The 72,089-nt window shown below is 33.5% G+C and overlaps 1 protein-coding gene across 1 annotated transcript; it reads left to right on the top strand.

Moving 5' to 3' along the window:
* The first annotated feature begins 16,263 nt into the window (after positions 1–16,263).
* LOC110097986 (transcriptional corepressor SEUSS) lies at positions 16,264–58,311 on the top strand. Its single transcript, XM_020824674.2, has 9 exons — positions 16,264–18,154; positions 18,352–18,471; positions 18,858–18,906; positions 19,025–19,239; positions 19,328–19,396; positions 19,536–19,633; positions 22,179–22,272; positions 44,559–44,628; positions 56,832–58,311. The coding sequence occupies exons 1-9, from the start codon at positions 17,138–17,140 to the stop codon at positions 57,740–57,742; spliced, it is 2,643 nt and encodes an 880-aa protein (XP_020680333.1). The 5' UTR covers positions 16,264–17,137; the 3' UTR covers positions 57,743–58,311.
* The last annotated feature ends 13,778 nt before the right edge of the window (positions 58,312–72,089 follow it).

The raw sequence follows: 72,089 nt of genomic DNA, 5'->3' as shown, positions 1-72,089 counted from the left end.
AGCTTGAGGGGAGCTTTTGGAACTGAGCCTGAGTGTTAGAATGGGCTGGATCAGGCTGAGTTCTTTGAATGGGTCGGTTTTATCATGTTTGGCTCATTCCAACCCTTGATTTGACTGGTTTGACCAGTCAACCTGGGATGTTGACTGATGAGGTGGCATGCAAGGATCTCTTGATTGCTAGGATGCTGAGTTTGGAGCTAATGAATGGAGTTTGAATGCTATGTAGTTAATTCTTAAAATGTTTAATGGTCTCTTGACCATTTGTTGACTAGTTTGATTAGTCAATAGGTCAAGCCTTGCTGAGGTGGCAAGGAAAAAGGTATTGAGCTGGTTGAATGAGCTGGGTTCAAAAGGATTGAGAGGATTTGAATTTGCTTAAGTATTTAAGTCTTCCTAAAGCCCTTAGGAGACTGTGTTGACTATGTTGACCAGTCAACCAGTCAATGAGGTGAATGATGTGGACTAGGAGAATGTCATGGGTGCTGATGAGGGTTATTCCAAAGTTTATGTAGGTCATTTGGGTCAAGAGGGCTTAATGGGCCCTTAAAGGGCCATTAAGCTAAAACTGGTTGATTTTGCCAACCAAGTGGGTCCAGGGTCTGGAAATAGGTTCAAAAGATTTAAAATGTAATTTTGAGTCTATTGGATGTGGTCCTAGAGTCTGGGGAGATCAATTCAGTCAAATCACCTGTTTGGACCCTAAAGGGCCTCTTAGGTCAACCTTGTTGACTTGGTCAACCAGGTTGACCCAGAGTGTGGGAATAGGTCTAACAGGTTTGGTTTGGCATTTGAAATCTACTGGAGGTGGTTGCATTCAGTTTGGAGCTCATTTGGTTTGAAATTACTGTTTGAGCCCCCTAGGGGTATTTTGGTCATTTTGGCCTCATGACCACTGGGGGCTGAAATGAGTCTAGAAAAATACAGTTAATTGATCAACATATCAGGATTGATGGTCTGGAAGTGATTGCAGGCTTTGATGACGGCTCCAGGGTGAAATGAGTCTTGATAGGGGATCCACTGGATGATAGGTCCAGTGGCATAGGCTGTAAATATTTGAAGGTTTTACAGCCTTTGGATTTCAATTGGGTTTCTAGGGTTAGGGACCTTAGAATTGGCTCGAATTTGGAGGGTTGACTCTAGAGACATGTCCCATCAGTATGAAACTCATAGAGCTTGAATCAGAGTCCATTTGAATGGGTTTTAAAGTTCTAAAAAATTCACTGGAAAAGGTCATTAGGACTAAGCCTTAGGACCGTAGATCTGAGTCTGTATTTGACTAGGGTTTGTATTGATTTGAGTTTGGGTTTTGGTTTAGGATCTCATTAGATACTTCATAGAGAAATGAGGTCAACAATCAGTAGGCAGCACAGGAGAAGCATTAGAAGGATCCAACTCAGTAGAATCATTATCCCCCCCCCCCAAAATTAACATCACGAAGTAAATTATCACCCACACCTATCAACTTATAACCAAAAACACCTTGAGCCACATTAAAGTCATTTGAAAAAGGGTTAACAGCCATAGCACCATGAGACCCAATACATTTATGCGAAGAAGACTCAACAGCCACTGCCCCGATAAAGATGGGGACAAACTAATCCTTACTAGCAAAATGGGATTCACTGCCAATATTAACCTGAGCTATATAAGGAGAAAACTCTCATGTCTGCTAGGGTGACACACCCAAACCACCATCCGACGGATCATTCCCCACTGCTGGCATAGAACTAGAAGCCACAAGATCCAAGGAAACCAAAACGACATCCTCAGACAAATGACTGGCCTCAACATCAACCAAAGGATTAAGTATTATTTCTTTACCACACCGACCCATCACACCAACATCCACATTATCCCTCAAGGATAAGGCAACAAAACTACTATCTCAGACAAAATCAGGCTCATCATAGGAAGGAAAAACATTTAAATTAGCAACCAACCCCTACCAATAATGTTAATAATTTCCCTAGATAAAGCATGGTCCTTAACAACAGGTGGATGCAAACGAGCACATTCTTTTTTGGAATGAACAAGATATTTACAATGATAGCAAAATGGTGGAAACTCATCCATCACAATACGTTGAATATAGCCTAATTTTTTTTAGGCCTATCCAAACCTTACCAGGATAACTTTTTTTATATCTAGCTCTGCCATCACACTAGTAACCGATGGACAAGAGGCAGCTGCGGTGGAAGCATCAACATGTAGGGGACGGCCAAAAATAGTACTCAAACCATGAAGAATATGGGGTTACAAGTGAGGACAGAGATTTGGGAATGAAATCTAGACCGGCACAATTGGGGACTCTTTCGCAATGTCCACAAAAGGAGACCACTTAATTAACTTCATGAAATAATTACTCACAAAATAAGAATGATGAGCAAACACACGAAAATAATCCAAATCACATTTCAATTTGATCAACACATGATGAGAATCCAACAAGGTGATGGAGAACTCACCAACCAACTTCAAGTTAAAAAAAATTTCTCAATCACATCCAAAGAGGGCCTACGAATGTGGAAATAACCAACAAGCTAGAAAGAAAAAGGAGCGGCTAGAGCATGGACTTGATCCTCTGAGATGCACACATTAGGAAGCCCTTCGAAGGATGAGGTTTTGATTTTTGAAAAAGAGACCAAAGGGGAAGCGCCCGAAAGGGCATCAACAAAAGACTGAGAGGTTGTTTTCCCGTTCAAGAAGTCTGTGTCCGCCAATCGGGCTTGATAGATCGCATTGCCAAAGCAAGGAGGGATAATCAAGACAATATAAGAACAAGGAATAAGAAACAGGAAAATAGGATAATAAAAGTAAGAAAGAAGGGATACATTCCTGAGTGGAGGAAGTCACTCCCCTCTGCGGAGGAAAACATAGGAGTGAAACCCTAGGGTTAGGGCTGCGCTGGGCAATTGAAAGAGTACTGTCGGAGTCGGTGTAGATAAAGGGGCCGATGGTCCTATCTAGGGCATGCTAAATGTATTGGGTGAGATAAATAACTTGTTTCAATTGAGGTTCATTGGCCTAAGCAATGAGTAATTTAGGTTAAATTATTTATCGGAAATTCAATCAAACCATTTTGTAATATTAATCTTAATTAGTTTAATTAAATTGGCCAAGTTAGTTCATATAACTTATTTGGTTAATTTTGATGAATATGATATTTAGCCTTGGTCAAAAGTTAATTGAACTCAATTCAAAGGTCAAATTATTCAAATTAGCTTTAAAGTGTTAATATAGTCAAAATGGTTAAGTGAACAAATTTGTATATCCAAGAACTAGTTAGAGCTAATTCATTTGTGATACTACATTGAATTTTGTTTGAAGTGATTGGACTAATATATGTGAAATTCCATTGACATAGATTGGATTGGTGTCGAATTACTAAATAGATTAAATTGGGTTTTGTTGGGTAAAATAGTCCAATTAGATTTCTCTTGTCATAACCCAACTCAACATGACATGTCCTATCGTGTTATGCTGTGATAGACAAATCCAATATCTAGTTTTGAAAATATTATAGATTCTCTTCTAATACATATTTTGAATGAACAATAGATTACAGAGATATTAAATATCTAGAGTATTGAAATAAACTCATTCGTAAAATTTCTTTTATTTCATAAAAAATATATACAACATCTATAGTACAATAATGATTATAGAATAGAAAGTAGACCAAAATATAACCAAAGCTAACCACGACTGTATAAAAATCAAAATAGAGAAATACCTATATTGGCCCAAATTAGATATTGAACTGCTAATCAACAAGCTCTTCTATTTTCAAGATTCTAAAAACATAATGAAAACCCACAGTGAACTACAATAGTTCAGGTTGCCATAAGTTTTAATCTAAAATTTTAAATTATTCATATCATTAAATATTTTAAAAAATGTTAAATGCAATTAAATGTAGTACAATAACAAACTGTGTTGAGCAATGTAATAAGAGTATTAAAATTAACCAAAAATACAAATAATAATACTGACCTGTTAATTAAAATAAAATTCCTATTTCAAAATAATTTATATCACTTATTTCTCTGGTCCTAGATAAAACCTCACAGGATTCTGACCCCTTCTAATGCTAAACATAAATTTATCTCTTTCATATAGAATCTCAAAGAATTTGGACCCTTTATGACTCCCAAAAGACAAATATTTTTATTTAGACTCCTAGTCACAAACATAATCTCAAGGAATTCTAGCCCCTTATATCTCACAAAAAATATTTTTTTTTTCATATCAAAACTATTCAATATCACATAGTTCAATCACATAAATATATATATTTCATCACATTACAATAATTTAAGTATAATTAGGTATATTTTATAATTACTTGATTTCCTATAACGGTAGGCAATAAGAAAACTTAATGAGTAAAAATACATAGTTTCAAAACAAAACAAAATTACTAAAAATTATGTAAAATATCATTTTAAGACTTTAATCATACTACATCATAATTTTTAGAGTTAGCTTTATTTTTTATATAATAAACACTATCTAATTTTCAAAACCCTTAGTGTAAAATTTCAAAAAATTATTTAAAATATTTTGAATCTCAATTTCTATAACATATAAAAAGTAACATGGTGAAAGTTCTTCTAGTTTGAACTTATCCTTATTTTTTGTAACAAAAATTTAAATTCAATAAGAAAATTCAGAAAAAGTTTGTATTTTTGAAATTTGAGACATGCATAATGTGACATATCTCGATCCAGACAGCTTTGAAGATTTGAATGACGATTAAAAATGACTCGAATGTTGTTACTATACGATCTAACTATATTGTATGATTTTTTTTATCATTATATGAATTTACTATTATTGTACTATATTGCTCTTCTATTACTGACATTGATGATACTTCTATTGATTTATTCACTCATACTAATATTGATTCATTAATTATGTTATTGGTTATTGATTTACTGTTATCAATACTGAACATGTGTTTATGATACTAAATTAATATTGATATAGAAAGTTTGATAGCATGTACATACTATTATATAATTTTACTTTATTGATATAATTTCAATGATCCTCATTGAGGCTTTGGTTTTTCTGATTTATATGATTTTCTTACTGATTAAACAATATTGTTATGATAACTACTTTATTGATTTGACACCTATACTTATTTATTGGTTTCTGCACTATACCATTAGCTTTTGTACCATACTATTTTCCTGTTTCATAGATCTTACTACTAGTGCATGTGCGTTTTGTTATTTATGTATAAATTTATGATCATATGACTATTGCTGCTATGAATTGACTAATGTCATACATATTGCTTCTTTATCATGCTATGAATTATTTATATGATTTAGTGGTCTACTGGGCTTTCTAACTCATTTTATATGGTTTAAATGATTTTAGGTCAGGGCAGAGGATCGACAATGTGAGACTGACCATAATTCTCTAGGTTATTTTATTATTTTGTTTAGTTATTCTTTTACGCTAAGGGATAAATGATATGTTGTATTTATATGATTCATGGTATTGTACATAATTTTTGGAGTAATAAATACATATGCATATTGAGTTTTGATTATTATATTTATTTCCGCTTATATTATTATAGATAAAAATAGATAAATATGGTGTTGTTATATTTAAATATTAAAGAAAGAATTCTTTTTTTTTTAGAATATAGGGCATGACACTATATTCCTATCTCGACGTAAGAAAATTCATAACAAAACATATGATCACATCTTTCCATTTCTACTATGGAATGGGTAATAGATGTAAAAAACCTTTTGGTCGTTGATGCTTTGCCTTCACTATATAACACACTTCACATTGTGAAATAAAAGTTGCAACATCTTTTTTTTAATCTATGCCATCAAAACTTATCAATTAAATTAGAATACATTTTACTGCTTCATGGGTAAATAGTGTAGCCTTAATTGTAAGCCTCTTGTAGAATCTCCCATATCTGATCTTCAAAAATAAGGACTCACAATCTATTCTTATAAAAAATAGTACAAGAATCAGACACTCATAATTCAAGTTTCTTACCATATTTGATATGATCAATCAACTTTAAATATTTTATATTTGGTTTTTGAGATTCCTGAATTCTTTTTTGTAAAGATGGTTGAATAATCATTTGAGCCAATATACTAGAATTCTGTTCAATAGAAGAAAAACACCTCCAACCATAATATCTATACATTTCATATCAAACACCCATTAGAAGTAAGTTAAATACATGATAATCCAAAAGATTTCCTTTATAGAGAATATGTTACTGCATTAGCCTTAATACTGAATAAGAGAATCATAGTTTATAATCAATTCAAAACATCTCTTTTGCCTCAGATTCAAATCCTTATGAGTAAATATATACTTTAGACTCTGATGACCAGTAAAAATCTCACACCTGACACCATATAGATAATATCTCCAAAATTTTAGAGCAAAAGTAACAACATTAAGTTTTAGATCAAGCATCATTGAATACTTAAAATCCTTTTATACCAGATGGAAGAGCCAAATTAAAGTAGAAGTCAAATGATTTTTTAATCTCTAAAAAAAGGCCTCAAACTCACACATCTAGACAAAAGTTATTAACTTTTGATTCAATTTTATGAGAGGTGAAAAGTCTGAAAAAATTCCTTTATAAACTACCTGTATCCATCCATACCCAAGAAACTACATATCTCAAATACAATAGAAAGACTCGACCAATCAGTAACTACCTAAACTTTTTAGGGATCTATAGAAATACTTGCACTGCTCACCACGTGCCCTAAAAAATAATACTCCTCAACCAAAATTCATATTTGGAGAATTTTGTTTATAGCTGATTCTACCTCAATATCTCTAACACAATCCTCAAATGTATTGCATAATCTTCCTCAAAAGTAGAATAAATTAAAATATTATCTATGAACTCTATTGCAAATTGATCCTGATAATCTCTTAGCACTCTGTTCATCAAATCCTTAAAGATGGCTGACATATTAATCACCCTAAAAGGCACGACTAAAAACTCCTAGTGTCCATATCGAGTACTGAAAGTAGTCTTTATCATATAAGCCTCTCTCACTTTCACATAATACTATCTGAATTGTAGATAAATCTTGAAAAATATAGAAGATCCAACTAGCTGATTAAATAGATCATCAATCTATAACAAAGAATACTTGTTCTTAATAGTGACTTTATTTAACCCCCTGATATATGCACATCATACCATCCTTTTTTTCACAAATAGTATATGTGTTCCCTATAGAGACACACTAGGAAGGATGAATCCCCTATTAACCAACTCCTAAAACTGAACCTTTAATTCCTAAAGCTCCTTTAGTGCTATCCTATACGAAGCTTTGAAAATCAGGGCAACACCCAAAAATACATCAATACATAACTCCATGTCTCTATCTAGAGGCAAATTAATAAACTCATTGAGAAATACATCTGAGAATTCGTAAACTACTTGAACATCATAAATATAATTAGAATCCAGCCTGCTATCTTTGGTTAATGCCAAAACGATCATGCAACCCTTCTCCCATAACTTATATACTTACATGGTATAATTTAGATAAGACAAAATACCTCTAACTCCCTAAAATACATAATTATCACTACCCAAAATAAAGTAAGTCACTTATTTAAGCAATCAATACAAGCCTCATACCGACTCAACCAGTCCATATCCAAAATAACATCAAATACAAAAAAATAAGTAATGAAATCAAACTGGGCCTCCACTTCCTATAAAAAATCTCAATATCACAAAAATAGAATATACTAGTTATCATACCATCTCTAATCGGTAAGGCAACATGTAAAAAGGTACTAAATTTAAAGGCAAGTGTAGTAAATCAAATAAATAAAAGACAAGCTCTAGAATCAAATAAAATATGATATGTCTAACCAGAGATATAAGTTATATATATATATATATATATATATCTGGAGTATCTCAAACCTCATATTAGGCCAAACTATACATACATGCCTGAACTAAAGTTAGTGTAATAGAACTACCAAACTCTCTTTGACCACTACCAGATAGCCTCCCTACCATATAATCATATCCACTTCCTCTACCAGATGGTCCCGCAGGAAATGTATAGATTAGAACTACCCTTGGCCTCCCTATCGATCTAACACGAGTCTTAGATCTGAACTCATATCATTTATCTAATCCTGGTTGTGAATACTTGGTTGCCCGGTGCCCTTACTGTTCGTACTTGAAGCATTGTCTAGTCATCCTTTAACTCTAACCATAATGTCTTCTTCCATAACTCTGGTACATAGGTACCCCACTAACAAAACTTTCAAAACTATTAATATTACCCCTACTCAGAGTTTTCATTGACATAAACTGTCCATATTTTTTGCTCTCTTTAGTTACAAATCCGCTCTTCTCATTAGAAAATCTATTGCCAAATATCTTGCCACTGAACCTCAAGTCCTCTTGAAATCCACCGCTACTTGAGTATCTTCAAGATCATTTTTCAATCATTTAGCTCTCTTCACAAGTTAAAAAAAATTAGAAATGTGAAATGGTAGCCATGACCAAACTATCTCAAAGTCCTCTTTGAAATCTATAACTTTTCTGCTGGAATGCTAACTAGCTACGGAGCATATCTATCCAAGGTAATAAGCTCTATTTCATATTGCATCACAATCTTACTCCTTGAAATAATCTCAAGAAGTCTCCTATATCTGTTGAATTGTAGAAGGTTTGAACAAGGCTCAAAACACATTAGAGAGCTCCTCCAACTAATTAGAGATTAATTTTTCTTCAAAATCTCCTCCATTGGCCTATCCACTAGTGCTCTATCTCATCATCTAACAAAAAGATAGCTAAGGGTAATTTCTTTTCAAAGAGACACTACATATCATAAAATGTCTTCTCTAGTATCCTTAATTATCCTCTACTGTCTAGGCTCAATAACGCCCTTAAACTTAGAGGCTTTAATCTCAAATACATATGTAAATGTTTCACTACAGGAAATTCGGCCATTACCTTGTGATTTTTTTCGGTGAAACTTGGAGAATTTTTGTGTAATGAAAATTTTTGTAGTTTTTTATTTTTTTGTTAGTTTTATGGTGAATTTTAGGCTTTTGTATGAGCATAGTATTGCGATTTTCAGAATCGTAGAACGAAAACTGGCAGTTTATTTTTGGCAGTATTTATTTCTAATAATTTTTTGGTTGTCATAGCCACCAGAAATTAAAAAAAATTATTAAAATATTTCCTCCTACACGACTGCCCAACCACGCAACCCGCCTGCCCGTGATTTGCTTGCCATGGGATTCGAACAACAATAAAAAAAAAAAACTTCAAACACCCAGTCATTTTGATGGGAAGGAAAATATGTAAAAAATTTACTCTTTATATTTAAACTATAATTAAAAAAAATTAAATTTAAAGCTTAATTAATTAAAAAATTAAAATATTAATTAATTAAATTAAGTTAGTTAATTCAATAATTAATTAAAATAGTTATTAAATTTTAGTTAATTAGAATAAATTATTAAATTTATACTTAATTCAAATAAAATTTTAAACTATAAAAAAATAAGAAAATTATTAATCATGTTAAAATAAAAATTTAAATATAAAATTAGTTAAAGTGAAATAAAAAATTAATAGTTAATTAAATTGAAAAATTAATTAAATAAATATTAGTTTATTAATTTAAAAATAACTATAAAATTATTTTTTTAAATATTTAAGTAGTTAAAATTTTATCAATTTGGATCATTCTGGGTAGGTCTACTATGGAAGACATACATTTATTGAGAGGTTTGATGGAGAAATATGATATTTATTGATTTAGAGAAAGCATATGATAAAGTTCCAAGACTGCTATGGAAGCGTTCATAAAATGAAAGGAGTTAATAATGGCTTATATTCAAATCATTAAAGATATATATGCATGAGCTAGTACTTGTGTTAAAAAATAAGTGGTTTGACCAAGTATTTCCTATTCGATTGGATTACAACAAGTATCACCTTACGTCCATCTCTTATTTTCTTTAGTCATGGATGTTCTCACTATACATTTACAAGAGGATGTCCTTGGTGTATGCTTTTTGCTAATGATATTCTTCTGTTGATAAGACTAGAGAAGAAAGTTGAAGGTAAACTTGAATTATGGGAGGTCAACCTTAGAGTCTAAAGGTTTTTGCTTGAGTAGATCTAAAACTGAATATATGGAGTGTAATTTTAGTAGCAATACACCTAGTGAGGGGATTGGTGACTTTGGGCAATCAATCATTAATAGAGTACATGTTTTTATATATCTTGGATTTTATTGTTCAAGATGATGGTGAAATAAATGGGGATATTATCAATAGAATTCAAGTTGGATGGTTGAATGGAGGAATGCATCGAGCTTGTTGTGCGATAGAAAAGTCCCCTCAAACTTAAGGGAAAATTCATAAGATGGTGTGAGACTACAGTGCTTATGGTGCGAATGTTGGCCTTTTAAAAAGAAGCATAATACTAAATTAAGTGTTGCAGAGATGAGGATGCTTAGGTGAATGAGTGGCTTTACCCTTAGAGATAGGATACAAAATGAGCATATACAAGATAAGGTTGGAAGCTCCAGTGGAAGATAAGATTAGAGAGAGTCACCTTAGATGGTTTGGTCACATTAAACGGAGGCCTTCTGATGACCCAATTAAGAAAGTTGAGGTATTAAATTTGACTTATATTAAAAAGGTAGAGTAGAACTAAAAAGACTTGTTTAGAAAATATTAGAAATGATCTTCTTTATTAGATTTTAAATGAGAATTTGACTTTTAAAGGGCACAACGGTGAAAAAGGATCATGTAGCCGACCTCACGTAGTGGGACAAAGGCTTGATGATGTTGTTATTATTATATTTAAATAGTTAAATTTTAAATCCGACAGAAAAGCCGACTGAAAGAAATTCACCAAAATTGTTGCAGATTAAGTTATCTGTATTCCATGAAAAAATTATCGTAAAATTGATTGTTGGAAAACCACAAGAAATTTTACTAGTATGAGTGATTTTCATATATATTTATATGTTAATCATATCAAATTGTAGGAACTGTACTTTGTACTATGCCCATCATTAGAGCTATCATACTAGTAAATTAAGAAACTATATAAAAAATCACAATCCGAGTTTTTATATGTATTGGAGCTGTCTGGCTGGCACTCTTCCCATCTATCATATCAGAGTCTAACAAAACTATAATCACAAAGAATATGCAATTGAACATACAATGCACATAAAAAGAACCAAAATGAATAGCTAGATAAACCAAAACAACCCCACTTGACTTGCAAATCAATTCTTATAGTTTTATTTTTACGATATATTTCTAAAACTATTACTTTGTACAACAAAAAACTTATCACAATCCAACCCTATAGGAGAGATCATATCGTGTTGAGTTATGATAAGAAAATCTTAAGATCTAGTTTTTAATATTTTAGATTTCTTCCAATATGTATTTAAATAATATAGACTACATAGCTACTAAAACATCCAAAGCACTACAAATAAATTCATCCATAAAATCCTCTTAATTTTTCAATATATATTATATAATATATATAGCTATAGAACAAAAGCAGAGTAATAATAAGAGCATAATAATTATCGAAATATTCAAAGAATAATACTAACTAGTTAATTAAACTGATTCATATCACATATTTATCTGGTCCCATGCAAAATTTCACAGGATTTTGGCCCATTATGACTCCCAATAGACTATTCCCTCTTTTAAATAGAATCTCAAACGATTTTAGCCCATTATGACTCACAACTGACATATTTTCATATTAAGATTCCCAATCACATATATAATCTAAAAAGGATTCTGGCCCCTACTATCTTCTAATTGACATATTTTCATATCAAAACCATTTAATATCATATAATTCATTAGAATAAATACATATTTAATCACATTATAGTAGCTTAAGCATAATTAGATGCATTTCATAATTATAGTTTTTTTTATACGGTAGACAACAGATCGAAAATCCTATTGACTAAAAATGCATAGTTTCAAAACCTAACTAAATAACTAGAGATTGTGTAAAATAAAATTTTAAGATTATAATAGCACTACATTTTTTTTAATTCAAGATTATTTCCTATTTAATAAGAATAAACTAATTTTTAAAAGCCTATAGTAAGATTTTTCAAAAAATATTAAAAATGCTCAAAATCTCAATCTATATAATATATAAAAAGTTACAACGTGAAGGTTTTTCTAGTGTAAAATTATCCTTATTTTTTTGGAAACGGAAATATAAATTTAATCAGAAAATTTACAAAAAATTTATATTTTAAATAACTGACATATGTATAATGTTACCTAACTCGTTATGGATAACTTTTCCAACTGGGTTGATGGTTAAAAATAACCCGAGTGACTTAAAAATTATTCTTTCCTCTCAAAACCCCTCTTATTCTTTCCCTTCTTCAGATTTTTCTATTCTGTTAAAAAATGTAGAATTGAATACTGAATTTAGAGGTGTCACACCTCCAAAGGTCAAATTTCCTTTATGAGTTCATTGTATGCCTATTGGGACCTATCCAAATGGTTGACCATTAGCAACTATTCCAATTCTAAGGTTTAATTCAATAGTGACCTAACAAGATCCTACTGGATCAAGCCAGGACTCAAAGCATTTGACCTATTTCAATGGTCAACCATGATTAAGACATCTATGATTTGATGTTGTAATGTTATAGAGGAGAGTTTGCTAGGTGATAGAGTTATTTGGTTAATATCACAAAATAGCCCTAAGGTTTATTAGGAATTTTATGTTGGTTTGGCAAAACTGCACAAATTAAATTCATGAATCTCACTATCAATTATTATTATTTAATGAATCTCAATATCACTTATATTACGCCAATAAGTAACTAATCATATTATAATATATTTAAATGTTCATAACATTGATTTTTTCCGTTGAGACTAACTAATGTTAAGTGTGAAAAAGGTCTACATTAGGGTTAGCTAAGGGAAAATCTACTGAAAGGATGATGAATTGAATTATGAAGTCTTTAAATTGATTAAGAGGTTTCCTTTTTTATTTTGCCAAATGAAATCCTATTATCATTCTATAAGTTTATTTTCTATCAACATGTCCAAAGGTTGAGATGGTGTTCTCCAGATATGTTTGAGAAATCTCCAAGGGCTATTTAGAGGTTCAAGAAAATGAAGAGAATTGTTGGAGTCTTATGAAGTTAGCATGATTATTTCAAAGTCATCTTGCTATGTAACATCAACTAGTATTATTTTGTTGACTTTTTTATGCAAATAAAAGTCATTCATTAGATACAATTGTGGATGAACAAATTTTTTCTGATTATAGACCTTGACGCTTTTAATTAATATCCCTTTTGAGAGAGATTTAAGAGACTCGCTCCATTATCCCTTAAGAGATTGTTTCTTTCTGAAGTGACCATGGATAAATTTGGGTTGTTCAACCCTGATTTTGAAGCAATTTAACATGATTTTTTTCAAGAGATCTTCAAGAAGATAATTCTATTTATACTTTTAACAAATGGTTCACCTTGACAATTTGGCTTACTTGATCATAAATCTTATAGGTTCTTCAATTTATTTCCCTTATAGAGTATCTTTGAGAATTTAAATTTTTATACTCTCTCAATGGGTTCCTTTATTGATATATACTTCCTTTCTAGGATATCTCCAATGAAATAAGTCATCATATTGATAGTCAATATCCCCAGCATGTATAATACTTATATTGATATCAAATTTTCTGCCACCATTAACAATAAAGATAGAATCAAATTTCAAATTTATATTTAATATTTTGTCTCAAGTCTTGACCCATATTATTAAAACTCAATAGTTTTAATCTATTTTAAATGTGCTTATGTGTTTTACCATATCATTATTATTATGAAACAAATGCTTGGTAACAATGAGAATCAATGTGGTTTGTTTGATGGAGTGTTTCATATTTTTGCCATATTTATGGGTATGAAACTATCAAAATTCTATAAATAGGCCCCTCACTCTCTCTATATGGGGAGAGGATCTTGGAGTTGGAGCGTGAACTCTCTCTTGAGATTCAATAGAGCTTTGAGGCTCTAAGGATTAAAGAACACCACTGCCTGCCCATCATTTGACCACAATCCTTCGACCTCCATCACTCCCTTCTACAATCCTTAGATCACCGTCACCTAACCACAATCCCAGGATCTCTATCGACCAACCATGATCCATGAACCATTGTCACCCGACCCTAGTCTCTGAACACCATCACTCAACTACAATCCTTCTAACCTTCTTCACTCGTCGATTATGGATCTTCAGCCTCTATTGCTCGTTGATTATGGTCCTTCCATCCTCTATTGCTCGTCACCCGATTATGACCCTTCGACCATCTTCACCTAACTATAGTCCTTTCACCATCGTTGCTCGACAATGGCCAATGACTTACAATACTATGATCATCATCGCATGGATACTCCAATGTCTATCAACTCATCATCTACCATCGCTAAGAAAACCAACACACGCCATCACTTATATAATTGATACTTGTTATCGATGCGAACTTTGACTCTTAACTTCAACACTTGAATTTATGTCAGATTCCTATTAAAGGTCCATTCCAACTTCAACCAACAAATACATTCTTTACAGTATATCAATGCCTTCCCTCAAGTAAGGGCTTCATTTGCAAACAAATACAAATAGTAGTGGATTCATTCTATCTAGGTTAGACCCTATGATTTTTCCCTTTCCCAAGCTCTATACATAAAAACTCTGGTGTCTCTTGCAATTTTTGCTCTCTTTTCTTATTTGTGTGTGATGTGTCTTCATGCAAAGCTAGAATGTTAATCTCTTAGCTAGTCTTTCTATACTGCCACGGTTATTCTAGTAAACAATAAATTGATATTAGAAGTCATTTAAATAAAAATTTGGAGTATCTTATAATTTTAAAAAATATAAAAAATGGATAAATAATTAAAATTTTGTTTATTTTTTAAATAAAAATATGATAAATTATTTTATTTGTTAATAAATCATCTTGATGCATTACTTATGCTTATTATAATTCAAAATAATCAAACTATAATGCCAATGTGCCATACATAGCATATAATTTTATGGAATACTACATATCTAAGCAACCCCCCTATAGCCCTTGATGATGGCAACGATGCTATCTTCATCTAATCAACATAAACCTTCTTTCTAAAATTTTAATACTGCTTGTAGTAAGGATATCATCTTAACACGATATAATAGATGAGACTATTTTAGACGAGACTATTTGGCTGTTTTCATTGTGAATCTGTCATATTGCCGGTTCAGTCCTCATAAAAAATTGATCTAGCATCAAACCGATGAGAAACGGTTTGAACTGTCGGTTCAACTGGCAAACCATTGAACCGGTCCCGATTTTGAAAATTCGATTGGTTCAATTCATAATATATTTAAATAATTTAATTTAACATAGAATATTTTATTAAATATAACATATTTTATTTAATAATATAAAAAAACTTTATATTATTATGTATTAAGCACTAACAAATCATGCTCACATGGTTGCACCACCACATATGAGCTCTTAACCTATGAGTACAAGCAAGCTATATAAACAACACAATACAAACATTTTAAATGTGTAGGATTAAACAACTAGTAGAAATTTTTATAATATGTGTATGGTGGATTGCTTCTATGGGGGTTTTTAATTTTTTTTGAACATAATATTCAAATAATAAAACAATTATAATAATTTTTTAAGTTCTTAAATTTATAATTATTTATGTATTATAATTACCTTAAAATAAATTGAAAAATTTTAAGATCTATTATTACAAATTTATCTTATTATTTAAATATTTTTAATAGTTATTACATTATCTAATTCGACTCCAATCAAATCATTGAATCTTAAATCTCTTTTTTTTCTCGCTCGATCTCCAATATAATTTTTAAAGCTTTGATTTTAGTTTTTTTATGTATTTATATAAAAAATTTTATATAATTATTTAAGATTATTTTAGGACCACAAAATACAACTTCCAATCATATAACCACTTGTTGGTGATCACAAATGGTATTGTTAGGGAAGCCGGCATCCGAATGCAAGCATAGAGTCAACCTGTACGGACAGCAATTCTGACCTGTGGCAGCGGCCTATTACCGGGAGAAACAGAGGACCAAAGAACAACCGGTATGAATATCCAATTGGCATAGATTTAATCGTATTTCATTAGAGTTTGAAGTCCGCAAGGAGTCCAAGCATTCTCACCCCTGTATTCTCTGTTACCCTTTACCCTCGCGAGAGAGAGAGAGAGTTGAAGGACGCGAAGAGGGAGAAAGAAGGCGTCCGGGGTGCGAAGGAATCATCTACTTATCGTCTTAATCTGGAGCAGCGGAGGGCATGGAGGACGAGGTACTATTGCTGAATGAATAGTTGTTTTTTTTTTTTTGTTCTGCTTGGGCTGAGAAGAGGCGCTTGTGAATCATTCTGGGATGTTTTGGTTATGCTCTTCGTGCCGAGCATCTTCATTTCGCAGTAAGATGTTTCAGAGGAACTGAGTTTATTGGAACTTTGGATTGCCATTTCGGGCTTGAATTTGCTCGGGTAGATCGGTTTGGTTGCTGGAGGCGGTTTTGGGGCGGAGCTTTTAGTTTTGGGGGTTTTCGAGATTTTATAGGATTTGTGAACAGTTGGCGAAGTGGCAGAATGCAAAGATTGATCTGGAGGAACTAGGAAAGGGGATAATTTTTTCTTCTGGTTGCTCCGACTGCTGCGTATCGACTTGTGGCAGGAAGATCTAATTTTTAACCATTTTGATTCTCGCACTTTTCGTGCCTAATTCTTATTGTATTCATTTTGGCGCTGGATATACGATTCGTTCTGCTGTTAAGCGGCTGGACAAGGTTGAAGGGAAGAAGGGCTTTGAGAGGCGAGGCTGCAGGCTCATTGATAGGAGTTGGAAAAGGGAAACGTTGGTCTTTTTTCTTCTCCCCAGTTATGCCCAATGGATTCTTTAAGGGAAAGTTAGTCCTTGGCACGAACAGAAGTTGGCATTTCTTTTCAGTGCTTTGGTAGCTCAAGTTAGCTCTACTGCTTTTTTTGTCTCACTGGAGAATGGTGCCGTCAGGACCACCAACTGGAGTTGGCAGTGCCCAGTCCATGCCTTCTTCTCTTCTGCGGACAAACTCTGGCTTACTAGGAGCGCAGCCGGGCTCCATCCCTTCTCAGCAGCCTTTCTCTTCTTTGGTTTCCCCTCGGGCACAGTTTAATGGTGTTGCTAATGGTAACACTATGGCATTGCTTGGTGGCATCTCGAATGTATCGTCTCTCCTCAACCACTCGTTTGGAAATGGAGTGCCTAATTCTGGTGCTGGGATTTCTGCCCAGCAAATGAATTCTCAGCAGCGAGGGGGTATGGGAAACAGCTCTGTAGATATACTCGGTTCTGCAGAGCCTGATCAACTATCCTTTCCTTCACCAACTGGTCCATTGCAGGGACAGCATTTGCAAAACCCTTCAGTGACCCAGATGGGTGATCATTCTCATTCTCAGTCTCAACAACTGGATATGGTGCAGAACTTCCCTCAGCAGCTCACGGTTCCTCACAGCCAGCACCAGCAGCAGAGAGGAGGGCTTGGAAATGTTGGTAGTATGGCTCAGGTTAAGTTGGAGACGCAAATTGGCTCTAACGATCAGAGTTTCTCTGGACAGCAATTGCAAACCATGCGAAGTATTGGTCCTGTTAAAATGGAACCTCAACAGCTACAGTCTGTGCGAAGTTTAGTTCCAGTGAAGTTGGAGCATCAGCATACAGATTCTTCATTGTACTTGCAGCAACATCAACAACAACATCAACAACAACATTCACAACAGCAATTGTTGCAAATGTCAAGATCGACACCCCATGCTGCTAATGCTGCTGCACAAATGAACCTATTGCAACAACAAAGGTTATTACAACTCCAACAACAACAACAACTTTTTAAGGCCCTTCCGCAACGGGCACAATTGCAACAACAGCTGCAGCATGGTCTTCCAATCAGACCTCAAATGAAAACCACAACGTATGAGCCTGGAATGTGTGCAAGGCGTTTGACCCAGTACATGTATAACCAGCAACGCAGACCGGAAGTAGGTTAACTTTATCATTTATAAATTCTATTTTCCAGTTTATACTTTAGGAGTAATGTTTAGTATGCTGATTATATTTTTTTTGAGTGGATGTTTGTGCTGAATAGCCTTTTCTGGGGTGAATTATTATTCATTTACTCTATCACATCCATATATATTGCCAAGAATTTAATCAATATCTCTGCTGTTATATCCAGGATAACAATATTGAATTTTGGAGGAATTTTGTGAAAGAATTCTTTGCTCCAAATGCAAAGAAGAGATGGTGTGTTTCTCTTTATGGAAGTGGTCGTCAAACTATCGGTGTTTTTCCACAGGTATGCTTTTTTTTTTTATAAATAACACGCTTGATGAAGGCGATTGATACTCTTTATTAAAAAGATATTCGGTGGCATTCTATGTATTGAAAGTTTGAATAGACTTTTAGGTTTTGTTTGGGATAACTTTTTTACTGCTTCTTAAAACAGCTTTCTAGTACAAAATTTTTAATCTTTGTACTAAAAAGCTGCTTTAAGAAGCAGTATGAAAGCCGTCCCAAATAAAGCCTTAGTTTGGGGATAGGTTTACTGGACTTGAAATTCGGCGTTGCTGTTGTTGCATCCATGCCATTTATTCTGCACATCCTGTTGTCATCTCATTTCTTGCAAACTAAAACTTTTTTTTTTTGCATTTTTGTAATTAAATGCATGCTTTGAATTTTCAGGATGTGTGGCATTGTGAATTATGCAACCGTAAGCCCGGCCGTGGTTTTGGTATGTATTTTTCGAATATTCTTGCTTAGATGTAGGAACTTAATAATGATTAATTCAACTGCTTATGTCCGCATAATTTATTGGTATAATTAACCTTATTGTCTTTATTTATTTGCAGAGGCAACTGTCGAGGTTTTACCTAGGCTATTGCAAATTAAATATGCCAGTGGCACTTTAGAGGAACTTCTTTATGTGGACATGCCTCATGAGTCTCAAAATACATCGGGTCAGATTGTCCTAGATTATGCCAAAGCTGTCCAGGAGAGTGTATTTGAACAATTACGTGTTGTGCGTGATGGTCAATTGCGAATAATTTTCAATTCAGATCTAAAGGTACACAACATATTTTAAACACACTTCTTGCAGCACTTCATACTGAATCGGGAATCCTTAGAACTAATTTGTATTTTTGAAAGTCTAGATAGCTTCATGGGAGTTTTGTGCTAGAAGGCATGAGGAACTTATACCCAGAAGATTGATAATACCCCAGGTATGATATTACTGGTTGATTGTGTCAGACTCATGCTACTGAATTCTTATGTTTTCTGGTATGGTTGCAAAAACATGCCGCCACATTTGTTTTGATGATCTAGAAGTAAATGAATTTTTCTTTTTATCTATTTGTATAGGTTAGTCAGCTTGGCACTGTTGTTCAGAAATACCAAACTGCTTCTCAAAATTCATCATCTGGCCTCTCTTTGCAAGATCTCCAAAATACTTGTAATTCGTAAGTTATCCTCTTCTTTTTCATGACATGCATGTTTCTTAGGCCAAGTGTAGAAGCTATTTTATATTTTCCTTTTTTCTGATGATATTCTTCTTGTTGATAAGACTAAAGAGGTAGTTGAAGGTAAAATTGAATTATGGTGGTCAACCTTAGAGCCTAAAGGTTTTCGTTTGAGTAGATCTAAAACTGAATACATGGAGTATAATTTTAGTAGTATTAGATCTAGTGGGGGGTTTGTGACTTTGAGCGATCAAGTCATTAATAAGAGTACCTATTTTAGATATCTTGGGTCTATTGTTCAGAGTGATGGTGATATTATTAGTATAATTCAGTTGGATGGTTGAAGTGGAGGAATACATTGGGCTTGTTGTGTGATAGAAAAGTACCACTCAAACTTAGGGGGAAATTCTATAAGATGGTGGTTAGACCTACAATGCTTTATGGCGCAAAATGTTGGCCATTAAAAGAGAAGCATAATATTAAGTTAAGTGTTGCAGAGATGAGGATGCTCAGGTGGATGAATGGCTTTACTCTTTAGGGACAGGATACAAAATGAGCATATACGTGAAAAGGTTGGAGGAGCTCCAATGACAGATAAAATTAGAGAGAGTCACCTTAGATGGTTTGGTCACATAAAACGGCGGCCTTCCGATGACCCGGTTAGGAGTGTAGATGTATTAGATTTGACCTATGTTAAGAAAGGTAGAGGTAGTCCTAAAAAGACTTGGTTAAAAAGTATTAGAAATGACTTTTCTTTATTAGATCTAAATGACAATTTGACTCTTAACAGGACACAATGGAGAAAAAAGCTCATTTAGCCGACCCCACATAGTGGGATAAAGGCTTGATGTTGTTGTTATATGTATTCAAGAAAATAGAAAGCCGGTAAAAATGTGTTTGAATGGTCTGAAATATTTTTTTTTTGTTTCATTAGCAAGTCGTTTGGTTTCCAGAATCGAGGCAAGCTGATTGTAGGCCTTATTACACAATTTCTATGCATAATTATAGAGAACATGTCATAATGATTGTTTGTGCTATAACATTGTTGCTATTATTATGAGTGATAATATACTGATCATATATTGTAATAGCATTTTTTATTCAACTCTCATATCAACTCCCAATAAAAAAATTAATATTTAAATATTATAAATAGTTATTAGTAGTCTTTATAATAATTATAATGATAATATGAAAATAATAAAATTCTTTCATTTGTGTTGGATATGATGTTCATTGGACATAAATTACCTTAATCTGTGTTGCTGGCCCTTAATGTTATCCTTCTTTTTTTTCATGAGTTGATGTGGATTTGATTTGGTTTGGAAATGAATATTTCAGATAAAGTAATACATAGTTTCTGTACAAAGATACATAAAAATGGAGAAGATCTGTGTGAATGGAAAGGAAAAAGAGCACCCTTTTAAGAAGATTTGGTATGCACTACATTAATTGTTTCTTTCTGAACTGAAGGAGTTCTTTTGCACATTATCTGACAGGGTGATACTTCAAGAATAGAGGTTAAACCTGATAAATTTTTATCATACAATTACTTGATAATTTTTTATCATACAATTATTAGTGGAGCACGATCCACATCTCATTCTTGATCATGAATTTATATGACTTCTTTCTTGAGACATGCCATCCATAATGGTCAGCATAGATTAGGTATGATAATCACACTTTTTATGTTGCTCCATAGAATAGTATAAATGATGATAAAATGATGGGTGTCCATGATCATGATGTGAGTTTGTCATGAAATGCAACTGAAATTTTCTTTGAAGAGATTAATAGAAGTTTTATATTTTTGTATTCTCTTAATGTCATACAGGGTGGTTAGTGACTTGGTAAGGAGGAGATATAATATGACCTGATTGCTTGACAAAAAATTGATTCTTCTTCAATTTTAATTCTGCAGCTTAGTGCTTGCAAGCATTTGTAATATTGTCAAGTTGTTCATTTTGATCTTATTTGTTCAAATATCATCTGCATGCAATTTTAATGGTAATTTATGGATATATACCAAGAACAAATAGGGCATATTAGTTGTATATCAGTCATTTCTTGGTTACCCAAATGGTAGGGGCCTCACAACCAACTGGATTCTTGTTTGAATCACCACTCAGATTTTATCTTATAGCTTTTGATGGTGTTTGGAAAAATTACAAAGATTTTTATGCTAAAATTTTCATGCAAGTTGTTCCATTATATCTGAACTTAATATTTGCATTAAATTATATATATATTTTTTATATTGGTTTGGGTGCACCTTTTTGAGTTTTTTTGTATATTTAATTTATGTTTACATTAGAATAAGGTGTATTCATATGTAACTATATCAAAATCTATTGAATGCTTCAGAGTCCTATATAGTTGTTCTTAACATTAAGCTGTTCATTAAAAGAAAACAGTAAGTTTGTTATGCATCTTTAATTGTGTTTTTTTTTGTTTCAACTATATGACCTTTTTTTGGTCTATGATGTGCTCTTTTAGTGTGGAATATTATATATATTAAAAGTTTTCCTGGATCTCCCTGCAGCTTTGTTGCTTCTGCTCGCCAGTTAGCTAAAGCATTGGAGGTTCCATTAGTTAATGACTTGGGTTATACAAAAAGATATGTGCGCTTCCTTCAGGTATGATGCTTATTACCTTCACTGCAGTTGCCCTGGGTAACTGCGATCTTGTTTAAGCTTTAGTCATGCGTTGATGTACATGTTTCAGTACTCATTTAGTTGTGTTTTTTGCAACTGTACAACTATGTTTTCGTCCCTCTTTAAAAGAGTTCCTTTGTTTCTTGAAGAGTGTCGGGATTTGCTTGGAAAAACTTTGCATTTCCTTCAAATGGATTACCAGACTTATGCTAACAACTTAGAGTTCTATTGAAGATATATTTAAATAAGTAGACGCTAACAAATAAACAAGAAGAAGCTAAGAACAACTTAAAAGAAAACATTGTTTTTTCATCCTTTTTTAATTAAAATTTAAGAGTTCATACCACCATCATGCCTATGTTGGAGTATCAGTTTTGATAAATGTAAGCCTAGATCAGAGGTGCTTGAAATTTTAGCTTTTAAGTAGATTCTTCAGAATGATGTGTAGAATCAGTGGGTTTTATAGGTTGTGGACTTGGGTTATATGGCACTTCAAAATATTCTACCAAGGTTGGTATGATCTTGTAGGGCTTAACCAATTCAGTATTTGGGATATTTTGAGAGGTTTAGATGAAAAATAGAATTAAAATTAAGAGAGAATGAAATTAAATTGGGCATGGCTTTTATTGCTCCTTCCTCTTCTAGATTGTTTCCAATCAAGTATTGGAAAGAGAGAACATATGGATGAGTTATTTGATTTCCTTCAAAATTTTTACTTAATTTTCCACAAAAAGATGGAAAAATAAGTTGTTTGTTTACAGATTATATGAATTAACAAGATTATCCAGTCTTAAATTAATTACATGCTTAAAAAGTTTTTTTTAGGGGGAACCCACAAAGGGGCCTACGCGTTGATATAATTGTAAAAAATTAAAAGGTCCTTAAAGGGACCTTGAGCTCTACTACTGCTCAGGCGAGCTACAAGCCAAAAAACCAAAAACCCTAAGAGCTCAAGGTCCCTGCTAAGCTAAAATACAAAACTTCCTAGATACATTCTACGGTGTTCAAGGATGAACACCCAAAAAATGGGATATAGCTCACAAAAACTCTCAGCACTTGCTCGCTGATCCAAAACTGATACGAGCAATAATCTGCACAAAATGGGTCCAATGACTCAAATATAAGTTCTTCCTGCAAAATGACAAATAACTCTTAGTATACCAAGTCACAGCCCATAGAAAAACAACAAAACCAGCCAAAATATAACTTCCCAACATAGCAGACTGAACCAAGATCCACCTGCTAAAAAAAGAGTCACCCCCACATGCCAGTGGAAATAAGAATCACCCCCATACACAGCCAAGAACCACAGTAAATAGGATCCAAAACATAGATGAGATGCCAACTAATAACATAAAGGAGCAACCAATTATCCATCTTATACCAACAAGGACGACTGCAGAACCCCAAAATAGTCCCAAAAATCCAAATTAAACAATTAATACCAGCATTGATCGAGCCCAGTAAAAGATCCTCCAGTGAAAAAAATCAAATCCAATCCAACAGCACCAACCCAACAAAGCAGGAAAACCCAGATACCAACACCCAGCCGAGAATCCAAAACCACCAGATAACACAAACCCATACGCACCAGCATAACAAAAACACCGAAGAACCCAAAACAAAGAAACCCGAGCAGCCCAACACCACCAGCAGACCAACGAAACACCAGACCAAAAAGGGAGACACACGCAGAAGAAAATTAAATTCTAACATAAGGGAAAGAGCTTTTATCCAAATTAATAAGACCTTTAAGAGCAGCAGGAGCATTGCTTTCAACAATATCAATAAAATTCGACTTCCCAGCTCCAGAACAAGCTTACCAGCTAGCACAAGCATTATCCTCCTTATGGATAAAGGAATTCTGAACATTGATAGAGTTCATCAAGTTTTTGATGTCTCTAATGGTATAAAAGGCCTCCGGGTGACAAATTAAGTCCAACTCATTAAATAAACATTGAATATGAAAATTAAGCTCAGTCTCAATAGTGATATTGACAATACCAAGGGTCAAACACCATCTTAAATCATAAAGAATAGAAGCAAAGATAGCCAGAGAATAGTTCCCATTAAAAGGCCCGCAAAGCCAATTAAAACCTTACCAAAGCCATCTCTGATGATGCCACCACACCCAAAATTATTAAGCTCAAGTTTGGCACTCACATTCATCTTGAAACCACCCAACATAGGTCGAACCCAGTGAACCAGACAAGAGGTAGTAGGAGGCAGAGGGAAGTTCAAAGAGATCCCTAAATCCAGAGCCACATTAAAACAATTCTTGAAACTTTTCATAGAAATTAAATTAACAGAAAACAGTTTGAGCAGTTTATCCTTGACATTTTTAATAACCCTTAAAGAGTTCATTTTAACACTATTGAACAAAGAGTTGTTCCTTTCCAACCACAAGAACCATAAAATAAGGGAAGAGGTAACATTTCTAATATGCCCAATAGGATTCACAAACCAAGCATTAAAAAGGCCATAAATGGACATATTAACCTTAAAAATGTTTAAGCCAAAATACAAAACTTCCTAGATACATTCTACGATTCATCTATCATTATAACAATCTAATCTCCTATTACACATCATTATCCTTGTTTAATACTCAACCTAAATTTTTTAATAAAGATATTAATTTGAATGGGCTGATTGGATATATTCTCTTGTGAAACTAGTTGTGCTCCAATCCCATTTCATGGAATTTGCTTACAACTTAGTATTGGAATCCATTATATAGGCTTGGTCTAGTTTTAGCTTTGTACGTCCATGCTGATCTTCACCTGGCATCATGTGGTTTAACCTAATCTAAGCTAGGCTGCCTTATTATACTACACCATCTTAGCCCACCCATGTTGCTTGTTTTCTTGGTCGGCCAAGCCCAATGTTGGGAGAGCCTCCTTGATCATAAAGTTGATTAGTATATGTAGTCATTGGGCTATTAGCTAAATAGATTTGATCTTTTTATTGATGGATATTTTATAAAGAGTTGTACCCATTTCTTGATTTCTATATGTAAGTTATTCAAGTTTAATGAGATTTCTTTGCATGATTAATTTTACTTTTAACATATGTCAATTGGCTCTAATTGTTCAATAAGCACTCCAACAATAATTGTCTTTTAGATTTAACTATTAGTGTTATCATGAATTGTAAGGAAGTTTTAAAAAAAAGTATTGTAAGGAAGTGATTTTATCATGGTTAGTGGTCCATGTTTATTTGGCGGTCCTTTGTGATATTATATTCTTTCTTCTATCATACATGTTTACTTCTATTGAATAAAGATAATTTTTTCCATCAACATGTTTTCAAACTAGGAAAATTTTAACCACCAACCCTCTTAATATCACCTGGATCTACTTATTCATTACCCACATTACAAGAACCTAAAGTGCTCACTCGCAGCGCTTGATCGCTTGACTACTTGTGCAATGCTTGCTTGACCACTCACCGTTGACTTGATAATGCTGCCTGCACCACTCACACTGTTTGCTCTCATTTCTTCCTGGCCCCTTCATGTTTGCTCACACTGTGTGCACTGGCCTTGCGCTCACTAGCTACAATGTGTTTACTCATCTATGCTATTGTGAGCTACTTTGCTATCTCGATTAGCCTTGGTATATCCCCATTGACAATCCCATCCACTCTTGCATGGGTTATCATTAGTTAATCTGTGTTATCCATCTTGTCACCCACATATGCTATTATAAATGAATGTTATTCTTGATCTCCCTTGCACGCTACTTAAGGCAGCAATTTTCCTCCATCTTCATGATTTGAGTCCATTCTAATTTTCGTCAATTTTATCTCATATGGTGGAAGAGCTTCTTAATATCCGCTCAATAATTTAAAACACTCCATTATAAATGTATGCTATTCTTGCTCTCCCTCGCAAGCTACTTAAGGCAGCAATTGTTATCCATCTTCATAATTTGAGTCCATTCTAATTTTCTTCAATTCTCACTCACATGATGACAAAGCTGCTTAATCTCTGCTCAATAATTCAAAGCACTCCATTATCGGTATCACAATTAATTTTAATGATACCAACTATTTATTATGGTTGTGGGCTATTTACTTTTTTATTGGTTCATCGGACAAACTCTCTCATATTGATGTGTCTCCTCTTACTAATTGTGGGCTCCGAAAATTCGGCCCCGGCCTCCCCGCCGTGCGTTTCTTTTATTCCAGCGAGGGAGTTTTAACGGATATGTTCCGAGGTAAATTTTGGAAGGCAGATGGGTTCGTAGATAAGACACTACTCAGAGATTTCGCCCTCATTTTGTGAGGACTTTATGATCTGAGTTCTGGTTTCCCATAGGCGCAAGCCCCTATAGTTAATTACCCCTCCCGATAACGAGAGAGAACTCTCGATTAAGGCTAGTCGTCAATCAGATACGTATAGAATACATGTTATCTGGCATATAGCAGCAGCATAGGTTTGGGTATTGAAAATTGGATTTTTGGATTTGGAATTTGATTCAGAAGATTTGATTTTATTTTATTTGATTTTGACCTTTAGAAATCATTTAAATTTTGTTCAGGTTTAGGTCCACAAGTCCACTGTTCATCGTACAGGTCATCTGCTCATTTAGTTCAAATTTTGTGCACTTCTGTTCAAGTACAAGTTTTCTATATTGTTGCCCACGAAGGTCTTCAAATTGTTCAAGTCTTTGTACATTTCAGTGAAAATTTCGGCAGCACCCCGGCATATCCCCTGTTTGGGGGAAAATAGGGGAGCTGGGCCTTCCCACCACGCTACTCGAGCATGTATGATAGGTGTCCTTAGACACCGCGTCCGTACAAATTTCATCCCACCACGCTACAAGAGCGTGTATGGGGCCTTCAGCAGTAAGTGATCTCCCTCCCCTTCGACTGCTCCCTATGCTCTCTCGTAGCCGGTCGACATCGCACCTTCGACGGCTTGCCCTGCCTGTCGGATCGGAAGTTACTACATTTTAATTGGAAGCAACAACGGGTACTCACTGGCTGTGAAAGAACTTTCTCCCCTTCAATAGCTTCTTCGACTCCCCGTGGCTGTGCGACTTTGCTCTTTCGACCAACACTCCCTACCTGTTGGATCGGAAACGACGACAAGAGCTCGTTAGCTGTGAGGGTAACTTTCTTCCTCTCACGCTCTTCTCAGCCAAATCCCGTAAATGCATTAATATATATATATATATATATATATATATATATTTTTTAATGCATTTACGGGATTTGGCTGAGAAGAGCGTGAGAGGAAGAAAGTTACCCTCACAGCTAACGAGCTCTTGTCGTCGTTTCCGATCCAACAGGTAGGGAGTGTCGGTCGAAAGAGCAAAGTCGCGTAGCCACGGGGAGTCGAAGAAGATATTGAAGGGGAGAAAGTTCTTTCACAGCTAGTGAGTACCCGTTGTTGCTTCCAATTAAAATGTAGTAACTTCCGATCCGACAGGCAGGGCAAGCCGTCGAAGGTGTGAAGTCAACCGGCTACGAGAGAGCAGAGGGAACAGTCGAAGGGGAGGGAGATCACTTCACAGCCGACGAGTACCCGCTGTTGCTTCCGATCAAAATGCCGAACTTTCGCTCCAACTGGAAGGGAAAGTCGTAGAAGGAGCGGCGTCGAACAGCCACGTAAGGACCAGAGAAGCCGCGTGGAAGGGAGGAGATTGTCTTCACGGTCGGCGGGCTTCTTGGCTTCCGATCGGATGTCGTAACTTCCGGTCGTGATAGGGAGAGAGAGTCGGGGAGAGAGCCAGAGAGCGACCGAGAGAGTAAGAGTGCGAGGGAGAGGCCGAAGGCCTCATCCCTTTGGCCATTTAACGACGCGAGACCGTCGTGCGTTGAAGCGACGTGAGGTCGTGCGAGACACGATATTGGTCGTGCGAGCGACGTGCGACGGCGTGGGAGAGGCAGAGCAGGTGAGGATTTGATCTCTTTTTTTTGTTTTCTTTGCACAGGTCAACACTAATGATAACACCATTAACGTCTCCAAATAACAACCTTGTGATAATGCCCTTCTCGCCTGGATACTCAATTGTCTCGAAACTACTATGGCCTCTAAATCATCAAAGTTAGATTTTCATTGCTTTCTTTATTTTCAAAAAAGTAACATCTCTAGGGTGTATACTTTTATTTTCTCTATAACATAATGATTTTTTTTCATTCAGGACTACTATAGTACCTTGCTGGATAAGTAGGATTAGCTACTTTAGTATAGACCTTTTACTTTTGATTCACAATTCTAATAACAATAAAATGAGGAATTTTGAGTTGCTAAATTTCTTTTATGTTATCGTCAATCTCATCAACATGTGCAAGCTCAGAGTATGATGAATTCTATGATTTTGTAGTTTGTTAATGATTATATTTTCTCTTGTCACCAAACTATTATCTCCCAACTTTATAGTTTTTTGATTAGATTGTCGTTGTTGTGGGGCATCATGGAGATTATTTATGTCTTGTTCATAGAGGCTAGACTAAGAGTGTTTGTGGAGTGGGGAATGCCCTTTGCTCTCTAATCCATTATGGATATACTCATATACTAATCATTCTTCATAGCAATGTTGGGCCAAATTCAAGCATCCTTTCATTGATTAACATGCCTTTGAATCTTCAATGCTTGCTACCTATTTTCCCACTACCATCATCCTTTCAAAAACTATCACGCTTTTAGCAATCTTAGATGCTTATGTCTACTTGTATTGTTTCCTCCTTTGGATCTGTTGCAATTGCTTCATTTGATAGGCCCTTCTTGTTGGATCCTGATTTTTTTTTTATAACATGGAAGGTAATCAACATCGGTTATCCTATGTTGACCTTTCATATCTACATTTCTCCTTAGATTGTCTTTGACAAAGAAGATATCTCTTTCTTGAAGTCTCTTTCAATGTGTTATGTATACTTATGTTTCCTGTCAACTAACATGCTAAGGATTGCTTCTCTTTCGTAAGTCATATCTCGATGTGTTATATGTACTCAAGTTTCTCATCAATTTATCATTTATTCATTGTTTAATTGAATCTCATAACTGCTCTATTACTTTTTATCCTTATCATTGAATTTTTTGGGATCTTAATATAAGAAAGGTGATTGGAGGAGATGTTGAAATTGGATGAATTTATTATTTGATCACGTGATCCCTTGTTCTTTCTCATCTATCATTAGTTCATATTAGTGGTGTTATTGTTTAGGCTATTTTTGGCACCATGAATTTAAGATTTTGCTATTATTTTATCCTCCATGCTTAAATTTGAAAGTAATGCTTATGAACATGGTAAGATTATCTTGTCTTTTCCTTTATGCGTCCATTTCAAATAATATTCATTTGAGTTGGTCCATTATATTATTGAGAGTCTTAGTAAAAGCCTTACCTATTTAAGTTTTAGGTATTTTGTTAGCTTCATTGATTATTCTCTTGCTATTTGGGTTTTACTTGCTGAAATGCAAGTCTGAATCCTTGTTTGTCTCTCACAATTTTTATTAAGAAATAAAAGTTTAATTTTATACTATGAATAAAGTTTATTGCACTGATAATTCCCTCGAGAAAGTAGTCTCAATGTCACTCTTGTGTTGGCATTGTCATCATTCTTATTCTCATAGGTGTTAGCAGATTAGGTCTATTGAATGCGAAGATCCCCATCTATTTGATGTTGGGGTGATACTATTTTAATTACATGATATCTTTTAATATGGCCCTATTATATATTATTATTCTTAAGGAAGTTTTTCACTTTTCTAATTTTTGGCATTGAGAATCTCCTTTTTATTTCTATCCACATGTTTGCAATTGCGTCTATATTGTGCATTCTTTTCATACATGCTACTTGCTTTTTTCTTGGCCATATAGTATATTCTTCTAGGTTACTTCCATTCTCGAAAAGGTTATTGCTCTTATTAAACTCACTCACATTGCACATCGATGCTTCTGTAGACGCGATCATCAATTCTCACCCTATTTTTTTTCCCCTTAAAAAAATCTTCCTCAATTGTTCCTCTTCCTTCGCCACCCTTCTACTCTCATGTTGTCGTGAGGTTTACACTCGATGCCTTTTTTCTTCTCTTGAAGTACCTAACACTTACACCATGCTGACTCAACTAGTTGAGCATACGAGCTATCTAATATGTGCTTTCCAAGTGGCATTTGGACAGATAAATGTTTATGTATGTGTGTGTCTATATATATATATCTCGTTGATCAACTTTCATCTTTTTTTTTTTTAATCGTTTTGTTATATTTTGGTCTGCAATTTTTATTTTTAGACTATACGAGAAGGCACTTCAAAATTTCCTTTGAAATTAGGCAATCTATATTGAAATGGTTACATCACTCAATTAAGTTGCAAACCTGCAGACACTCTTATTGTCGCTCAAAATATGGCAAATTAGGAAAGTATTATTTGAGGATGTTTCTCGTATCATAAGTTGGTTTGGTAAATTGGTCTTCTTTATTGCCACAAACAAATATTTCTTGAGTTGTGTGAGTTATTAGTCAGCACATGTAAGCTTCCAAACAAAAATATTGGGAAGCTGTTATTTATATACTCAGGTACATATCGAGAAGGCCTTAAGAAAAGGATTTCTTTACCCCATGAATGGGCACCTTCATGTGGAAGCTACTTTTTGATCTTGATTGTTGGATCAATTGATGACAAAAAAAAAAAAAAAAAAAAAAAAAAAAAAAAAAAAAAAAAAAAAAAAAAAATCAACATCTTGGTAATATCTATTTGTTGGAGATTTGGTTACTTAGAAAAAGTAAGAAACAAATTGTGGTGATTAGGTATAGACGTATAGTACAAAGGCAAAATGTAGGGTTATGGCACACTCCACATGTTAGATGATGTGGGGCAAAATACTTATAGTGGAATTTGAATTTTTGCTATGCAACCTATGGTTTTATAATGTTTCAAATCATACAACTATCTACATTCCCAATATTCAATGAAAGAATAAAATATATTGAGTTTGATTGTTACTTTATTCATGATGCTTCATTGTTGAAAATTGATGCTTGTAATTGCAGCTTTGAGTAGCTTGTAAATATTTTCACAATAGCATTGCAACTAATCTTAGTATTAATAACTGTGTAACAAATTTGAGTTTATTAATACATATATGCTTCAATATGTGGGTGAGTGTAGCGTTGTCATGTATCTTAGGAAAGTGGTTATATCATGGGTAGTTGTGCATGTTTATTTGATGATCCTCCATGACATTGTATTTTTTTCCTATAATGTACCATTTATTAGATGATCATATATGATAAAAATCTTTTTCATCCATAATAGTATAGGTATTCAAAATTTCTATGCTTTGGATGTTCAAAGTCTTGTTTAATTATGCTTTGCTACTTTTTTGTTAAAAGTTTTGTTAGAACTGTTTCATGGCCCACAACCTTTATCCTAGGTGTGTCAGAATGAGTTTTCGGGTCGGGTTCGGGTCCAACCCAAAATTGACCCACCCTCGAATGATCCAACCCGAACCCGACCTAATTACACAAACGGATCATAAATCTGAACCCATACCTGACTCGTCTCAAATCTTTATGTTATATCTTGAGGATTTATTCTATTGGTATTCGGTATTAATCACAGAGTGCATCAAGCATGCAAACATTGAGTTAGTAGTTGTTTTTAAAAGATTCTATTTAGTTTTATAATATATTAAACAATTTTATTGACTGCTTAATTAGAACTTGGGTTTACATGAAAGCTAGATTGCATTACCCTAGACTAGTTTAGTGCCTAATAAATCTCGGACAAGATAACCAAATTATTAGTCAATACATAGATGGGTTTAAAGAATAAAATATGGGTGATTACATTTATGCTTTGTGAATAGTCTTTCTCCTAAAATTTTGACCTATGTACAACATTTTGGATTTACAAATATAGTTGAAACTCATCATAGAGTATTATAGGTGAAATGTTATCAGTGTCCTTCCAATAGAAATATTATAAATAAATCTGTCATCACTAGCATAAACATATACGGAAAGTTTACGTCAACTTTTATAGCCTCCTAATTCAATTTTCACTTATACCCACTATAATTCTTAGCACTAAAAATGATCAATTAATTTGTTCACTAACTATTGAGGCTATCCATTATAATTGTATAGAGAAAAGTCATACAGTTGACCTTTCTCATGTGAAAGAAATTCCTATAGGATAAGTCTAGATGACTATCATCCCTGACCTTATTAGGCTAGGAACAATAGAGGTCATATAAATTTTAAAGATCAATGGGATCCCAAAAACCATTGAGACCTAGAGACAGATCATAAAGATCCTAGATACCATTTAGATATTCCAAAAGTTATTACTCTTTTAGTGATGCACATGATGATTGACATATATAAAAATAATAATAAAAAGTCAATTTGATGCCTGCATCTTTGAATGAAAATATGATCTTAATGTTTTTTTCCATAAGTTAGCCTTTTTTCATCTCCTTCTTCACTTTGCACATACTCCCACTATTAGTCCTAGCACCTAATTTGATCTATTCATTGGTACACTCTTTATTGAGGCAATTTGTTATAAGTGTCAAGAGAAAGGTCATATAACCTCTTTATGTCCTCAAGACTTATGTCATTTTAGCAATAATTTAATGTCCTTTCAAATCTTGTGGGTGAACATGTTGATTGAAGATGATGACCTATTTTGATGACAATTTGAACTTATATATAGAACAACATTTTAATATCTTGAACAATCTATTATATAATCCTATTTATGAATCTAAATCTAATATTTAATTCGAATTTGAATTAATATTTAATCTAACAATTTCAAGCTACTCTTAGTGTTTGATTCTAATTTTTTTTATTGATTGAACTTCTCTTCATGGATTAACAATTATACATCTTATAGTTGTTACATTACCCCAAACATGGCTTGTGAGTAGTGTGATGATGCCTAAATATAGAGATGGTTTTGAGCCTTAGGTTCAGGATATTTTTTTTTTTGGCTTGGGGAAAGAAGATTAAGCTAATTTTTTATTTTGGAGAGTGGAATTGAATGACCTTAGGAGTGGTGTCACCCTTGTATAAGAGAGAGGAAAGGCAGAGGAAGGCATATAAAGATGGTGGATTTGGGATTATTGCCCTTTAGCCTATGTTCATAGTGCAGTGAGCTGGAGGTTAGAGAAAATATACATTATGTAAGAAAAATCCATCTCGCTTCATTTGGTAAATCCGACTGAGTGAGGGACAAAGGAGAAGAAGAGAGGGAAGAAGCCCTACTTTCACTATTACATGGATTCAATCTCAACACTTGTGGATCCCTCACATCATCATGGATGAGGTGCTTTTTAATTTGGAGAAGTTAGTTCTTTGATTGGTTATCCCAAAGTGCTATTCTAGCCCTTGATAACGACATGCAATCTGATGTGATGCAAACTTGGAGTTACACAAGATTATAAAAAGAGAATTTACTAATAATTTAATCGTTATAAAATCATGCATCCATTCAAAGTTGGTTAGAAGAGTTCTCCGTATTCCACTTGCTTAGGCAAAGAATTGCATTGAAATTAACCAAGACAATTTAATCAAATACAAAGGGGGAAGTAATGTTAAAAGCTTATAACATGAATCCAAAGATTAATAACGAGTTGTTCACCTTGAAGACCTACTCTCTTTCCTACGAATTTAGGTTGAGCGGAGGAAGATCATCCACGCTAGAAATGAAGTCGCCAAGAGGAGGGAGGAGCCGAGGAACATCGTTGTTGGTAAGGTACTCGGAGGTGGAGGGGGCACGGGAGGATGACCGTTGATGATCCACTCGTAGTCTGAAAATTGATCGTCGACGACGTCCACAAGGGTTGGAAGGATTCGATTCAAGTACTCCTCGATGGTGTCGTCAAAGCCAAACCCAACATCGAAGAAGGGAGATCGGAGAATGTGGATATCTCCGTAGACATCGAATATGAGCCCGTGATCAACTTCGGGATCCGCCATTCATGATGATGAATAATCTTGTGGGTGAGTTTGGTGGTAGACTAGCTTCTCTTGGTAGAAATAGACAAGACAATGAGGAAGTAGTGGGCTCGGGTAGGGAGAGAGAGAGAGAGGGGCGGATCAACTAGGGGTTAGAGGAGTTTTGTTAGAAAACTGAAGTTAATTTCAGTTTTAAGAAAATTTGGAGGGAGATTAAATGAAGGGGAAATTTGAATGTCTAGTGGGGGTGGGCAATTAAGGGGGCAATCAAATTTGAATCCCCTAGGGGGGCCGGCGGCTTAATGAGAGGGAGGAGATTAGGGAAAATGGTTAAGTGCTGAAATTAATTTCAGCTCAAAGGAAGTGGGGGGAAAAAGTGAAAATATTTGAAATTATATTTGAATTTCAAAATAGGGGTGGAGTTAATTGGGCATTCAATGGGAAGCCCAATGAGGGGGGGCCGGTGGCATCAAAGGAGGTGGGAGAAGATTTGGGAGAGGAGAGGGGGGTTTCCAAATTGTGATGATGACTAGGAAAGAAATTTTAGTGAATCCAATTTAATTTGATTTAAAATTGAATTAAAAAAAAATTAAAACTTTCCTAAATTGGAATTTCAAATTTGGAAAGAATTTGTAATTTGAAAATCAAATTTCAGAAATTGAAGACTATGGGAGAGAGGGGTGGTGGGCGGATGGGGGACGATCGGTGGCTAGGTGGTCGGCCGGCGGTGAGAAGGCGGGCGGCGGATGGAGCTCTAAGGGCGGCGGCAACAGTGGAGGGCTCGGTTTCTTCCAGCTCTTGAGCTTTGCTTGTGGTCTCTTATGGTGGAGGGGCAAGAAACTAAGGCTTTGTTTGTTTGGGCGTTTTTTTTTTTTTTTTTGCCTTTTTCATTTGGAAATAGAGGAATTTTTTGTTAGTGTTGTTTGGTCCGTCAAATCACGTTCCCAATAACTCCATTTTTTTCATTTTTCTGCAGTTTTGAGAAAGCTTTTTATATATGCTTCTCTGTTAGAAAATTCCATTTTCTGAACTAATATTTTTTAAAACAACCTTTTACAAAATTACAAAAAAAAAATAAACGAAGCCTAAGTATTGCAAATCTCAATGATTCACCCAAAAAAACTCACAAAGAGATCACCAAAAAAACTCACCAAGAGATCTAAAATTGAACTCACAAAGAGAACAAAGAGCAAGAAATTTCATTCAACAATAATCAATCCTCATACAAGATACAAGAGCCATATATATTGGCCTCTCCATGACAATTAATACAAAAGACTAACATGCCCCTTGGGCTACAAAAGTAATCAACTACCCATAAGGGCAAAAATGGAAAAACTGAAATAGAAATGCGTAATACATAAAATGCTAATGCAAATAAGCATCAATAATAAAGGCTCTCCATCATGTCCATCGATCTCTTGTGTCGTCTCTGATAAACGCGTCGAAATCTCCTATCGATGTCCCCATCACAATCCCTTTCAGCCTTTTCATAATTACTGGTTTTGTATTGAGTACATGTGGAGATTCAACAGTAGAGTCTGGGTAGAATGTTCTTTGATAGGATTGTTAATGAGGAGCTTGGTTTTGGAGCCTTTATGGAGGCATCAATACTGACCAGTAGGTGCATATCAGTAAGGCCTATTGGTTGGCAAGCCAATGTTTAGATGAGTATCTATCATAGCCAGCTTAATGCTAATTGATAGGGAGCTGCAGGAGTGTGCCTTAAGGCGATAGTCAATTGATGAGGCACTTGAGGTGTTGATGAGTTTTGTTAGAAGGTCGATCGTGAGAGGTTTTGGATGGAGTGCTTGGACCCTAACAAAGAACCATAGATGCTGGTTGGTTAGACCGGCAGAGTGCTAGAGAAGTCTTTTCCTAAAATCCAAACAGGTACTTGAGCGAGGCGGTGAGTAAGTGAATGGTAGCTTTGTGGTGGAGGCTAACTTAGTTTTGTCAAAGAAAGACACTAGGATGAGTTGCTAGGAAGGAATGTGTTAGTCAAGTGAATTCATAGTTTGAGCAGACTTGAAAATTTGAGCTCCGACAAGGAAGGTGCCATCATGAGAAGTTGCTAACCATTGTAACCAGAGGGATTTGAGGCTGATTAACTCAATGTGGGAGGTGCAAGAATTTGAGTTTGAGGATTGCTTGCTGGCGAATTGGCTTCTTTGAGATGGTCTCTTGTTACTTGGTTTAATTCTATTTGTATTTTTCGATAAAAATCTTATAATCAAGTTTGGATTATGCTGCAAATGAATGTCAGTGATGCTTTTCTTTATTTAGACCTCATTAAGGCTATTTATATAGAACAACCTCTTGGGTATGTTGAGGTATGTTGCTCAAGGGGAGACGAAAATGCATAAGATTTAGAAAGTTAAATATGGGTTGAAACAAAGTCCTAATGCTGGTTTGACAAACTCTATAAGGTTTTAGCTATTGCTGAGCTTTGAAGTAATAATGCTAATTATTCAATCTTTTTTTAGTACTCTTCTTGCACGTGATATTATCTTCACTTTAAGTGACACATAGAGACTTGATGAAATAAAACATTATATTTAGAAGATAATATCCAGAGATCTAGGTCGCCCAAAACCCTTTCATGGCATCGAGTATGCATTTGACAAAGATGATGCTTCTCTTTCTCAAGAAAGTATGTTACAAACCTTCTTGAAGAAGCATATCTTCTTTGACGAAAGCTATTGACTCTCCCATAGATACTTTATTTGGAAATGGTGTTATCTTTGAAGATATTGCTAGATTTTGAAACAAGTTAAAATATCTATTGGAAAAAGGATTAGAATTAAAGAAATAATTAACAATGGGTTAAAGCATACATATAGATGCATATTATGTTTGGTAAGTTGAAGATAACTTGTTAACTTACTAGAATATTAAACTATGACAGTTTGCGTTAACAATTTAAGCCCATTAGAACTTAATAATTTAAAGTAAGAACTGATGGTAATCTTAAGAGTCCTCAACTCATTAGCAGTAGCTGGAGATTTATTCACTAAATAACATGAAATACTATTTATCAGAAGATTATTGTTCAAACAATCATTGGATAAAGTACACATGTCAATCTCTTATTGTCCTATTCATTCATTTTATCACGTTAGTTTTGCTAATGTGTACAACTATAATGCACTTATAAAATTTCTGACGAACATAGTTTCAAGCATGTAAGAGCATCTTTCTTTCGGCCACTCTAAAAATATCCTATTCATTCATTTCCTCATAATCTTTTTGCTTGTTTGCTACTCAATATGTGGCTTTCCACTTCTTGAATGTGCTAAATACATTACAACGTTTGTTTAAACAAGAAAACTTAAACATTTGAGAAATCATCTATGAAGGTAAGCATGCATGTAGGTTTACCCTTTGATCTAACATTAATACGGCCTTCAAGTAAAAATTAATATATTCCAAATTATATTTGGTCTTATGAATATTAGTGGAAAAGTTCAATCTATGAGGCTCACCCCAACCACAATGCTTATAAAACTCTAGTGTTTCATTATTTTGACTATAAAACAAACCTTTTTTCACAATTATAATAAGCTCCACTTTGACATATGCCTATGTCTTATATGCCATGATCAAGTCAAATCATTTGAGGAAGAAACTGATGCATCAATTATGATTGTGCTACTCTAAAGGAAGTAGAGATTGCCAATGTTTTTTACCCTCATCAAAATCATGTTACTTTTTGAAATATGTAAAACTTCGCTTTCAATAGTGAATTTACAGGCATTGGAGTTTCAAATAGACTAAGACATAAAATTCTTCTTCAAAGTTGATTCATGCATGACCTCTCCTAAAATCTTATAGCTCTATTCATGTCTTGTTGTGATTTGCCCCTATTCCAATTATCCTTTAGATCGTGTTATTGCCACTATGGATATTCCACTGTTGATAGATTTATAAGAAGAAAATCAATTATTATGAGGAATCATATTATAAGAACATTTAGAGTTAATGATCCAATCAATAATAGAAGAAACACAACAATTTGTAGTTATCAAAATAAAGATTAGCTCCCTCTATTTTTCTCTCTACAATAGATGTTGCTTCAAAGTTATATTTGCCTTTATGACCACCTTTTTCTTTGAGCTTTATTGTAATAATATATAGTTTGTTTTCTTTCATCCATGATTTTTGCTGCAGCGACATGGTCCTTTTTCTTTATCTGCAGTTTCGATCTATTTCTTTATTCTTTGCTTTCACCAAAGCTCCTCTTTTTGCAGATAAGCCACCATATATGCTATATTCTTGTACCTTTTTTAAATATAAACCATAATATTATAACCAAATAAATTAATACTTAAAAGACAATTACAAGGATTTGTTATATTAAAATGTAGAGAACATAAACTAATTTAAGATAACATGTTGACAAAGACAAAACAGTTCATCTAATGGGTGAATATATCCTTGAATAACTCTCATGTATTGCCCTTAGCTTGTAGCTTTGTGAATATTGGAGAATGATAACAAATTCTTTCTAATTTCATCTCCCTATAAAATATGATATGAAACCTCCTATCCACTTGGACTTCAATACTCAATACACCACACGATATCCAATTGAAAGTTGCTCAAAGTATGTGGCATCATTGTTCTCAATAATAGAAAGGGAGTGAGGGGCTACCTCATTAAGAGGATATATTCTGATGTTCTTTGATATCGATGAGATTATGATATCCTTCGTACTTAGTTTAGTAAGGGGTGGATCTAATGATTCTGGTTCTATAGTATTATCTAGAGTTTGTTCAAGATTTTGTGTGCATGCATGAAGTGGCAGAGGTGGATCAACATCCACTGTGATTGAAGATAGATTTGGATCATTTGCATAACTCCCCACCCCTTTGTTCGTAACAGTTATGATCCAAAGCAGATGCTTTTCTCAAATTTTGATTAGCTATGAAGTAATCTGAGTATTTATATTCATATATTTTGTGAGAGTTGCAATATGGAGGAGCTCCTTCAAACACATCATGTTGTTGATATCCACTAGAAGTAAAACCAATCCAAACATACCTTTCCAAAGATATAGTAATGCCCATTTTCACCCAATGTCAATTTTCCAAGATATAACCTAGTGAGTATAATGAAAATTGATTGAAATAGTAAAGCTTAAGCTGAGGAAAGGAGATTCAAATTGAAGTGATTGATGGTTCCATGGATGAGTAAAATGGTAGGATCACTTTAACATACACATGGTAAAGCTACATATATAGTAAGAGTGTTTTGAGAGAAGACTAGATTAATCTGCATCATTAGATAATATGATAATAATATAGCTGGGTTGAGGAAGTCCAATAGAATATTTTTTAACCAAATGCATGTATGACATAAATTGGCATATAATCTCAAGATTGGGATGCCCCATCAAGAACTTTTCCACTAAAGAGAAAGAGAATAGTGTAGCTAGCTCAAAAATCATAGTTCAATGAGAATGAATGCTAGTTTAACCTAAACTGTGGAGGGTTGTTTGCGTTGTTCGGGGTTTGATCTTTGGTTGAAATGCAAAGGAAATTGGGTAGAAGTCATCAGAGTTTTAGGACTTATCGACTCTCCAACAATTGCAACGAAGGATCAATGAGCATTGGTATAAGGAATACTATCTATATTTGGTTCAACTGTAAGAGGAGCCAGATAGGAAATTGTGAGCGTCTATATCAATGGTGGTTAAGGAATAGCTCAACCAAGGGAGTCAACTTGAAGACCAAGCATCATATAGGATGTTTTAAATCTCAAATAATGGACTATATCTAGGGGAAGTGAGGAGGACCATCGATGACCGAATCGGAAAATGTAGAACATATATTGAAAGACATCAAGGAAGACTGAGCCAGCAAGGGTGTCATTCTTGATGCCAATGCCATAGATGTCATGGGCGCGATTAAATTGCCCATTGACACTTGTTTTCCCCAGGAAAAAAGCTTGTACACATACTATAGATGTAATAGGTTAATGAGAAATTAACATATGAGATTGAGATTAGTATCTGTTAACACGATAAGGCACGAGCTAAGCTTTAATGCAGTTAGCCACTGACCAATGTGCTGAGTGAATCAAACGGAACTTGAGACTGAAAGCCATTGATGCGTTGTAGGGATTGCATATCAATCCTATGTGTCAAGTGAAACACCCGAGGGGATGTGTGAGCGCATGATGATGACGACAACCAAAAATGCATTAAAAAATGTATGCTAGTTGTGTATTTGAGGACGAAGGCTTGTGAGCACAATCACATGCAAGCACAATTGACCTCAGAGAGAGCAGCATGAGCGCTTGAGATGAACTCGAGATGAAAATTTCCTTACCTTTTGTTTCACCCTCTTTCCTTATAAAAATGGCTTAGGATTTTTTTTTTTGAAATGATGAGCAATAAATTGCAAGTGTATTTCAAATTGATAACTTTGGAGAAATAATCTTCTACTCTAATGATAGTGCCACAAATCCTTTTACAAAAATTTAATATATTATCCTTGCACCTTTTTCCACAACTCATTTGATAGGAGGGTACACTTCTAATGTGATGATTGATGATGGTGTACTCATAAGTGGATAGTAGGGAGTATAACATGGTCAAAATTTTATCTTTCTCTTCAATCTTCATATCTAGATTTGCTAGATCTAATAGATTCTTATTGTAGGCATGTTAATGCTTTTGCAATTATATATCATTTTTCATGCTAAGTGGGAAAAATTTGTCATGACCTAGCCCGGAGGCTCGAATTAATGAGGCGGGAACAAACAGTCGGACGATAAATTAAAATTTTATTTGCTAAATTTATGTCCAATACACTAAAAGAGATACTAAAACTTCTAAAATAAACTAATACAAAATCATTCAAATACCTTTATTCTAGTGCGCCACATCTACAATACACATTTTCATCTCTTCTATTCATTTTGATTTTAATAAATTATACCTGAAAATGTTAGAGCAATTACAAGCAAGCCACAACTCTGAGTAAAACATGCTTATAAATTATAGTAACTTAAGGCAATTGGAACAATATGCATGATCCCTTCTTCATCATATATCATAAAATAATTTCATTTAATCATATCATTTCATCAAAACTTTTAATGTTATGCATAAATCATATATGTCATATATATCATATATTTATTCATATCATTCTCATTTCTCATAAATAATACAACCGTCACAAGAGCCATTGTCTAATTTAGTACCAATGAAGGTAGTCATTTTCCTTTTTCATAGCCTTTTTCATTAACGCGCATGGGTACATTGCGTCCCTAGCCAGTACTATAAGGGGTGTGCTCTATCAGTCAATATGCACATGCAAGCATACTATATAAATCATATCATTTAGCTTCTATATATCATTGCATTTCAAGTCTTCTAATTTAACTTGATTCTAGTTTAACATAATCAATTATCTTTAATGAAAAAAGTCATATAATATTAATAGTGAGCAATTAGATAATAATAGTACTTAGTGCATCACATGTAGGAGAAACAAATATTATCACTGTAATTAAAAGGCATAAGTACTCACCTTAAACTTATGAAATACGTTGTTTCATTTTTACTCTTTATTTCTAATAATGATAGATTTAAAACCTATAAAAGATCACTTCATTAAATTTAATTAATTATTTACTCTTAATTTTCTCTAATTTAATCTTTCAAAACTTCTTCTCTCTTTTTAAATATACTTAATTCTTAAAAATAATTATAATGTATTTCATTAATTAAGATTTCTTTTATTATTATATTTTAAAATTCATGTTGTTCGCTCCCTCTTTCTCTTTCTCAAAGTCTCTCACATTAATTGATTTTTAAAATATAATAATAAAAGAAATTTACAAATATACTTTCTATTTCTCCTTCTCTATATTTTTTATTTAATTCATATTTTCTATATTATTAATATATCATTTATCACTAATCCTTTAATTCCTTATTTGCATAATTAATTTCCTAATTAGCATTTTCAATTAAAATCCATATTTTATTTAAATATCATAATCTCTCAAATTTACGCTCTCTCTAATATGTGCTTTTAAACTCTTAAATTTAAATTTGATTATTATTATTTCTATGTTTGATAAAATATCTCATTTCCTATACAATTTATCTCACCAAAACATCCCTTCCTTGAAAATTTTCCTTCCTCCACCATCGAACCAAAATTTATATCACTTGGATTCTTCCAATATAAAAATCAAAATATATTTTCTTATTATTTCTTCAACTAAAGAAATGAGAAATGAAAGTATATAACCTCAAATTAAATCACATATTTTTTCTTAAGAAGGAATTCCAAAAATCCTAATTCTTCTTCTCTCTCTTCCAGATTTCCTTTTAATATTACTTGTCTTTTCTTAGAATTAATCACAGTAGAAAAAATGCTAATAGAAATGAATTTGAAAAAAAACTTATTTCCTTCTTCTTCCTCTCAGCTTCCTCTCACGACAAAACACGACTCTCTCCCATTTTCTTCTACATGAATGAATAGAATGGACTTATCTCTTATGAGAGTAGTTATTTTATTCCCACGCACGCGATCCTTCGCTCAAAACTGCAAACCAAGCCTTCCTGACATTCCCGTGATTACGTTCGGCCCGCTTCAGTCCGCGACTCTATTGCTTGGTCTGTCTGTTCGCGGCATTAAATAATAGGGCTGGCCGGTTCAATTGAACCGGCTGGCTAGATCGGTTCTTTCACAATTGTTATTTTAAATAGAGACTATTTGTTACTGATTTTTCATCATATTAAGAGATTCCAATATTTCCCACATCTCTTAAGTGATACTTTGATATACTATATTTCAAATAACCTTATCTCTAGCATTAAGAATTGTTGAACTAAGGGTTTTCAGGTCCATCTCCTCATTTGTGCCTCAACTGGGGATTCTTATCTCTTCAAAGTTTTTGAGCAAACTCTCTTTGAACCTATTTTCTTCATTAGATGTTTAAATTATGGTTTCTATTGAATTTATAAACTCATATTTGGTAGTGTTAGCAAAAGTCTTTGGTGACTTCATCATCTAGGTTCAATCTGATTGCTTTGATACTATTTTATTCGTAGTGTCCAAATCACTCACTTTTGAGTTTCTTTAAGAGCAATTAAGTTAACCTTGGTTAAATAATATAAGAATTATACAAATATGAAAGAAAACAACAAACACAACCACACAAATACAAGAATACCAAGATTTATATGGTTTGATTAATAATGAACTACATCCATGGGACTAGTATTGATTAATGCCACTATAAAACATGTGTAGTATAAAATGATTGGACTATCAATAATCTCAAATCCTCTTTTATAGAAAACTACTAAGAGAAGTAGCAAAGAGCGCACTAAAACTTAAATGACATTTCTTACAACAAAGCAAAAGAGAAGAGAAGAAAGAAGAGAGTGTCTTCTCTTGCCAAATTTCTAATAACAAAGAAAGCTAAGGAAAAAACCTGAGGAAGTAACTTGTGATATGCCATACCTTGTGATCTCTCTTGCGTAGGAAGAAGATGATAAAGTGTCTATTTGCACGCATGCTCACTACAAACAGAAGTTATGCATGTCAAATATCCTTTTAGAAAGTATGAATGGTGCTTTAATTATTTTATGAATTGCATTTCATTTTGTTTTTCTTTTAGAAGAAAAACAGTTAATTTTTTGTTTCTATTGTAAATATTTACTAGAAATGGCATTGAATGATTTAAAACTTGACCTTGATGAAACAAGCCTACACGTTAACTATTTAAGTTGTTAGGATCTTACCAAAATATTAAGCTCATGTGGCAAAATTTCATTACTCATGGATAGTTTTTTCTCTTCCTTTAGATAATGATCAGAAGTTTTATCTATTGAAAATCTTTAATTTTATGATGATAAATAATAGCCAATCACCCTTGGCCAATCTCCGGTTATCCTGCCCTGGCTTTGATACTATTACTGTTTCCACAACCATCAAGTAAAAAGGTGATGCTTTGGTTGTATGGTGTGGATTGGAGGAAGGTGCTTCTACATTCCAAGCGATTGTGTTTAGGGTAGATTGACTTCATCATCATCATTTATTCTACTTGTGGCTATTTTTTAATTTTTACATTTTGCATTTTGGTTGCTCCACATCTTCATTCTTCATGTTGATGAAATTTTGAAAGTATTTCTTTTTATTAGTCATTTTATTTCAAGTAAGTATTAAGACACCAGAGTTTTATCCTAATTCACATTTTATTCATTTAATTCTGTTTTTATATACTTGCAAGATTCGTACTTTGTATGATTGCTTTCCAACCAAATGTTTTTGAGAAACTTTTAGTTCATAACCGTTTTACTGAAATTCTGATATTACAGATTTCTGAAGTGGTTAATAGCATGAAGGATCTGATTGATTACAGCAGGCATACCGGTACAGGACCCATGGGTAAGTGTTGGTTTTTATCCTGGTTTATCAATGTGTTTAGTTGTCTATATAGTTCTTCCATCCTCTGCAAGAATACCGGTCTAAAGTGAAAAACCTTAGGTGTTCGAGTTCCACTAAAGCTGTTTGATGCTTTCAGAAGTGCCAAAACTATACGGAATAGAAATCCTTGCTATATGAAGTGATGATGGATAGTTTGATGCAACCTGGATGCAAATTTAAAATGTGATGCAGAAGTAAGATAAATTCATTGATGGTTCTTTAGGTTCACACTCAATAAGAGGAGCTCTTAACTTAGTTGATTACTAGTGTAACAATAGAACTAATGAATTTGAAGGTGAATGCTAGTGAGAATAATTGTTTACGGAAACATGATTTCTAATCTTATGTTTGCAAAAAGAAAACTATAGGGTAAATAACAATGCTATTGATAACTTAAAGGCAATTTTTATGAGCCATCCATCATATAGATCTTGGGTCCTAATTTTTATCTCTAAGTGGTGTGCACTTATTCATTAAAGAGGTCCTTTATTTCAGAGAGGAGCACTGAAAAGCACAATTAGTTTTGTTAAAGGTTTGTGGGATACATAATTTAACCAAGGAGTCTATGTCGGTATCCTTTGATGGCCCTTGGATTGCAATTCGTGTTCTTCCTCTTCCTATCTTAGCCGCCAATCCCCCCGGACATGTTTTTTCCCTTTTTCCTAAATAGCTTTGATTTATTTCAATTGAATGTCTTTTTGGAGAAGTCGATGAATACGTCTGCACTTTGTAAAAAATCAAGCAATAAAACTTAAATAGTTTGTTTTTACACTTTTTTGTATGGTATTAGAGCGAGGTTAGGATTTTCATCTTCCAAGTTTTGTTCTTTTTCTTTCCCCCTTTTTGTTGAATTCTTCTTTTTTTCTTTATTATGATTTTTTTTCTTTGATATTCCTTTTAAATAGTCTACAAACATGAATAATGAAAATCTGACTAAAGGAGAATTATAGGGGCTATAAGATTCATGTTGTATGTGTGAGAGAAATCATCTGAAATAATTTCAAATTATAAAGGCCTTTCTTAAAGGTAAGAGAAAAATCTATCATCTAATGGATTCTTCTTCGAAGCCAAAAAAATTTAAAATTTGTATTTTAGGATGAAGTGAATGTCATGATCATGAGAGGATTGTGTAATACCATGATGTTTTAAATCAGTGAGTCTTATATGTTCTCTATCACAAAAGAAGTTTGGGGAACCGGCTAATAAATGTATTCAAAAGTGATGGTTGCTACCCTTATTATTAAATAAAAACTAAGATTTCAACAACTAAGCAAGGTACCATTCATGTTATTAAGTACTTTAATGCAATGAAGGTTTATTGGCTTAAATTAGATTATTATCAAGATCTTAAGGTGGTATTCTGTGATGATGCTTTAATTCTCAAGCGATTTGTAGAAAAAGTAAGGGTATTTTGAGTTTCTTGCATAACTAGATTATGACTTGAACAATTTGTATCCAAATATTAAGTAGAGAAAACCTACTCTTATTAAGCAAGATTTTTTCTCTTATACGGCCCAAAGAAGGTACGATGGACGGTTATACTTAACGCTTCAATCTCCAAAGCATCTATAATGATAACCATCGTACCCAAGGTAATGGACTTACTGCTATAGACTTTTTTCTTAAAAATTTGGCAAAAGCCTTCTTCCAAAAACAACTTATGGTGCAACTACTAGAAGAAGAAAATGAAACATTAAAGAAAAATGTTGGAAACTCCACAAAAATATAGGAATAAAAGAGCTTACCAAAAAGAGTAGACCTGTCTTGATGAAGCATAATGCTTAATATAAAAGAAATTAATAAATTCAACAACTAACTTAACTCTTTGGAAAAATCATATGGATCATGCCCCTAGCTCAAAATGTTATGACTTGTAACTTAATGTTTTTTCGTGCGATAAATAATTCCCCCACAACTCGATCCTTAATTTTGGAGCCTTTAATTGGATGACAAATATTGCCAACTTTTTTCAACAACAACAACAACATTAAGCCTTTATCCCACTACGTGGGGTCGGCTACATGAATCTTTTTCCTCCATTGTGTCCTATTAAAAGTCAAATTCTCGTTTAAATCTAATAAAGAAAGGTCATTTCTAATATTATCTAACCAAGTCTTTTTAGGTCTGCCTCTACATTTCTTAACATAAGTCAAATCTAATACCTCTACTCTCCTAACCGGGTCATCGGAAGGCTGCCGTTTTATGTGACCAAACCATCTAAGAAGACTCTCTCTAATCTTATCTTCTAATAGAGCTACTCCAACTTTTTAATGTATATGCTCCTTTTGTATCCTATCTGTAAGGGTAAAGCCACTCATCCACCTGAGCATCCTCATTTCTGCCGCACTTAACTTAGTATTATGCTTCTCTTTTAATGGCCAACATTCAGCACCATAAAGCATTGCTTGCCTCACCACCATCTTATAAAATTTTCCCTTAAGTTTGAGGGGTACTTTTCTATCACACAACAAGCCCGATGCATTCCTCCACTACAATCATCCAACTTGAATTCTGCTGATAATATCCCCATCTATTTCACCATCACTCTGAACAATAGATTCAAGATATCTAAAAGTGTGCTCTTATTAATGACTTGATCACCCAAAGTCACAATCCCCTCATTAGGTCTATTACTACTTAAATTACACTTTATATATTCCGTTTTAGATCTACTCAAGCAAAAATCTTTAGACTCTAAGGTTGACCTCCATAATTCAAGTTTACCTTCAACTCCCTCTCTAGGCTTATCAACAAGAAGAATATCATCAGCAAAAAGCATACACCAAGGTACATCCTCTTGCAAATGTCTAGTGAGAACATCCATGACTAAAGAAAAAAAGATATGGGCTTAAGGCTGATCCTTGATGTAACCCAACTGAAATAGGAAAATACTTGGTCAAACCACCTTTTGTTTGAACAAAAGTAATAGCTCCTTCACACATATCATTAATGATTTGAATATAAGCGTTATTAACTCTTTTCTTATCAAGAACTCTCCATAGCACTTCTCTTGGAACTTTATCATATGCTTTTTCTAAATCAATAAATATCATATTTAGATCCTCCTTATTTTCTTTATATTTCTCCATCAAACCTCTTAATAAATGTATGGCTTCCATAGTCAACCTACCCGGTATGAATGCAAATTGATTTTGAGAAACATTAGTATCACTTTGCAACCTGTGCTCCATAACTCGCTCCCATAGTTTTAAAGTATGACACATTAACTTAATTCCTCTATAATTCGCACTATCTTGTGCATCACCTTTATTCTTAAAAATAGGAATTAACACACTCATTCTCCACTCATATGACTTCTTTTTAGTCTTCAAAATAGTATTAAAATGTTTAGTAAGCCAAGAAATTCCTTCATCTCCTAAGCATTTCCACACCCCTATTGGAATATCATCAGGTCCAACAGCTTTTCCACCCTTCATTTTCTTTAAAGCCTCTTTAACTTCGATTTTACTAATACGCCAATAAAAACAGAAATCTTTATTTTCATTTAGGGTGCTAAGGTCACTACAGTCAATCTTATTTTCACAATCTTCATTAAAATCTTTATTTTCATAAATTTTCACTCGGAATAACTTTACAACATTTGCAATCTAAATGATCTAATTTTCTTATCAGAAAACAGTCAATCTGAGTTGTACTATATCCATTTTTATAAGTGATGAAATGCTCATTTCTTTTTTTAAATAAGGTATTAGCAATTAAAAAATCATAAGCTAAACAAAAATCTAATTTTGTCAACTTTTTTCAAACCTATAAAATCCTGGACCACCAATAGAAAATAAAAGTAGCTAATTATTTTATATAGATGTGATAAGTGAACATAGCGAAGTGAGTTGGAGTCAATGCTTTGTTTTGTTTGAAGGTTTTTAAGAAGTTAGAAGGTTTACAAGTATTTGCAAGGGAAGACCAATGAAAAAAACTGTGGTTTTGAGTCCAATTAATGGAGTTAGAGAATTAATTTGGAAGGAATTAGGAGTGGGGGCCAACCATGCTTTGTGGGTGAGAGTGTGTCATGGTGATGTGGTGGTCAACGATTATTTGGACATCAAATAAGGAAGTGGTGGTCAAAATGGTTAGTCCAATGTCAAGGAGAAGGTTAGGCCAAGGTGACTTGATTCCACAATCACAACATATGCGACTTGCGTGCCTGGGATAATTTTACATATAACTTGGCATACAAATGCATTGCTTAATGATGGCGATGACAATGTTGATGTGATGTTCCTGCATCGACACTTCTAGGTTTCTAAAGATTCTATGTATTGCAAATGATTATGACTCAACCATTGCAACTCCTCCATGGTCAACCATGAATCACATAATAGGGTAAAATTGCAGCAGCAATGATGCATTGTTGTACCTTCCATTTGATGTAGAAATGAACCATCTAAGACTGGTCAAGTTGATAAAATCTAAGATGATGACTTATTATTGGTGACGATGATGGTATAGAAGAATTAAAATCAACATGTAAGTTTGTACTCATTTCAAAGGTTGTGAGTATCTGGAGCCTATAGATGGTAAAGAGTTAAATCCACAAGATTAAACGCTGAATAGATTCCTGTATCTATAGGAAGATCCCCTTCTTAGGCCTTATTATTTATCTTCATAATTTTATGTACATCATCATAACTTGTAATTTAGAGTTAAATCCTGTTGAATTTTTTATATAAATCATGAATAGTCTTGGCAAATTATGATACGCATTTATGACTTGTATACAATGAGTAACTCAATGAGGTCAATGGGTTTGTGTGGCTCATATCCAAGGTTAATTTGGAGTTTACTCATACATTTTGACCTATTAATTGACCTGGTATAGGCAAACTCAATATTGTGAAGGATCAAGCCTCACATGGCCTAGTGACCAGTGACTAAACATCTATGCAAATCCCTTAAAATTTTCATTGACAGCCTCATTCTAAACATTCCTTTTGAGGATGATAGGCGTATTCGTATCCGACACGTGTCCGATATAACATGCCTCGTAAATAGGCGTATCCGTGCAACATAGGTAAAAAGGTATTTTAGAAAAGGATATTTATAAAACGAAGTTTAATAAAATGGAGTTTCAATAATGATATGTTGTTTGGGTAATATTTTTTTAAGTGCTTATTAATACTTGAAAGCATAGTTAAATTGTTTGTTTAGGTGTTTAGCTTTAGTAATTTTATTATAAAAGACTAAATTACCTTTACTTAATTTTTCAGTATATGTAATTAATTTTTTTTTCTTTTACAAGGCAAAATTTACATAAATTTATATATATGACTTTCTCAGAAAAAAAATGAAGTTTTCTACTAACTTATAATATCAAAAGTTTACATTATTAACTTATACTTTCTTAACATATAGCCTATGTTGCACCGATACGGATACGGCGACACTGATATGACACGATACAGATACGGGACACGTCAATTCTTAAAAATACAGGATACGGGTACAGCACGGACACGACATTATAATTTATAATCATACATAAAAATTAAGAAAGCAATCAAAACATAATATTTGAAATGACAACAACATCATTTGTAGCATTGTAGCTTATAATATTAAAATATAAGTAAGTATTAAATGTATAGTACAACAACAAAAGCATAAACATAAATTATCTAGCACATGAAGTATCAACTATTCAATAGAATGAATGATATAATTATCTTCTTCATTGGTTTGTCTTTGAACTTCCATATCATGTTCAATAAATATCATAGCTTCTAATTCAGGCTCATCAAGTGAAAGATAAATAATTTTTAATATTTTCATATCATCAAGAGACTCAAATCCATCTCGGAAATGAGAGAATCTTGCTCGCAACCGCGCAAGTAAATACGACACGTCTTTTTTATTTTCGGATTTCTTTTTGTTTTTCAACGGACACGCGTATCGGATACGCGTGTCCGTTGAAATTAAATAGTATTTTAATTGGATACGGCTTTGGCGTATCCGACACGTATCGGTGGAGTATCGGAGGCGTATCCGTGTATCGGTGTATTGGATACATCATGCCTTCATAAATAGGTGTATCGGTGCAACATAGCATATAGCATTATTTTTACTACAAATATGATAAAATTTAAATTATGTTACTTTATTATTATAGTTACACTATTTCATTATTATTTCTTCTATTAAAAAAAGCTAACCTGCAACTATACAAATATATTTATGTTGGAAAATTCATTTATCTTGTAATCAAATAAAGCAATTTCGTAATTTGAATACTATTTCAAGCTTATTTCTGAGCTTGAAAAAATACAAAGAATCGAACACAAATCTAAAGTAGCAACCTACGTAGTTGATGCTTGATGCAACACCATGTAAATGTGTATGTATTCAGAAAAGTGTCGCATTGTTCTAGAATTTTAATGCTTGATGCAGCACCATTTACATCATTCTAAGCATCTTAGTTTGCTACTTTGCTTAGCTTAAGAACAAAAGAGAATGAACAAGTAATCCATTTAGGTTATTGAATAGATCCATCTGATATGAGAGTCAGTTATATTAGTCTTTCAACAATCATTGTTGATAAAGTCAATGAAACAAAATTTGACAATTTCAATCACAAAGTAGAAAGAATACTATAAAAACCAGCAATCGATCTAGCGAGAGAATTCCAGGAGCACCAGAACTTGGATTAAGAAGATTAGGATAAGTAGGTCAGATTGTCCCACGTCTGCATCTGCGACTGCGACTAGGAAAGCACTAGGGGGCTATTTGGCAACAGAATTTACATAGGATTTGAGCAGGATTTATGCAAAATCATGCCAAACGGGATTTGTGGCCCATAAATCTCATGGTGGAATAAATCCTCCGTTTCCCTCTTCTTATCGTATATCCCGGATTTACTCAATCCTGTAGTGCTGCGGATTTGCGGGGTTTGGCCGAAGAAGCGCACGAAACGGAGAAGTTACCTTCAGAGCGAGCGAACTACCATCGTTGCTTCCGATAAAAGTTTTGCAGCTTTCGATCCAATAGGAAGGGAACGTCGTCCAAGGAGCAAAGTCGAACAACAACAAAGGAGCCGAAGAAGTAATGATCAAGGACGGTAGGGACGTTGTTTTCAAGTAGGAGGTTAGGTCGACGGTCTCGGACGGGGGGTTGGTTCTATCCGGCTGGAGAAATGGAGCGGTGTTAATGCTAGTGTGGGAAGAACATGCGATTAGGGAGTCCTCCAGATGGAGTGATATTAGAAGAAACGAAGGTAATTCCTCGTGCGACCCGCTAAAGAAGACAAAGGATGCTAATTTGTGATTTAACGTGGGAACGTGGATGGGTTAATTTGGACATTTTGCATCTTAAACAGTGATTTGGGAACTAATAACCAGACAAAGAAAAAATTTCGTAAATGCCGAAAAAATAATGTTTATTGACAAGTAATTACAGTTAAGTTTTGTTTCCAAACAGTTCTCGGTAACTGATTTTGGCGTATCCAAATGGAGAAAGGAGGAAAAACGTCTAATCAAACGAGCCCTAAGTTTTCCATCACCTTTGCATGGATATTCATAGGAGGGTTGAATTTTTGTTAACCATGAAGCTTGTAGATGACCATGGGAGCTAGGACGTTACACTTGAAGATTGTTGACCTCAATATATATTTCATAATCAATTTAAGTGTGTGTGATTAGAACAGTGTTTAAACTATACTTCGTCACATGTAAGAAATCTTAATACTTGGACGGTGGCTAATTGTTGCAACGTCGCGTGTAGCTAATTTGAAATGTCTCGGTGTTGCACAAAACTACTCGAACGGTGTTCATTTATGAAACGGATTGTGCTAGCATATTGAGAACATCGAATTTGCCAAATAAGGACCTCTTGCATGCAACTTGAGCAAATGCAGTAAAAAATGACAGACTGCAGATGCGACCTTGCACAAAGTTTCTTGAATGTTTGCTTGTGAAATGAACTTTTGCCAACTTGCCCATACTGCCGAAATCACCTGGAAATGATACCCATATTTTATGGTTTGTTGCGCGAGCGAGATAAAAAATTTCCTTGCTCGAGAGATGATGACATGCGATTTGATATACATAAGGAAAATGTAATTATACGAAGGTTGTTGATTCATAATTATTATTTTTTAATTAATTTAAAAAATAAATAATAACCAATTTCATATATATATATATATATATGTATGTATGTATGTGAGAGAGAGATATATCAAATCTTATTCGATCTAATAACTGCTTATATTTCAAAACTACCCCCTTATCTTTCCTATGCTGCATCTCGTCCCATCCAGGTCTAGGTCTTTTCTTAAGGAAATGAAAAAAAAGTATTCTAAATCTAAATGCTCAAGTAGCACTGCCCTGTTCTTCAACGACCAACACCCTACTCCTCCTTTTTCCTTTATCTCATGTGAAGACAAGCATCCATGGATATCTACTCATGCACCTTCCGACCACAACTACAACTCACGTGACTTTTGGCCTCACACAATTATAATATATGATTGTCTTTCTTATTTTCTCTAGTACGCATGCCTCAAACCACTATTGATCATGCATAGAACTGTCAATATTGGACCCGACCCGAAAACCCGATCCGAACCCGACCCGTAATTTTCGGGTTTGGGTTGACCCGAACCCGAAGCGGGTCGGGTTCGGGTTCGGAAAACCGACCCGTTTATAAAAACGGGTCGGGTTCGGGTTCGGGTTGACCCGACGGGTTGCCGGGTCAACCCGAAAACCCCGTTTAACTTAAAATTTTTTATTCCGCCTCTTTGCCCTCTTTGCCCGCTGTTCCGCCTCTTTGCATTTTTTGATTCGCCTCTAATCAAATCACGTCCCAGGCGAGGAGCGCTGGAGCGGTCCGAGCGGAGCGGAGCGGCGGAGGACCGAGGACGCGTCCGCAGGCGAGCCGCGAGGACTGAGTCGCGTCCGCAGCGAGCCGCGAGGACCGAGGACGCGTCCGCAGGCAAGCTGGCAAGGTCCGCCTTTTCACGCCACGTCCCGCGTCCGCAGGCGAGGTCCGCGAGGAGCGGACTAGCGGACGAGGCCTTGCCGGGACGGGAGGAGGCTTCCGCGGGTCGGGTCGGGTTGACCCGAACCCCAAGCGGGTCGGGTTCGGGTCTGGAAAATCGACCCGTTTACAAAAACGGGTCGGGTTGACCCGAACCCGACCCGTAACCCGAAATTGACAGGTCTAATCATGCAGACGCTTGTGACGTAAGCCACTGGCCATTCGCTGGCTTAGAAAAACAACTTGTCAACCCCTAACCCTTCAAGACTAGAAATAAACCAACATGAGCTTTTACCCCATCTGATCTCCACCCACATTTCTTCATCGACTATTACTTCTTTACCTACCCATTAGGAGGAATTTTTATTATGTCCGGACAAAATATCGAAAATACCGAGTTATACCGAGTGCTGTACTGAGCACGGTACCGAGCGCCCAAGTGATGTGGTGCTTTGTTATTGGTCTCTGGACGCGTTCGGTATCCGAACACAATAATTACTCCATTAGGAGATCCATCAATGAAACATTACTTAGGCTAAATTGCTACTTTTCACACCACAAGCCGCCTACAGCTTGCTGGTCGGTCGACCGACCTTTGGGAACTCCAAAATATCCCACCTACCACCATTTACTCTCCTTACCGCTCTCACTCTCTCTCTAAACAGAGAGAAATCTGATTATTTCTCTCTATTTTTAAATCTCTCTTTAAATTCTCTCCTCTTACTCTCGAAATAAAGAGATATCTCTGTTCTCTAACTCCCTCAATCTCCATCTCCGCTCTCTCTCTCCTTACTTTGTCTAGCTTTTTATTATGCTCTCTTTCTCTCTCTATATTCATATAAATATATTTATATTATATATTTAAATCAAAGAAAAGTAGAAACAAAAATATAGAAACAGGGAAAAGAAGAAAAATAAAAAATTGTTCTCACTCACGTAGCCATTTTGAGAAACATTCAACAAACATTCAACTAAGATTCTTCCAATTGATTGCTGCATCTTGTTTCCACCGTTGCAAATTAGCACAGCTGAAAATAATGTAAAATCTCCAGTCAATAGTTGAGTTTGCTTAAGGTGTTTCTTTATCGGGGCATAAATTAGGCTCCATAAGTTATTAGTTTTGTGACTTTGCTTCAGTTTTTTAAAATATGATATTTTGCCAAAAATTTGAAAAATGTAAATGAATTTTGAGTTGATGAGTTAATGCAAGAATAAGATCAGAAACAAGAAAGTTATTGTAGGAAGATCGAGCAAAAAATGTAAAAATATGCCAAAGTTTAAAAATCTTTGCATTTGTTTGGGCACGGGTTTGGATCAACATAACAACTTTGTAGTGAGTTCACATATATTTTAAATCACACCACATAGCTTCACGCAAAATGAGTTCTTTTTTCTTATTTTTAAATTCAACTAGTAAGATGACACAGAATTTGATAAGAAATTCAACACGCAAGCAGTATTCTCTAGTATAGAAATTTGCTCTGATATCAAATATGATGCAGCATGATTGTAAATCTAAAATTTGATGCAGAAGGTGAAATTCACATGGTTGTTGGATTCAAACTCAATTAGCCATGAAGTCTTTTAACTTAGTTGATTACTAGTATGAATCAATAGAACTAATGAAGTTGAAGATGGACAATAGGGATTTTCGTTGTTAACGAACTATTCTGGCCTTATGATTGTAAAAAGAAAACACCAAGCTAGAATAGGATCTAATCTTAAGTAAGTTAACATAGACAATGATGGAATGATAATAACTTGAAGATGACCTCCACAAACATTTATAGCCTTATGATTGTAAATAGAAACACAAACCTAGGAAAATATCTAATCTCAAGGGATTTAACAAAGCCAATGAAGGAACAATAATACCTTGAAGATCTCCACAATCATTCATTCTGTGTATATCTTATCGTCACTTGGAAATTCTTCTCCATAGGGTGTGTGCTCACTCACTTAAGAGGTCATTTACTGATGGGGAAAGTACTCTAGGAGATTGGTAATAGTTTTTTTTTTTTACTTAAAAGAAAGCTCAAATTTCATTCAATGATCATCAAACTGCATATCATGAAATATGACCGCTATATATAGAAATGATAAGTGAAATCAGGGGGCGGGGGCGCCAAAGAAGAGTAGAAGGAAAAGGTGTGTATGTGTGTGTTTTGTATTTGGGGGGGGGGGGGGGGGGTGGTCTCAAGGCTCATTAATGGAGTTGGAGCATTAATTATGGAGAGGGGAAGAGAGGTTGGGGGTATATACTTTTAGGAGAATGAGTGGTGGTGATGTTATTGTGATTGGAGATCAGTTATGATGTCGAAGTCAAATAATGAAGTGGTTGGCAAAATGGTTGCTCAAGTGTGAAAGAAAAAAGCTATGTCATGATGCTTAGGTTCAACTATCACAACATATATGACTCACCTGACAGTTCCACACAGGATTTGAGCATATAGTACGACTTAACGGATTTTTAGTCAATACATGAAATTTCAGGCTATTGGTGTAATTAAATTTCAGCCTTGTACATACCACGACTAGCTCTCATCCCCTTGGTACCATAATTTTTGCCTGTTCCTTTTCCATTGGATCTTGTTTGCACATTATTAGGGTAGCTTTTGGCACATGTACTTACTATTATTGGAACCAATTTCTCTCTTCATATTCTATTCTCTTCTTCTCTCATCTTCTCTACTCCACTTACATCATTTACCTCTGTCACTTTCTTCCTCATTCTCCCCTCCAGTCTACCTTAATATTTCCTACGGCTTCCCTTTCACTTTATATCCTCCTATATTTTCTTCTTCTTGCTTCTGTTCCCCTCCCAGCTACTAACATTAGAGGTTGTTACAGTGCACAATCAATCCCATGACTTTCGAAACTTTAATTGGTTTATTTCGGTTAATAATTTGTTTTTTGTATTCTTTCGGCGGATTTGTGGAACATGATTTGCTTGATGATATTGAAATTTTATTTGAAAATATTAGCAATTTTCAAATTTGAGTGTGGTAATGCCGACTGTGCCAAAAACTGAGTTCAGGTGATTGCGCTGGACCTTTCTTGGTTATATCTTGACTACTATCAAGATTTATATGAGTATATCATTTTGTTATGCAATTTAATTTCTGCTTATTTTTTCTTATCAATGATATGTTCTGCTCATTTTTGTTATTCAGATAGCTTGATCAACTTTCCTAAAAGGAATTCTTCAGGCCTACATTCTCAACAGTCCCAGCCACAAGGTACTCAACAAAATGTAGTGCAGAATTCTAGCCAAAACGATCAAAATTCTTTGAATTCTCATGGAACGGGTATAGTTTCCAGTAACAATGGTGTAGCAGTTGTTAACAATTCCCTCAATGCGCCATCATTAACCTCGACTTCCGGAACTTCTATTATTAGCCTTCTCCATCAAAATTCAATGAACTCCAGGCAAGAAAATCTTATGAATAGCTCTAATAACATGTATGGTGGTGGGAATCCTGTCCAAATCCCTTCAGCAAGCTCTTCCAACTCAATACCTCCATGCCAACCCCATCCATCATCATCTCTTTTATCTCCGACGCCAACTTCCAGTGACACTATGATTCCTGCTACTCATAACTCTCGTCTGAATCCCCTCACCTTGACACCCAATATGCCTGCAATGCAGCAGCAGGTGACTCAAACCCGCGAACCCGACTTAACCGACTCGCAGAGTTCAGTACAGCAAATATGGAATGAAATTATGATGTCTTCTCAGCTAAATGGTGTCGGCGCCATGGGGAATGACATGAAGAGGATTAATTCTGTTCCTACTGGTCTAAATGGAAGCAATGGAATTACCAACAGTCTCGGTGGCAATTCTGGAGTTGGCGGCATCGGGTTTGGCGTTATGGGAGGGATTGGCCCATCAGTTAGTTCGAGCGGGTTGAAGGCAACCATGGCTAATAATGCTTTGAATAGAGTTGGAATGAACCACTTGACTCAGGATTCATCTGCAATAAGTCATCAGCAGCAACAGGACATGGAAAGCCGGTTGCTGGGTGGACTTGAATCAGTTAACAGCTTCAGTAATATGCAGTTTGATTGGAAGCCCTCTCCCTGACATGTCAATTGCTCTGTAAATGGATTACTCGTCTTCATAATCAACCGCTGAAATAGTCCTAATATCAACCTGGAACTAGCTTCACTTCAAGCCTTAATATGGCAAAGGAGGTAGTTTTGTTGGCTTGTTAATTTATCAGAACGAGATGGCTATCAGTGGTTGAAAAATACAGCTCCATACAGTATCAAATCTTTCCTATAGGAAGGCTAGATTATAATGGGAGAGAAAATTTGTCTATAGAAGAACAAAGTGGAAAGCTGCTTCATCTGTTGACTTTGATGGCTTTACTACTACAGAATTGCACCAAAATATGGGTAGCTCTGATCCATCTCCGAGGATTTTGTAAACTATCATTCCTGACAATAGCTTTTGTTATCATTTATGTTTAGTAGAATATGTGAAAGAATTAATGGTTTATAATAGGTGAGTATTTCAGAGTGTGGTAATGGTGATTCTACCTGCTTGAAAAGCTTGCATTTTCTTGTACTTGTTTGCATAGATATTATAAATGAGAAAAATGAATGAGGAAGCTTAGAAATGATTAAATTCTAAAGGAATTACTTCTAAAAGCAATGATTGAACTGGCAGAATAAGCATACTTGCTGATTACCTTTGCAGGTGTCTGGTGCAGTGCAGTGGAATTGACATTCCCTTTGATTTTTGTTTGCATGTGTGGAGGATCTATGGCCAGAAAATCAGGTAGTTTGATGACATTTCTTTCTTCTAAATTGCTTTTGACAGTATTCAGTTGCTGCTTTCAACTATTTTGATTAAGGTTTTGTTTGTGGGAGCTTTTTTACTGATTCTTAAAGCAGCTTTATAGTACAAAAATGAATGGCTTTTAAAAATAGTAAGAAGCCGTCCAAAACGAGAAAAATTATTCTGTGCGGACACCGAATGCTGTTCGGAGGCAAATCAGAGCATGTCATGTCATCCCTTTGTTGTGTACCACAGTTGTGTACCTGTTGTGTATTTCGTGACGTGGCGCGTTCTGATTCGCCTTCGAATGATCCGGTGTCCACATAGAATAATTTTTTCCCAAACGAAACCTAAATATTGCTACATTTCTCTAGACAAATTATATTTAAATGTGATGGCACATATTATACTAGTTTTTAATATAGTCTATATGGCTCAACCTCTAGAGAAAAATAAATAAATAAATAAATGGCTTAATAATCTTTTTATTAAAAAAAATCATAATTTTTTCTCTTCTTTTTATTCTCAGATGGTATCAGATCATTAGCACTTGTCTAAATTGAGTAATCCTAATGCATCTCTCACTTCAATGCTCAAATTAAACTATTTTTTGAATAAAAATTGAATCTTTGGTCATATTATTGCCAAAGTTTTTTTTTTTTGAATTTTAATATAAATATATAAACTTAATATACTTTGTAGTTAATTTATTTTAAGATAAAAAAAAATTAAATTCAAACTGATTGGAATGTGTGTATTATTTATTTATTTTTTTCTCATTTCTGTGAGCTACAATGTTTTTTTCCCCTTAATTTTTTTAGTAATAAAAAAATAATCACAAAGAGTTGCTCGTTATAGTGTTCATATAAGCAATGAAGAATTGTTAGGTTTTGAAAGCTCGTTCCTGATATTTGGGAAAATGACCTCAGATGATTCTTGTTGATAAGGAAACTCCTCATCTGTTGAATCAAATTCACACACCTTCTTAAGCTCAATAATGGCTAAGCTCTCTCTCTCTCTCTCTCTCATGTCCAAAAAATTTATTTTTTAAAACAATAATTACCTAAATCAAGCGTTAGTAGGTCATGATTGATCGAACGATAGTTGTGACAGTGATAAGAGACATGATTTAATTGAGATCTTATTTATAGTGGAAGGCACACAAATGAACTAAACTCGCGACTGCAATGAGATGCATAATTGAGCGAAGATTGTAACCACAAAAAAAAATGGACCAAAGTTGAAAACCAAAAAAAAAAAAAAAACATTTGATCAAATAAAGATCACGATCACAGTGAGATGAACAGTCAAATGAATAGAAGATATGTGTGCAACTATGTTGTATTCTAATTAACAGATCGAAGTTCGAATCATCCCAAATGACGGGTTTGCGATAATTTAGCTATCACCATTCTTTTCTTGGATTGATGAAGGATCAATGAGGAAATCCCCAATCCCCTCAAATGATGAAGAGGATGGCAACAGCCTTAAAGAAGAATATAAACCTCTTGTTCTTGGAGCTAGCATCTGTATCTGATATTATTGCCAGTCACTTCATCACATTTATTATATACTTATTGTTGCATTTAGGCCACTGCTTGCTGGTTCTTCCCATCACAATCGGTGCCACCACCTGTTATGTTATTGTGTGGCAAAGGTAGGAGCCATCATCCATCATTATCTCCTTCTTTCATAGCCATTAAAGTTGATAATTATCACCTTTGGCTCTATCTTGGCTGCCACTTCTGATTTGCTTGAGAAGCTAATGAGATATCTTCTGTTGCTTTCATTATGACCACAAGGCATCTTTAAATTAAGTTGAGTTCATCAGTTTGTTTAAGCCTTACTTTTTTTTTTCCTTTTGATATCTCATAAAAAAAATTATCCAAATTAAATTTAAAATCATCTGAATTTAGATTTCAACAAATGTTTTGATAAGATGAATACTAAAGGTGGAGCAAATGAGCTTAAATCAAGGGCTTGAAAAATAGTTGAAACTTTATGATATTAATTGAATGACAAAAATACAAATCTCGCATGCTTATGATCAGAAAGAGCATCTCAATTAGATGAATCAAACTAACACAAGATCATGCTATTCTAAGGTCATTACGGAATCTAAATGTTAAAAGAATGATCTACGACTACAAGAATCAACACGAGCAATTTGATGGAGTGTTTCGAAGGTTTCAGCTAAATTTACCAAAATTCCATTTTAGAAAATTATAAAATGATCTTCATTATTCAAATGAAGGAGAGCTTGAACCTTGACTTTAAATTGGAACAAGTTTAGAGATCTAAAAAACTCTAGAGCTCAACTCGATGTTTGATCTTGATGATCGCAACCATACATCATTATTTGATTGCCATCACCTAATTGTCATTGTCAGACTTTTATTGCTCAACCATTATTGCCTAATTATGTTGATGACTATCAATAAACTAAGATTTTCCGACTAACATCTCTTGCTTACTGTGTTTATTATAACATTGATGTATTATATTGCCTTCAAGGTAGATGCATGCCATCAACATAAATGTTGATGTTTGTTATCTCTAACAATATTGATGCACACCATCCTATATTAATACACACTATTGATAAAAACATCTATGTTCTTCAACTTTGATGCTCATCATCACTAATAATATCCATGAACATTATTGTTTATAAGGCTGATGCACCCTACTGACATAAATGCCAATGCTTGCCAATTTTATCACCTAGTGTAACCATCAGTGCTGATGAAAAACATTACTTATAAGGTAAAAATACACACTATCAACACAAATGATGATGCATACCAACTTTGATGCTTACCAACTTTGATGCTTGCCTTTAATAACAACATCAACTCACACCACTGCCAAGAAATCTAATGCATGACATTAGCATCGACTCTAATTTTCGACATCAACATCAAAATTTATACTTGAATTCTTAGTCTATTATCTCATTTCCTCAAAAGAGAATGATCAAATAGACCATAAATAATGTATTAGAGATAACTTCAATACTTGAAGACTTCTCCAACTTCCACCATAGAATCAATATTATATTGTATCATTATTTTTTATAATAATAAGAAAATGTATCATTTGTAGTCCATGACATATACTAGTAGAATCATTTTATTTAGGAAGGGACCTATGACTGTTTACCATTTTCAAATTTTCACATAAGAAATTATGTATCACATGAGTTGTGTTGAGTTTGTTGCAACTTAGTTTTTGATTGTTGAGATTGTTGCAACATGTGTGTTTTTTGATGATTTTAAATATTATTATTTTCATTACTATTTCTCCTAACATATATTGACTATATTATTTTTATTGTTTGTGTGTACTAATATTTTAGGAAAATAATACTCCAGACTGTTGAAGACTTCAAGGGAGAATAGATTAGGGTTTATTATAAATAGAGTTTATATTTTTCACTTTTATTGAGTCTGAGAGAGTGTGATTGTAATTGAGTAACCGTGCACACACATACTAGGGGGAGTATTTAAAATTTATAAAATTTTAAACTAATCGTACTATACGATTTAAAATTGTATGGGACGATTTGTTCAATTATTTCCTCCTACAAGCAATTAAATGAATTGTGGAAAGAAAATTTTTTTAAGTACTGATCGTTATGTACGAAGCATTCTTCATACAAACGACGTCCAGAGTATAAAATAGATACATCCCTATTCATCCCAATGATTTCTAAATTTTTTTGAACTGTTCGTACTATACGAAGTGACCTTCGTAGAGACAATGTCTAGAGTACGAAAAGAACAGATTCCTTTTTGTCACGGTAAATTTCAAAAATTTTAAACTGATCATATTATACGAAGTGACCTTCGTATATACGACGTCCAGAGTACGAAAAGAACGGGTTCCTTATCGTCCCGATGAACATCAAATTTTTTTATACTAATCGTACTATATGATACATAGTTCATATATATGACGTCTAGAGTACAAAAATGTGGGGTATCTTTTCATCCTGATGAAGGAAAAAAAATTTCTTAATTATTCATACAATACGAACATGGTTTGTATTGGATGATTATCATGTATTAAAATATTTTGTACAGGTTCATATGAAGCAATTTTTAAACTATTCATACATATGATTAACGATCGTACTATATGATTATATACACTTAAAATAAATTTTTTTAGTTTTCAATCTGATTTTTTGTGTCTTTTATATAAATAGTCCTTAGAAAATGACTTGAGCAGTGTTGTTCTCCGTGATTTGTTTGAGATCATGTAAAAGAGTGTTTGAGAGAGAGTTCTTGCAAGTTGAGTGTGAAGGGTTCATAAGATTACTCAAAGGTAAGAATCTCTTTTGTATTTTAATTACTTCTCTTCCTTTCTTGTTTCTAATTGCATGAGAGAAGATCTTTGAAGAAGATCCGGTACTTTACTAACACTTGGAGGGTGTGAAAGGATGATGGTACTCTGCTGACACTTGGAGGGTGTGAAAGGACGACGATACTCTACTGCACCGGGGATTGGTGGAAGAGAAAAAAATTGTAAAGGCTTCTCTATCTTGCTGTGGGGGTAAAAAGAGAGTAACTTTGGTAATAGTGCAATACCTGAAGAAGGAGTCTTCAAGGAGTGGACGTAGGTCTTATTGGACCGAATCACTATAAATCTTTATGTTCATTTTTATTTCTGCATTTTTATTTTTCAGCATTTTACATTTTGTGGTTGAAAAATTATTTTTATAAAAAAACAAAAAGTGTTTTCCTTTAATTTCCAAAAGAATTTTTTTTTTTTTATAAAAAATACCAATTCACCCCCCTCTTAGTTAGCATTGGGACATTTGCATAACTTTAATAACCTATATGGACTTTACAAGTGGTATCAGAGCTTTATTTAAAAACTTAAAGTTTTGACAACTTTTTAAAAATGATAATAACTACTTTTGAAAATCATAACACACTTGAAGGGTATTTGATCACTAGACCTCTATTATTTGACAAAAATCCCTTTCGATTTTTTGAAAATACACATGTCTACTTTTCTTTAATCGATTGACTATTGTATGTAAATTTTAGTTCAGGATGGATATACTAGGCCAACTAGATTTGTAGATGGTATTAAAGTTGAAACACCCTTTGCTAACTAGACTGTAGAAGAATGAGACTTAGTAAAATTAAACAATAAATATTTGAATAATTTCTTTTGTGCATTTAAATCAGAATATTATATGCATGTTTTTACTTGCAAAAGTAGAAAAGAAATATGGGATAGACTTTGTATCACATATGAAGGAACTGATGATATGAAACAATTTTGATTAAATATATTATTATATGGTTATGAATTATTTCGTATGAAACCAAATGAATATGTATCTTACATGTACATATGTTTCACTTAGATAGTCACTTTTTGGCATGCATTAGGTAGAGAACTAACGAATGCTAAAAATGTTAATAAAATACTTCATCGTTTGCCTATGACTTACGATGCTAAAATAACTGATATTATAGAGTCTAAGGATTTAAATGTATTTTATTGACAATCTTTTTGGATCACTAATTACTTACGAGTAAGGAGTGACTCAAAGACATATTGATGCAAGAGAAAAGCGAAAGGAGAAGAACATAGCTTTGAAAGTGGATGACTCAGAGAGTGATCAGTCACAACCTGAGGATGAGGATGATATTACCTTGATGACCAGATAATTTAGGAGTTTTCTATAGAGGAAGCAAAATAGATGCCAACAGTGGAATAATGGTAAGTTCCACAAGAATTTAAAGGTTTCTAACGATGTTATTTACTATGAATGTAAGAAACCTAGACATGTCAAATCATATTACGCTAATCTTAAAGCCACTCCTAGCGAGGAGAAGGTGGAGGAGAAAATAAATGCGAGAAAGGGAAAGAAGAAATCTCAGCAAGCTTTTTTGGCAAACTCAGCTTCAAATTTATCAGAAATAGAGAAGAAAGAAGAAGTCACCAGTATGTGCTTAATGGCTAATAATTTTGATCAGTCAGATCAAGAAGAGATATGTAACTTAAGTTATAATGAATTACTAGAAGCTTCTGAAAGAATTCATATGACATATAGAAAACTCAAGAAAATGCATGTTAGGTTGAATTTAGATTTCCTAGAGTTACAGAAAGAGCATGAAATCTTTAGGAAAGATCACGCATAGATTGATAATAATCACATGAGTTTATTGTATGAATTTAATAATTTAAACAAATAAAATGAATTATTAAAATTATCCTACATTGAATTAGAAAAAAATTTAAAACTTTTAAGAATGAATCTGAAAATAGATAGCATTATTTGAAATTTAATAATAATGTGTTAGAAAATACAAACTCATTTTTTAGAGTGAAAGTAAAATCTCTTGAGGAGAATAGGATCCTCCTTAAACTTTAAAATTTTAATGATCATATTTTAAAGTAAAAAAAATTTAAAACCTAGAAATAGATAGTTTTATTATCGAAGATTGAAAAATCCTTTTCCTAGAGTTCAGTGTTTTACTTATGGAATAATTAGACATATTTCACACCCATGTACTATTCATAGAAAAAATCATTTAATGTGGAGACCTAAGATACATAAAATAAGTTATATCATATATACATTTAGTTTAATTTTACTAAGAGGAGAACCCAAACTTGTTTTGGTTCCCAATACTAATGTTTGATGATTTTGTAGAAACACACTCATACAAGACCTCATGAGAGCATTTAGTACCTGAACAGTAGTTGATCGAAGTATATGACTGGAGACACTATACAATTCATATCATTAAAAGCCATAAATGGAGGCAAGGTTACACTTGGAGATAATACCACTAAGAAAGTGGTAGGCACATGTATGATTAGAAATTTGAATAATTTTTTCATTAAAAATGTGTTACTTGTATAAGACTTAAAGCATAATCTCTTGAGTAATAGTTAGCTATGTGATAAATGATATAATGTTAATTTTTTTCTCACTAGCTTATATTAAGCCAAAATGGAATTAGTATACTGCATGAAAATAGGGTAAACAATATATATATATATATATATATATATATATATATATCAATGGTTGGTGAACCATGATCACATGTTGGACACTAACTCATGACAATGGTCTTAGATATGGAGTGATGACTACAAATTCTTTACATTAATTTAATGGTGTCCTTAAAAGTGCTCATGGATTACCTAATTAGAGGTAAACCAAAACTAGACCTTATTAAAAATCACCTTTGTGATGCATGCCAACTAAGAAAACAAGTGAGATCCTAATTTCATTCCACTAAGAATCTTAGGACTAGCAAACTATTAGAGATTATTCAAATGGATCTTTTTGGACCGCTTAGCACTGTAAATTTAGGAGGGAAGGTATATGATTTTGTGATTATTGATAACTTTTTGGGATTAATATGGATTAAATTTTAATTTTATACGAATGAATCATTTGAGAAATTTAAAAACTTTTTGACTTACATTCAGAAGAAACTAGGATGTAAAATTTTAACAATTCAAAGTGATCACGAAGGTGAATTTAAAAATAAAAAATTTGAGAAATTTTATAACGAAAAAGGAATTGATGGTAATTTTTTTGCACCTAGGACCCATCAATAGAATGGGATAATAAAAAGAAAGAATATAATATTAATTGAAGTCGCTAGTCGTATTGACAAAATATTCACTTCCAAAATACTTTTGGGCTGAAGCGGTTAGTACATCTTGTTATGTTCTGAATAAGGTGAAAATTAAACTAAAATTGAATAAAATATCCTACGAGCTTCTTAAGGGGAGAACACCTAATTTTTCATATTTACATATTTTTAGATGTAAGGTATTCATACATAATAATAATGAAAAATCACCTTTAGAAAAATTTGATCTAAAATGAGATGAAAGAAATTTTTTTGGATACTCTAGTGTTGAAATATCATATAGAGTGTTTAACAAAAGAATATTAGTTGTTGAGGAAATAACACATATTGTATTTGCTGAATCTAGGATTTTAGAAGAGCCAAATTTGGAAGAGGATCATACAGAAAATAACTACCAAGGGATTGACAAGATAAATTTGAAAGAAAATGTGAAAAAAAATCCTTTGCCTAGAGAATTGAAATTTTCTAAAAATTATCCTAAAGAATTGATTTTAGGTGAACCTAGTGAGGGTGTTAGGACTAGCTGTGGAGCTATGGACTTTGTAAAGAGGTTAACCATTCTGCCTTTATTTCAATGATTTAACCCACAAATGTTAATCAAATACTTTCAGATGAATTTTGAATTTTGGTCATGCAAGAGGAATTGAATCAATTTGTAAGGAATAAAGTTTGAGAATTAATTGAAAAGCCAAAGAATCAAAGTATTGTTGGAACTAAGTAGGTATTCAAAAATAAAATGAATGATTCAGGAGTTGTGATCAGAAATAATACTAGAATTATGGCGAAGGAGAATAATCAAATTGAAGGTATTGATTTGGAAGAGACTTTTACCCCTGTACCAAGACTTGAAGCAATTATGATTTTGTTAGCCTTTACCTATTTTAAAGGATTTAAATTATTCAAAATTGATGTTAAGAGTACCTTTTTAAATGAGGTGATATAAGAGGATGTTTATGTTGAGCAACCTCCATGTTTTTAAAATTTTAAATTCCTTAATCATGTATATAAATTGAAAATAACATTATATGAATTGAAACAAGCACATAGGGCTTGGTATGAGAGGTTAAACACTTTTTAATTAGAGAGATCTTTTATAAAAGAAAGTGTAGACACTACTCTTTTTTGAAAAAAATTAGGAGATGACATACTCATTATTCAGATATATATTGATGATATCATTTTTGAATTTACAAATTAAAATCTTTGTGATGATTTTTTTAAATAATGAGTAGTAAATTTGAGATGGGTTTAATGAGAGATCTAAGTTATTTTCTTAGTTTTAATATTAAGCAAATTGAGGAGGGAATATTCCTTAGTTAGTCAAAGTATATTAAAGACATCCTCAAGAAGTATAAAATAGATAATGCTAAACCAGTAACTATACCAATGAGTTTCTCAGTTCAGTTGGATAAGGACCCAAAGAGAAAATCTATTGATAAAAAAATTTAGAGGTATAATTGGATCATTACTTTATTTGACTGCTAGCAGACCATATATAATATTTAGTATTTATTTGTGTGCTAGATTTCAATTTGGTCCAAAAGAATCATATTTGACAGTAGTGAAAAGAATTTGAAGATATCTTTTGGAAACTTAAAACTTAAAAATTTATTATCCTAAGTACAACAATTCATTTGAAATTATCGGATATTATGATTTAGACTTTGTAAGTTGTAGGGTTGATCGAAAGAGTACATCTGGAACTTATCAATTCATAGGAATTTCATTAATTTCTTAGTCTAGTAGGAAACACAATTCTATAGTCCTATCTATTTCTGAAGCTGAATATATTATCTTAGGAAGTTATGTGTCGTAACTTCTTTGGCTGAAATAATAATTGATTAATTTAGGATTTATAATAGACACAGTTTCAATTTATTATGATAATACTAGTGTCATTTGCATTTCAAAAAATTCTATACAATATTTCTAGAACCAAATATATAGACATAAGACATCATTTCATTAAGGATCATGTAGCCAAATGAGAAATAGAATTGAATCATGTTTTTATTAAAAATCAACTTATAGATATTTTTATAAAACCACTAGCCTTTGAGACATTTAGCACCTTAAGAATGAAGTTAGGAGTGATTGATCTTAATGCTTAAGATAAAAATTTTCTGCAAACTTGATATGTTTCTTTATGTGTGTTTGTTTTAGTTTTTCTATTTATGTATGTTTTTTTATTTGTGTGTGCATGTTTTTTTTTTTGTGATTTGTATGTTTTTAGTCTGAGGCATATTATTTGTTAAAGGATGATGGATTTTGTGAAGTTTTTTTCTATTTTTCATGCTTGAGTTTTTTAAGTGTTTTATTCATGTTATACGAAATATTTTCATACTATACAAATCATGTAGTATGTTTATGCCTGATTTTGGAGTTGAACACACAAATTTTGAATTTTTCACATATTTTGTATTGTACAATGATGTCATCATATAGTACGATATATACTAATTTGTCTATATGCATATAGACAGTTATCCGATTAGAATAAGTTATTATAAATGATTGTATGTATGAAATCATCTTTTATCTGTACGATCCTGTTGTCATTTTCTATGAGAGATGAATCTAACCTTCTTTATAATGATCTTAAATTTTTGATCATCCCGGATGAACACCTGTTCATCTGAACGAATGCATGGTCAAAAAGGCTGTACGAAAGGATGCCTCGTAAATGATGTTTTTATGAGAAGTCATTTTATTTTGGACGTTTCCATTCGTACGTACAAAATTATTTTCATCATGTATGATTTAAAGATCATACGTATGAACCCAATTTTGTATGGTATAATAGGTCATTTTTCTTTATATAGAAGGGCCATTGAAATCCTTTTCATTCACTTTCAAACCCTTCTCTAAACCCTTTAGAGCCTTTGACCTAGGAATGACAAGCTCTAGCAAACACTCACAAGTTTCTAAGGGATCTTCATCTAGGGGTGGGGATGACAGCTTTTTGTCTAGGGATAATGAGGATGCATTCTTTCGGTATATAGCCGCCAAGATTACTCCTAGACTCCTCATCCAAGATGATATCCACTTTTCTGTCATGCCACCCTTTGCTTCAACTTAGTTCTCTTTTATTCTGACCTTGATCTATGCTTATCATAAATAGACCTTTCATTATTTCTTAGCAAACATGAGGTTCAATGAAGATCAAACAAGGATAACATCTTTTATTCAAAAATAGCGAGTCGAAATCACAAAAGAAGATTTAGGAACTTTTCTTCATTTAACGACTCATGGCACTATAGCTCACACTCTAACTTCAAAATATGATTATGATTGGTCAGAAATTAATAAAATTCTTAGAGGTGCCTCTCAAGTCACCCACTTAACTAGAGTCTATACCCTAAATTAGAATGCCCGGATCATCCAGTATGTCTTAAGGACCTTGATTATTCCTAAATCTGGTGATCATATAAATATGACTCCACTCTTGTCCATAGTTATATACCTGATCATGACTGGAAAACCCTTTAATGAGGACTAACTCATCCTGGACTACTTGTATAATCTTTCTGAAATTGAGCTTCCATATGACAAGAGGAAAAATAATATGCCTCTAGGATATCTTGTTACTTATATCTTTCATAAGAAGTATAATATTGTTCATCCTGATCCTCCCACTGAAATGCCAATCTATTTTACTGATGTTTCTTTTCAATCTTTGCTTGGGAGAGACTAGAGTTATAGTGGAGATTCTAAAGAAAAAGGGGCAGCTGCTGCACCTGCACCTGGACTTGATCAGCACTACTTTCAAGAGTTGGTCCAGCATTTTGATTATATAGAAACTCACTTTGATCAACATTTTGATCAAATTGAGATACATTTAAATCAGTAGGATGCAAAGTACCAGGAGGATATAAGGTGGATCCGTGGTCAATTCGACACGATAAATACAAATGTAGCTATGATGAATAGCTATTTTTTAGTGTTCAACCAGCCACCTCCTCTATATTAAGGCCCTCTAAGTTTTAGTTGTACTTTTTTTATATTGCTTCTACTAGTCTTTTGCTTATGATGTGTTTTTTTATTTTCTTTCTATTGATGTTTGGTATTTTCAAATTATTATGTTTATTATTATTTGTTAAGTTTATCGATGTGATGACTATGTGTGTTATTTGAAGTGTTATAAGTTGATATCATTGTCCTGAAAGTATTAAATCTTTTAAATATCAATGAAAGATGTTATGTTTTGCAAACTTGTTTTTGTTTCTTATTTTGAAATGTTAGTATGTCTATACGAAAAGTTTTTTGTATTTGATCTAAAAATATGCTATAAATTAACTTGCATTACAAATTTAATTTCATTATAAAATATAATTTTTCAAAAATTTAAACTAAATTATAATTGGATTCAATTAAGAAGATCAATTTCATGTTCTTTTAGGCAAACATAATTAGAATATAATTATTATAATTTTGATGTTCTAATTTTCTTTATTTTTTTCAATATGATTATTATTGTTATTAGAGAAGTTTGTTTTAGATTATTGATTTTGAAAAGACTCAAAAAATATAACAAAAGAAATGAACAATGTGTGTAAAAATCAAAAGTTTATGCAATGGTTTACAAATTAAAAAGAGGCACAAAATTAGTCCAAGCAAAAAAAGATACATAAAGTTTTCCATATATATTTGAAAAGATACGTAATGTCGCCAATTGAAATTTGTCTTTATTGTGTTCTTTCCACTATCATTTAATCTCTAATTCAAATCAATCTAATTTTTGATTATATTCTATATTGAAATTGAAGTTAACTAATATTCATTTCATCATTTTTACAATAATCATCCTTAATTATTTTATCTAGATTGAATCATGATATTGATTAACTTTTCTTATCTTACTTGTTCTTTGATTTAAAATTATGAATCTTTCTTTTTAGTCTTATGAAATTGATAGTGTTATTGCAATTATTTTATAATAATTTTCAAGGTAAATTCTTTTCATTTCTCATTTGATATCTTTCATTTTAATTTCTACTTTCCTTTTTGTTGTTGTCAAAAGGGGGAGAAAAATCCTTGTTGTTTTTGTGTTCGTGTCTTTCGTTGTCGTTGTATTCGTGTCTTTTTGTGTCTTTGTTCATGTCTTTCATTATTTTAGGGTTTTTGAGTGTTTCTACTCTTCATGAAATATTCGTAGATTCAAATGTTTATTCATTTAAGGGGAGCTAAGGAGAAATTTATGGTATAAATGTTAACTCAAATAATAATTATTTTTTCATCATTAAAAATGGGGAGATTATTGAGTTTGTTACAACTAAGTTTTCGATTGTTGAGATTATTGCAACATGTGTGTTTTTTGATGATGTCAATTATTATTATTTTTATTACTATTTCTCCTAATATATATTGGATATATTACTTTTTTTATTTGTGTGTAGTAATATTTCAAGGAAAATAATACTCCAGTCTATTGAAGACTTCAAGGGAGAATATATTAAGGTATATTGTAAATAGTCTCTACTTTTCACTATTATTGAGTATGAGAGAGTATGATTATAATTTAGTAATCATGCATACATATACTGGGGGAGTGTTTAAAATCTTTAAAATTTTAAACTAATAGTACTGTACAATTTAAATTCGTACGAAATGATTTGTTTAGTTATTTTCTCCTACGGGCAATTAAATGAACTGTGGGGAGAAATTTTTTCTAAGCACTGAACGTTCTGTAAGAAGCATTCTTTGTACATACGATGTTTAGAGTACGAAATAGATATGTCCCTATTCATCCTGATGATTTCTATTTTTTTTTTAATTGTTCGTACTGTACAAAGTGATATTTGTATAGAAGACGTCCATAGTACAAAAAGAACGGGTTCCTTTTCATCCTGATGAATTCCAAAATTTTTAAACTGATTGTATTATATGAAGTGACCTTCGTAAAGATGACATCTAGAGTACAAAAGAATGGGTTCCTTTTCATCCTGACGAACATTAATTTTTTTTGAACTGATCATATTGTATGATACATAATTTGTACAAACATCATC

The sequence above is a fragment of the Dendrobium catenatum genome, unplaced genomic scaffold (assembly GCF_001605985.2).
Source record: "Dendrobium catenatum unplaced genomic scaffold, ASM160598v2 fragScaff_scaffold_1086, whole genome shotgun sequence".
Lineage (NCBI taxonomy): Eukaryota > Viridiplantae > Streptophyta > Magnoliopsida > Asparagales > Orchidaceae > Dendrobium > Dendrobium catenatum.
Note: the sequence above shows the minus strand (reverse complement) of the source record. Positions and strands in the feature narration are given on the sequence as shown.

Coding starts and splice junctions, on each gene's coding strand:
- LOC110097986 (XM_020824674.2), top strand. CDS start 17,138: ATGGTGCCGTCAGGACCACCAACTGGAGTTGGCAGTGCCCAGTCCATG. Junction 18,907..19,024: donor TAAGCCCGGCCGTGGTTTTG/GTATGTATTTTT, acceptor ATTTATTTGCAG/AGGCAACTGTCGAGGTTTTA. Junction 19,240..19,327: donor TTTTCAATTCAGATCTAAAG/GTACACAACATA, acceptor TTGAAAGTCTAG/ATAGCTTCATGGGAGTTTTG.